The following is a 71454-nucleotide window of genomic DNA, read 5'->3' as shown; positions in this document are numbered from 1 at the left end:
AATAGGGAGAGTCTAGTAACCATAATGTTGTTTAAGTAATTGTACATCAACGATTAAAAAAAATCAGGAACAAGACAAGGATGCCCACTCTCCCTACTTCTATTCAACATAATAGTGGGGATCCTAGCCACAGCAATCAGACAACACAAAGAAATAAAAGGCATCCAGATTGGCAAGGAAGAAGTCAAACTGTCCCTGTGTGCAGTTAACATGACATAGTACATAACAAACCCTAAAGAATCCACTCCAAAACTACTCGATCTAATATCTGAAACCAGCAAATTTGCAGGATACAAAATTAATATGCAGAAATCTATGGCATTCTTATACACTAACAATGAACTAGCAGAGAGAGAAATCAGGAAAGCAATTCCATTCACAGCTGTGTCAAACCTAGGACTAAACCTAACCAAGGAAGTGAAAGACCTATACTCTTAAAACTACAAGACACTTATGAGATAAATTAAAGAAGATACCAATAAATAGAAACACATTCCCATGCTCATGGATAGGAAGAATTAATATTGTTAAAAGGCCATCCTGCCTAAAGCAATCTACAGATTCAATGCAATTCCTATCAAAATACAAACAGCATTCTTCAACGAACTAGAGAAAATCATTCTAAAATTCATATGGAAACACAAAAGACCTCAAATAGCCAAAGCAATCCTGAGAAGGAAGAATAAAGCTGGGGGGATTATGATCCCCAACTTCAAGCTCTACTACAAAGCCACAGTAATCAAGACAATTTGGTACTGGCACAAGAACAGGCCCATAGACCAATGGAACAGACTAGAGAGCCCTGATATAAACCCAACCATATACAGTCAATTAATATAGGATAAAGGAGCCATGGACATACAATGGGGAAATGACAGACTCTACAACAGCTGGTGTTGGCAAAACTGGACAGCTACATGCAGGAGAACGAAACTGGATTATTGTTTAACCCCACACACAAAAGTAAACTCATAATGGATCAAAGACCTGAATGTAAGTCATGAAACCATAAAACTCTTAGAAGACAACATAGGCAAAAATCTCCTGAATATAAGCATGAGCAACTTCTTCCTGAACATATCTCCTCGAGCAAGGGAAACAAAAGCAAAAATGAACTCATGGGATTACATCAAACTAAAAAGTTTCTGTATGGAAAAGGACATCATCAACAGAACAAAAAGGCATCCTACAGTATGGGAGAATATATTTGTAAATGAGATATCTGACAAGGGGTTAACATACAAAATATATAAAGAACTCACATGCCTCATCATTGAAAAAGCAAATAATCTGATTAAAAATGGGCAGAGGATATGAAGAGACAGTTCTCCAAAGAAGAAATTCATATGGCTAACAGACACATGAAAAGATGCTCCACATCACTAACCATCAGGGAAATGCAAATTAAAACCACAATGAGATATCACCTCACACCAGTAAGGATGGCCAGCATCGAAAAGACTAAGAGCAACAAATGCTGGTGAGGATGCGGAGAAAGGGGAACCCTCCTACACTGCTGATAGGAATGTAAGCTAGTTCAACCATTGTGGAAAGCAATATGGAGGTTCCTCAAGAAGCTAAAAATAGAAATACCATTTGACCCGGGAATCCCACCCCTTGGAATTTACCCAAAGAATACAACTTCTCAGATTCAAAAAGACATATGCACCCCTATGTTTATACAGCACTATTTATAATAGCCAAGATATGGAAGCAACCTAAGTGTCCATCAGTAGATGAATGGATAAAGAAGATGTGGTACATATATACAATGGAATATTACTCATTCAGCCATAAGAAGGAAACAAATCCTACCATTTTCGATAACATGGATGGAGCTGGAGGGTATTATGCTCAGTGAAATAAGCCAGGTGGAAAAAGACAAGTGCCAAATGATTTCCCTCATTTGTGGAGTATAACAACGAAGCAAAACTGAAGGGATAAAATAGCAGCAGACTCAGAAACTCCAAGAAGGGACTAGTGGTTACCAAAGGGGAGGGGTGTGGGAAGGTGGGTGGGGAGGGAGGGAGAAGGGGATTGAGGGGTATTAAGTTTAGTACACATGTTGTGGGGGATCACAGGGAAAACAGTGTAGCACAGAGAAGGCAAATAGTGAATCTGTGGCATCTTACTACACTGATGGACAGTGACTGTATTGGGGGTATGGGTGGGGAATTGATAATATGGGTAAATGCAGTAACCACATTGTTTTTTATGTGAAACCTTTATAAGAGTGTATTATCAATACCTTAATTAAAAAAAGCTCTACAGACACACATGTATTAACTACACAACCCAGCAAGGTGGGCACTGAGAGACCCTCTGTACAGATGAGGAAACTGAGGCTGAGAAATTACACATCTCACTCTGTCACCCAGCGGATGTCATCTTGCACTAAGACAGGGAGCTGAGCATGAGCCCCAGCTGTTTAGGGGAAGCCCCACCCACTGCTCTCACCACCAGCTTCTGCAAGCCTCTCTTCAGTTCTCTGTAAGACGCAAGTGAAAAATTGCTGCTCACCCCAGGCACAGCCCTCAGGAAAGAGAATGGGTTGGGCCCTCACTGGGCAACACCTTACCGAAGAGCCTTTTCCACATGGTCAGCTTGATGTCAGCCTGGTGGAGGCCTCGCTTGAAGGAGATGGGGCAGAACGGGCCTTCCAGGCGCCGGGCCTCCTGAGAGCTCTGCTCTGCTGGGAGCTCTGCTCTGGAGACAACAGTTCACAGTGGCTGTGCTGCTGGCACTGTGCACGCCATCCCTTCACTTGTGTGCAAGTCCACCCAGCCACTCCACAGCCTCAAAGACTCAAGACAGCCCATCATTCCCACCCCCGCATCCCTGCTGTTTGCAGAAGACCCGCCTCGTTCCTGGAAGAGGAAACACTGGACCTTCAGTGGTTCTCCTAGTGCAGCTCAGGGATCTGCAGCATCACCTGATGTTAGAAATGCACATTTTCTTGGGTCCCTTCCTGAGACCCGGTGAATCAAGCTGATGACTAGGCCCAGTAGCCTGTATTTTAATAAGCTCACCACGTGATTCTGATGCACACTACTGTTTGAGGGCACCATCTCTGTCAGGTGACCCTGGACCCAGCCACAGCTGAATTGAATCCCAGTTCAGCCAATCAGATTCACTGTCTTTTCATTTAAATCAAGGCTCCTTAACAAACTGTCCCTAAGACTAAAAGAAATTTGAGAGAATAAGTTGATTCTCATAAACGGGGTCTGAGAAAGGCTCGGGAATTGCATGGGGTGTTCATTTGCTGGGACTAGAACATGGTCCAACCCCTTCCCACAAGCTGTGGTGCAGGTGAAGGCCCTCGTGCTAGCCATTCCCTACCTCTCCCACCTGATCTCCCATTCTGCCCCATGCTATCCCTTACTCCCTAGCTATACTAAACTTCTCAAGATTCTCCCCCAAGTCTGAGTGTTACTCTGCCCTTCCATGTGACTCTCCCCATTCTGCTTGCCTGGCAGCCTCCTGTAAGCTGCCCTTCTCAGCTTGCCAACCAGTGCACACTGTCTGCCAGTCCCCTCCAGTCACATGCTCTGTGATAATTCCATAGCTTTTGCAAACTTCTGTTCTAGGTACCCACGGTGATGTAACCAGAGTTCACCTATCACCTCTCACCAGCCTTCAAGACCCCTGAAGGCAGGCCCATGACCCTCATCTGTTTTCCCTGGGCTCAGGACAGAGCCAGATGTGGGCAGCTGCTCCCAATGAACTGAAGGGAGGAACTAGTGGAGACGGAGAGCTCCCTCCAAAGTTATTACCTGGAGGCCATGGAGTGGTACTTCTGGAAGACAAGAGAGAGGCAGGTTAAGGCAAGGAGGAGGCTATGCAGAGGCCATTGGGAAGATGGAGGCTCTTGGGAATCTAGGGGCTTCAGCATGGGGGACTTCCCCTTGTCCATTCACCTGGATGAATTCATGGTGACTCTCGTTACCGAACTGCTCCAGCACACGCTCAGCCTGGCCCAGCTGCTCACGAGTTCCTGGAGCCTGCTCCAGCTGCAGGTCCAGGGAAGCCACGAGGCCTTAGGGGTGACCCTCCACCCCTTGCAGGTACCGGGCCTTCTCCTCGTCCACCAGGTGGTGCAATTCCTGGAACTCATGGCAGATCACCCAGCTGAAGCCATCGGACTCGTTCTGGGACAGGGAGTGCCTAGTCACAGCCAGCACCAGAGGAGCTGTGGTCTATGGCTGACAGTGTCCCCAGGGCCTAGCAGCCTAGGTCTTCTTGGGCCTTGTCTTGCCAATGGGTTTCAGCCCTGGGCGACTTTGCTATGAATTCAGTGTGACCAAAGAAAATTACAGCAAAATGTTCTTGAGGTGAAAGGGTTATACCCAACTTTATTTCCAGGTAGCAGGTCAGTCACTAAAATCCCATTCACTCAGAGCGAGTCTGTATGCAGGAAGCCAGTCTCTGCCTCTGGGCCCCTCTGTCCACACAGCCGTCCCACAGAGCCATCCTCCGGGCCTCTCTGCACAGTTGTCCCACACAGCCATCCTCTGGGCCTCTGTCCTTGGCACTGCCACCACTCCAGCCTCTGCTCTGCTCTCCTGCAGCCTTGCAGCCCTGCCACCATGTTGCACCCAGAGCACTGGGTGGAGCTCTTTTTATAGTGAACAGCCATGTATCGCCCACAGGTGTGCAGTGAGCTAGTCAACCACGGCCAGGTAAGAATCCTGGCCACAGGAACTCTCAGTTTATCCACAGGCCTTCCTGACTCAGGCTGGCCCTAATACCTGAGTCCCAGGGCTCACTCCTGCCCAGGGTGTTCACACTGTGCCTAGGGGATCCCAGATGTGGCCACAGTGGGAGAGGCTGGGTCCCCAGCTCCTATTTCAAATGTAGTGGCTCTGTTTTCGCTTGTCTGAACTATTAAGCCTGCATGTTAGATTGCACTTTAGCACAGGGTCCCACACCTGAGGAAAGATCAAAAGGCCCTTTGAGGGCTGTCTGGAGAGAGAGCCAGGATTTCTGTGAGACCCCAAGTTCTGCCTCCATCAGACGGGGTAATGCCACCTCCCCTCCAGGGTGAGGAGGGGTGAACAAGTTGACTCTCAGGGGAACTGGTCCCTTGCTCCTGTTCCGCAGCAGCCGGGGCTCCACACCTTCCCGCCTTGCCTATCAGTTAGGAAAAGCAGCCAGCCACTGAGGGCTTCAGACCTTTCAAGGCCTGTACTCCAATGCACTGGGTGGCTACCACAGACTGTCAAGGTCAAGCACAGGAGGCAGGGGTGGGTGAATCACACCCACACTTTGGGCTTTTTACCTCTGGGACTTAGGTTCTGTGTTGTCTCAGTCCCAAGGATGTGGGGGATACAAACCAACTTGGAGACAGCCCTGGCAACTTGGTTGAATTCCCCTGGGAAGATTTGCACTTTCCCCACCCTGCCCTGGAATGCTTTGAATTCTGGCTTTCCATGGAAGGCCTGAATTTCTGTGAAGGACAAATTAGAACTGGGCTCTTCAGCCAAGGAAGGAGGCTGGTTCTAGGGCAGAGGGCAAAGGGAAAGGGCACTGACGACAATCCGGGTCCTGTTGTTCACCTGTTTGGCAATATGCTCATCCACCTTCTTCTGTTCCTGCTTCAGGTCAGAGATGAGAGCCGCTAACTCCTCCGGAAGGCAACATTCCATGGCCTGTGAGCAGCTGGCACCCTCACCCTCTTCACTATCTGGGGCCAGCCCTGGGCCTCACCCTTGGGAGCAAGCAGCCCAATGACCATGAGCACCCCCACTGGAGTCAGGGTAAGGCCCAGAGTTACCCAGATACCCTTGACCCCAAAATAGGTAAGGTTATTCTAGAATATTCCTGACTGAGAGCGGAAATTTCCCTGGCAGAAGAAGGTCTCCATGTTACATGTCATTTCTCTCCATGACATGGACAGAGATTCTAAACCCAGACAACATCCACAGTTACAGTCACTGCACAACACCCAAAAGCATCAAGGGCCAGTCTGAAGCCAATGCTCCCTGTGTGGAACACTCCCTGGTAAACCCACCAGTCACCAGCAGGCCCAGAATGAGTGGACATTTGATCAAGAGTATCACAAAGAGGCTGGCCTCCAGGGAGGCCAATGATGCATATAGTGGCCCAGGTTACATCTGGTGATTCTCCAGTCCCTGTGAAGACCTGAATCCATCCCCGGCAGATGTGTGCCCAGCCTCTCACTTCTCCTGGGCCAGCCGCCCTGGCCCCAAACCTAACCTAGTCTTAGAGGTCCAGCCAGGACCCCCAGACCACAGTCTGGCTGCACTGCGTGACTACAGTCCTGCTGGCCTGCACCCACAAAGTACACAGACTCCTTGGTTTAGATAATTCCTGTGAGAAACACTTACTGGTCCAAATTCAATAAGTGGACACGGAGACAAAGAGAACAGCAGAGCGAGGCTTTAACGACGCTCTTGCAAGATCAGGTGTCCGCTGGGCAGGCACACCTGGGGAGTTTGGCGCCAGTAATTTATTTCCTACTGCGCGAGTCCCTCCCCTGGTTCCTCATTGGCTGAGTACTACAGGGTTCACATTCTTCCCTGGCCATCGCCTAAGCCAGTTATATCTTTCCTTTACATTTGTCTTAATCTTACTGGTAGGTTTAAAAAACTCAAACAGGTATCGCCAGGCCCTTATCAATTTCCCCACCCCCCACTCAGCCCGAGCAGCTTCCACTACGTGGCCCTTTATTAATACCTTACTGTTAAAATGTTTAAACATCCTAGTGGGAAGAAATCACATTTAGGTTTTATACTCTTTCCTAACATTCCCAAGAAGAAGTTGGGGCAAGAGTCTTTCAGGAAGGGAGCTGAGTAAAGAATAAAGCCAGTGTAGGGATAAATGGACACAGTCTTGCTCTGGATAGTGAGGCATCTGAAGATCTCACAGCAGTCCAAGAAGGGAATTTGAATGGTAGCCTTCCCAACGCAGAGGGAGACAGAACCAGTTCTTTCCCGTCAACTGGGCCACAGTGGGAGGAAACAGAACTTTGCAAATGAATAAATAATTTCAAGATCTCAGTCAATAGGAGAAAACAGGTATGTGTGAAGGGCATCTGATAAAAGAACATTATTTAGTTGGGTCACTGAGAAGATTCTTGAGATCACAAAAACCCACACCCCAAACCAGGAAGCTGTCCCCAGCTCCTCGCCAGAAACGAAGGGCAAGCCTATGCGTTTCCTTCTCTCCCAGACAGCCCTCCTCGAATCAAATGTGGGCTCAATTTCATTGCACTGCAATTGGGCTTCCTCCTTCCACACTCCCCTAAACCTACTCTTGCCAAGATAATCAGTTCTTACTGTTAATCTAGCAGACTCTTCAGTTCCCAGCAGACATTTCACCTGAGTGTGATGTTCTCATTAAAATGGTCTGTTCTGATTTCCAGGAGGCTGTATTCAGCCGGTGTTCTCACTTCCTCTGATGCTTCTTTCTGTCCCCTTTTTGGTGCTCTCTCTCTCTACACAAATCTTAAACCCTGGTGCTCCCTGGGGGCATCGTTTGTGTCTTCCCTTATCACTCTGCAGACTCCCCTGGTTAGTCTCCTCCCTCCTATGGCTTCTATCACCACCCACATACATACAGTACTCCCAATCTCTTACCCCAGCCTCACTCTCCATTCTCCCCTCCAGCAGGATTGGACCACATCTTGACCCTGCTTAAAGCCCTCCAGTGCCCCCCACCACCACCACCACCAGAGTCCTCTGCAAAATCGACAAAGCCCTTCATGTGTCACATAGGCCTTTCCATGGCCTGGCCCTGATTACCTCACCTGCCCCATCTCGCTCCCACCTTTCTCTCACTTGGGCTTAATGGACCAACTTACAATTCCTCAAAAGTGCCATGCTGTTTGCCTCCCAGTCTTTGGCAGTGGTCTTTATACTTGAAATGTTTTTCCTCCCCTTCCTTTCCTATCAAGTCCTCCTTGTAGCTCAGGTCTCAGACTAGCAGTCCCCTTCCTCTAGGAAGCCTTCCATGACTACCTGAGACCATGCAGGAGCCATGTTCCTGGTAGTCTCACCATTTCTGATGTTTTACCCTTGACAGCAGCACCTGACACACAGGTCTCTCTGACAGACCTACAGATAGGGAGCTCCTCTAGAGCAGGGTGACCCTCTTGCCCACTATTAGACCTGGGCACTGGACACCTAGCACATATCAGATGCCCAGTGACTGTCTGTGGGTAGCAGGGGCTGGTGGACAATGTGGCTGGCTCTGTGCAAGTTTACTACTTGTCTCCCAGGGTTAAAGGAGCAATGAAATGCTGCTCAGAAAACTCAGCCAGGAAACCCCTGGAACAGCTTACAAGGGGCCCCTCTGCCTGGAGACCTGAATGCTCTTTCCTTTCCTTGCCCCCATCACCTGTATTTTGTTTGCACTCTTCACCTTCCTGCCAAACACCCTGCCAGGTACCCATAATAATTTGCTTCCAAGAGCCCTCCCTGCCCTTTCTTAATTTGTTGGCAGTGGAAAGACAACTGGCCTTGGTTCAAGTTCTAGCTTTGCCACGGATGAGCTGCATGAACTTGGGAAAGACCCTTACCTTCCGGGCCTCGGCCTCCTCCTCTGTAAAATACAGTAATAAGTCTACCCTTTGTAAACCTTAGATCAATGTGTTAACCTAAGATGGTAGCACTGTTATTATTATTCATCTTAAATGATGATCTGCTAGATCTGAAGCAGAAGTCCACAAGGGCAGGAATGCACTGATTCCACATATACATTCTGAGCATTTACTACATGCGAGATGGGGCTCTTGGCATAGGAATATACCTGGGAACGAAACAAACTCCTTGCCCTGCTGCATCTGAGAGTGCAGTCTGGGAGCACTCAAGAAATGAGAGAGGGACAAAGGAAAACACAACAGGGGAAGAAGGGACTAGCCCCTGACACAGGGGCTCTCCATTCTGCATGTGGCGGGACTCCCCAGCACCTGGGGACTGGAGCAGATGCTCCAACACCATGGGTAGACAATGCTGTGCAAGGTCTGCTCCAGGTCAAGCCTGGAGGAAACTTGTATTCTCGCCCTGGACCCTTCTTTGCCGCGGTGCCCAGTCTTCCCGCCCACAGGCAACCTCCCTACCTTCATGTGGCTGTAGGCAGTGGAGATGGGCGTGACCTTGTGGTGCTGGTGGGAGCCCAGCAGGCCGCAGAGACTAGATGAGCTCTTGGTCCTTCTCACAGAAGAGGATGAGCGGGTTCTGGTGGTGCACACACTCCTTGGGCTCTGGGGCCCCGGGGTGGGGTGCAGGGCTTCGATCACTAGCGCCAGGGAGACACTGGGCTGGGAGCTGCTGCTGACACACAGGGAAATGCAGCTCCGAGTCCAGCTGGCGGGACGGGGACACCAGGCAGCCCTTGCAGTGGGAGTGGCCACACTGCAGCATCAGGGGCTCCTTGAAGACCTCCAGGCAGATGGGGCACTGAAGGCGGTCCTCCAGCTCAGGCATGCTCACCTGCCATGCCATCCTCGGTGGCCCTAGAACACAGGGCAGCCTTCCTGGAGCCTGCTCCCTCCACTCCCTGTCCCCAGCCACTGTAAAGAGCCACTGGAAATTAGAAGGCCTTACAGATTCCAGTCCTGACCCTGATACCTTGGACCTATTTCCCGTCTTTAAAAAAAGGGCTTAAATGAAAAAAAATAGGTTCTTGGAGATGCATGATTCTGCATTTTTTTACCCAAATGTGGAGGTAATCAAGAAAGGAGGCATATGTGTGGTTATTTGGAGTGACACTAATAATGCAAGCCTCAGCTGTCACAGGCTTAGAACAGAACAGCAAAAACAAAGGTCCTTCCTATCCGCTAAATCGGTGCTCAAACTGCTGGAAGCACAGCTGTAACAGAGATGCCTGAGTCACCGTCCACACATCCCACACTCCCCCTACTGTAAATAAAGACCAGGAAATCTGCATTTACAATAGACACCCTCAGGTCATTCTAAAGCAGAGAGTTCTGTCTGAGAACAACACTGTTCCAAAGTCGGACCAAGGAGAACTCTCTCCTACTCTCCTACCACCTGGCCCTGGGAAAACCGACTGGCACAGAGAGAGAAGCGCTGAGCTGCCAGTCGGCCGGGGGCCCAGGAAGAGACCCCCTCATTGGACTAGCTGGCTTCTCATGATCCACTGTGTCTCCCACTGGGGTGTCAAACCAGCATCACCCACCAATCCACTTGGCCTTTTCTTCTCCCCCGGGTAGGACAGCAGGCACAGAGAACCAGGGAATGCAGCTGGTCACCTGCTCCACCACCAAATCTCTGCCCCTCTCTTCCTCCCCTTTCCCGGCAACACCCCATGTCCTCAAGGTCACCCCGAATCAGATGGAAATTGGACCACATCACAGGACTGGGGAGGCAGTCTCTGCTTGCCTGCTCTGATAATGGCCACATTCAGGTGCTCTCCTTGACAAGGCATGGGGCGGGGCAGAGACAGAAGGACTGGGTCCCCCACACACTGTAAAGGCCCAAATGGGAGCAGACACACGCTTTGACACAATTCTTTCCATTTCTGTTCTGAAGATACTTTCATTTACTTAGATTTTTTAGTGGAAGTATGACTTATAATCAAGTGCACAAATCTTAACCATGTACTTGATGTACACATTATGTGTGTATATTCACTTTCAAGATCAAGGTACACCCAGAAGACACCCTCATGCGCCTTCCCCACAAAGCTGTTATGCTAATTTATACCATCGTGGTAATGTGGTCTGGTTTTGAATTTCAAATAAACAGAATTACATAGTATATACTCTTTTGAGCCTGATTTCTTTTATTCGATATTATTGAACTATGAACTTTTTTACATAAAGTCTTTCAAAGATTTAGAAGTTCAATGAGGTGGTGGGGGGGAGGGAGTTGTTAATCGGAAAAGACAGGTGGGAGAGGGTCTCTAGGAGAGTAAGAAACAAGGAGCTCTAGACAAGCAGGTCACCATCCCCCAAGGGCTGTGCACCCGTGTCACCCAGCAGAGGAGGGCTCTACCCCATGATAAGCAAGACAAAGGTCTGGCATAGACAGGTAAGAAGCTATTTATATTTGTTAGTTAAACAAATCTCTATTGATATGGCCAGTTCATCAATGACAAAAGGAGCAAAAACATACATTGGGGAAAGAGAGAGTCTTTTCAATAAATATTTTTTTGGAAAACTGGATAGCCCCATGCCAAAGAATGAAACTGGACTACTATCTTAGACCATTAAGAAGAAAAAAATTCAAAATGGATTAGAGTTGAAGTTAAAACCTGAAACCACAAAACTAGAAGCAAACAGGCAGTAAGCACTTTGACACTGTTCTCAGCAGTATTTTTTGCACAAGTCTCAGGGAAGGACAACTAAAGCTCAAGTAAGCACATGGGATTACAAACCAAAAAAGCTTTTGCACATCCAAGGAACCATCAACAAGACAAAAAGGCAACCTACTGAATGGGAGAAGATATTTGCAAGTCATATATTTCATAAGGAATTAATATTTAAAATATAAGTAATTTAATATCAAAACCAAAATAACCTGATTTAAAAATGGGCAAAGGCTTGAAAAGACATTTTCCAAAGATGTACAGATGGCCCACAGGCACACGAAAAGACGCTCACCATCACTAATCACCAGGGAAATGCAAAGCAAAACTGCCATGAGATACCGCCTCACACCTGTCAGATCGTCTATTATCAAAAAGTAAAAAATAACAAGTGTTGGCGGGGATGTGGAGAAATGGGAACCCGCTACGAGTTTCGATGTGTGCTTGCCCCTCCCCCGCCACGTGCGCCATGACGCTCCGCGCCCCCACCGCGTGCTCCTCGCAACGTGCACGGGCGGGCAGTTGGTTGCGGCTGACCCCGGAACGGAGTGCAGCCCTCGCGGGCAGAGGGCAGGATATAAAGGGACTGCTGGACTGCGGCGGGCTTCGGGAACTTCCCCGAGTGGCCGTGTTGAAGGCTCACGCGGAGATGGGGGGGAGCGCCCAGAACCCGGGAGTCCTGCAAGGTGGCAACGCCCCTGGCCAGGTGAGAGCCCGGGCGCTGGGGAGTCGGGGCTGGGGGCGCCGGGGTCCGGGTGCAAACCCAGGGCCCTGAGAGTGTGTTTCGTTCCCTGCAAGTCTCTGTATGAGCGGTTAAGTCAGAGGATGCTGGACATTTCTGGGGACCGGGGCGTGCTGAAGGCTGTCATCCGAGAGGGTGCTGGAGAGCTGGTGACACCGGATGCTTCAGTGCTAGGTACTGCCTGTGGCCGGGTGCCATCTGTCCCCTGACCCTGAGAAAGTGATGGTGGCTATGCGAGCTTCACTGCGCTTGACTTTGGGGAGGGGAGAAGCTCTTTTCTTTTTTTCTCAAATGAGCATTTTATAGGGTAGAACATGCTTTGTTAGAACTTGGTTTTTTAAGGGAAAGTGGGGGAACCTGTCTCCCCCTTGTGTGAGCCCTCTGTGGACAAGGGACACTGCGAAGCTCCTCAACCAAACGTTGAGTAAAGGGTTTTCCATAGTTTTTGTGTTAAGTTGAAAGAGACTCGATATAGAGGTGCTGTATCTGCTCTGTTTTCCTCACTGTCGCTTTTCTTCTGCCCTAGTAAAATATTCTGGATATCTGGAGCACATGGATAAGCCTTTTGATTCTAATTACTTTAGGAAGACTCCTCGGCTAATGAAACTTGGAGAGGGTAAGTTCACATTAGGAACTGGGAAAGAAGGAATCATTTGGGCAAACCGTCTAGAGCGCAGATTCTTTGTGCTGGTTTTTCTGAGGCCAGGTTTTGCTAAATCAGCCATGTTCTCTCCCACATTCCCCCTTCCAACCTAGGTTATTTGGGAGATGGCCTGCCTCGCAAGGTTATCTTTGCACTGACTTAACTATAAGGTGTGGGGTTTTTCTTTGTTCAATAATTAAACATCTGTTGAATGCTTACTAGCCAATTAAGTAATCATCTGTTGAATGCTTACTACCTATAATGCACAGTGTAAAGAGAGGATGTTCTCAAATGATTGGAACCCATCAGTCAGTGTGGAAGAGATTGACCTGTGTGCAGATAACTAACCTGGTAGAACTGGGTGAGTTCCTTGGGGATAAAAGCAGTGATGTGGGAGTGCTTAAGGCACAAGTGATTCCAGCTGGGAAGATCAGAGAAGGCTTCATGGGAGAGGGGGAGTCTGAAATGAGCCCTGCCTTTTGAAAAAGATTTCAATTGGGAGAAGTTGGGCATAGGGTGAGGCAGAATTTCTCACAGGAAGAAGCAATTTCACAACCAAAGATGTAGAGGCCAGAATGTAGCAGAGCCTGAAGCCGAAGACTCTAGAGTTTGGGGATGGTGGTGGAGTGGGAAAGTAGGCTGGGAAGTGAATTGGGACCACAGTGTCCTGTGGATTTGGACTTGAAGGCAGAAGAGGTGGGTAGTGTTGGAGCAAGAGGCTTCAACCAGTTGTCTTTTCTTCCAGATATTACCCTTTGGGGCATGGAGCTGGGCCTTCTGAGCATGCAGAGAGGCGAGCTGGCCAGGTTTCTGTTCAAACCGAGCTATGCCTATGGAACGCTAGGCTGCCCTCCCTTGATCCCTGCAAACACCACTGTCCTGTTTGAGATTGAGCTGCTTGACTTCCTGGACTCGGCTGAGTCAGACAAGTTTTATGCCCTTTCAGCCGTGAGTTCTGGAGCGCAGATGTCAGCACTTTAGAGATAAATGGGTTTGTGTTGTTGGTAATTATCCTGCCGATGAACCTCCGCACTAGTGTGGCTGGTGGTGGTGGTGGTGGTGGTGGTGGTGGTGGTGGTGGGTGGGGGGAGAAGTTCCCTCACTGCTAGTACATGTCTGTCTGAATAATGACTCATGGGCCAAAGTCAGGCTATGGGCTTGTTAAGGACAAGCGATTAGCACTCTTGAGTCACCCTCTGCAAGACAGGAAACATTTACTCCTCCACATTGTTTGGTTTCCAGCAGGTCAAGCATTGGTAGCTTATAACTAGGCTGACCGTATTTAGTGTCTGACCCAGGACACCCGAGAGTGAAAGAAATTATAGCTCACGTCCTGCTACCCCATCAGTTAATAAGTGTGGACAATCCCAGGTGGGCGGGCCATGCAGCCTCTGTCCCCATAACTTAAGCACTGCCTTTCCTCTGCAGCTGCTCACTTACCTGTCCCAGAGAGGCTTGGCTCAGTCTCCGCTGCAGCCATGTACACTCTGCTGTGCTGTCTCACCCTCACTGTACATGTGGCCTTAGATGTCCATCTAGGGTTACATCTGCAACTGTCCCCCCAGCTGAACCACCATCCCCTCCAGGGAGGAATCTTACCTTTTTCTCAGGTTTCCACAAAGTAGATAGAGGCCCGGGTCCCACCGCCAGTGTGCTGATTTAGCACCTCTGAGGGTAGGGCCAGGACATGTGTATGTGAAGAGAGGCTCTGTGGAAGATTCTGGTACTTACCCAGGCTGGAGCATCACGATTATGAGAACAAGCAGGGCTCTGGGCAGCCCGAGGCCTGTCCAATGCGTGTGGGACATACGGTGGCCGGGAGACCTGATTTCTGTGTTTAGCAGGTTCCGTCACTTTCTATGAGAAACCATTTCTTTAGGGAGTATCTCTGGGAGGCTTAAAGAAGTAGATCTTCTGGCTCGGGTCTGTAAACAGGAGCAGGAATAACACCAGCCTGCTGCAGCTTCCTTGGGGATTCACAGAGATGATCTCTGCAGAGGCACCCAGCCCACTGCCTGGCACATGCACGGCAGGAAACAAAAGTTCCCAGTTTGAAGGAAAGAAACCTGACAGCCATCATAGCACTTGCGTCGTGGCATTGTGCTTTCGGTTCCCTTGCCAGGTATCCTTGTCTTTGATTCTCAGGAGCAACAAAATGAGTTTCCGCTTCAGAAGGTCCTAAAAGTAGCAGCTACTGAACGGGAGTTTGGCAACTACCTTTTCCGCCAAAATCGTTTCTATGATGCCAAAGTGAGATATAAACGGGTGAGAATGCTTTAGAAATAAAAGTTTAGACCCTGAAAACTTGTGTGAAAGATCTATCTCATCCCTTGTTCTACTTTTGATATGCAGCCATTGAGAAAACTCTTACTAAAAAATCCTCATGCCAAAAAACTGACTGGGCGAGGGAATGGGATCTGGAGGAGCCTGGTCATGTGCTGTGTTTGGATCTGAACGTGGTTACGTGGGTGTGTTCAGGTTGTGACATCCTAAATCCTTTGCTCTCATTTCAACCACCTTCACAGCCTTTTCCCCAGGAGTAGATTCCATTTCAAGCAAACACTTTTTTTGCTCATCTGTGAGAAGCAACTGTGTTGAGATTTCTTGTGAGATTGCAGCAATTCAGCCACACCTTCAGGCCCCACTGCTAATTCTAGTTCTCTTGGTGTTTCCCATCTGCAATGACTTCCTTCACTGAAGTCCTGAACCATTCAAAGTTACTCACTGAGGGTTGAAATCCACTGCAGAAGTCCTGTTAACGTTGACATTTTGACTTTTTCCTGTGAGTCACAAATGTTCTTAATGGCATTTACAATGGTGAATCCTTTCCAGAAGGTTTTCAATTGACTACCCAGATCCATCAGAGGTATCATAATCTGGCAGCCTTACAAAATGTATTTCTTCAATAATAAGACTTGAAAGTTGAAGTGCCTCCTTGATCCGTGGGCTGCAGAGTAGATGTTGTGTTGGTAGGCATGAAAACATTAATCTCATTGCACATCTCCATCAGAGCTCTTGGGTGACCAGGTACATTGTTAGTGAGCAGTGATATTTTGAAGGAATCTTTTTTCTGAGCAGTAGGTCTCAACAGTGGAATTAAAATATTCAGTAAACCAAGTTGTAAATAGATATGCTATCATCCCAGGCTGCTTTGTTCCATATGTAGAGCATAGGCAGAATAGATTAAGCATAATCCTTAAGAGTCCTATGATTCTTGAAATGGTCAGTGAACACTGGCTTCAGCTTATAGTCACCAGCTGCATTAGGCCCTTACAAGACACTCAGCCTGTCCTTTGAGGCTTTGAAGTCAAGCATTGACTTTTCTCTAGGTATGAAAGTTCTAGATGGTGTCGTCTTCTGATAGATGGCTGTTTCATCTCCTTTGAAAATCTGTTGTTGAGTGTGGCCATCTTCATTAACGATCTCAGCTAGCTGGTCTGGATAACTCGCTCTAGCTTATGCATTGGCACTTTTTGATATGGAGACAGCTTCTTTCCTTAAACCTCATGCACTCACCTCTGCTAGCTTCAAACTATTTTCCTGCAGCTTCTTCCCCTCTCTAAGCCTTCACAGAATTGCAGAGAGGTAGGACCTTGCTCTGGATTAGGCTTTGACTTAAGGCAATATTATGGCTGGTTTGGTATTCTATCCAGAGCACTGAAACTTTCTCCATATCAGCAATCAGGCTGTTTTACTTTCTTATCATTCATGTGGCCACTGGAGGAGCACTTTTAATTTCTTCAGCAATTTTTCCTTTGTGCTCTGAACTTGGCCAACCGTTGGTACAAGAGGCCTGGCTTTTGGCTTATCTTGGTTTTCAATATATCTTCCTCACTAAGGAAGACAATAATTATTTCTAGCTTTTGATATTAAGTGAGTGATGTATAAGTCCTCTTTCCACCTGGGTGTTTAGTGGCCCTTGTAGGGTTATTAATTGGCCTAATTTTGATATCATTGCATTTCAGGGAATAGGCCCAACAAAAAGGAGAGAAACTAGGAATGGCCAGTCAATGGAGTGGTCCGAACACATTGAGTTCACCATCTTAGGTAGGCACAGTTTGTGGTGCCAAAACACAATTATGATATAATATCAAAGATCACAAACCACCATAACATACAGTAGTGATGATGATAAAGTTTGAAATGTTGCAAGAATTACCAAAATCTGACACAGAGACACAAAGTGAGCAAATGCTATTGGGAAAATGGTCCCAACAGACTTGCCCAATGCAGGATGGCCAGAAACCTTCACTCAGAATCTACAAAGTGCAAGAAAATGGGCTGTGCCTGTCCCATGGAAGAAGGCAAGAGCAAGGACTGGGAGACAGGAGGCCACCTCTCCCACGGAGGCTTTCCCTGATGTCTGCTCCTTGGCCATCCATTAGGATTTGAAAGAGGCAGCTGAAGCTGCTGGAAAACTCCAAGTTTGGCGGGCAGATTGTAGCACAGTTGCCTCCCACCTGGCAGCACCTAGGCATCTCTTCAGGGGCCATTTGGTTCTCCGTGGTCTGCCCAGCATAAGTGCTGAGCTGCCGACATCTGGGTTGTTGAGCAGGAGACCAGGACAGAGGGTCTCACTGGCTAGTGTTGAGACTGTCATTTACTACCCTTGTTATCAATTTCCTGATAACAGTAACTTCCTGCCTTCTACTGTCTTCTGTCCCTGAATCAGGAGTCTCTTGGTTCCATTTTTGCAGAAAATAGACTTCCTGATTCCTGAGGTGGTGGGAAGGAGCAGCCATCTGGACACTTAGGGACAGGGAGTTTTCAAGCCATTCTCCTTTACCACTTCTACCCACTGATAGTGTCAGATCCTAGTGCCATCAGTTGTCAGGCCTCTGAGCTGCAGCCTGGCCTCTTGTATGTTGGCATTCTGCTCTGCTGCATCGGTCACACCATCACCGTTCACTCAACCACATCGGGTCTGCTATTGATCATCCCTCTTCTTCATTCATGATGGACTGTGCTTTTCTATTCCTTAGGATCGGCGAGAGCAGAGGCTGTGTGCACAGTCTGCCTCGCTCACCCAGGAGCTTAGCAATGTCCAGTCTCTACAGCAGCAGATCGATATTGATTAAGCGCTGCTGTTCCCAGCCTTTTTCTTAGCCTTGAGTGGGACACAGAAGTATCAGTTCTCTAAGAATTTAAATCTATCTAGGAAGACAAGATGTAGGGAAACAACTAAATTAGATCTAAGGCACCTAGTACTGTAGCTTTTCTCAAGAGAGGAAGATTTTTGTGGGCTAAAACATCTGGTAGCAGCTTCTTAAAGGAAACAGCACTTTAACTGAGTCTAGAGGGATGAAGTAACAGAGAAATAGAGGGGAAGAAATTAAGTCTGGGCTGGAGAAAAGAATGAGCAAAGGTATAGAAGTGAACAGTGCCTATTCAGGGGGCAGGTGGTGGATGCCTAGTCTGAAAGACAGGTTACATCTGAAGAATAGCAGGGAAATATTGATGAGGCCATGAGATTCAGGAAGACATTAAAATGTATTTAGATTGATTTGGATTTGATGGAGAGGATGGAAGGGGATGACTGGGGGAGAGTTGAGTTGATAAAAGTCGTATTGGAAAGAGACAAAGCTTACAAGTAGTGGTACGCTGGGGCTCATGAGAGCCAATCGTAAGACTTTTGGGAATTTTTGAAAGCCAGTTAATGTTACTTTAGTAGCTTGAAATTAGCTATGGTGGGACTGCTTACACCACAGGAATAGACAAATACTACAGGGCTCCCCCTCCCCCGAGAGCTGGTTGTTGAATGTTTACCAGTACACTGTGTATGCAGGACGTGTTGAGGGGACAAACTTTCATTAATGAATATCTTAGAACAGTTCCTAAGCATGGTGCAGCTAAACTTGTTACAGGGGTCCAGGAAGGTATTTAAGAAGGTGTGAGTTATGCTGATAGAAGAAAAGATTCTGGAAATATTTTCAAAACATGAATGGCTAGAGTTGGTAAAGTTTTATATGTAAGTGATGAAGGAAGCAGAAGAATAGCATTACTTCGATGCTTCTGGTCTGTGAAAAACTTAAAAACAGAGATAACTGGGAAAGAGATTTAGTTAGTTTCAGTTTTTGGTTACTAATGAGAATAGCCAGGTAAAAATGGTCAGTAGAAGACTGTTGCCAGGTGGCAGATTGTTCCATGATTCCGTTTAGATGTGAGAACCAGAATTCAGGTGAGAGATCCGGGGTGGGTGGGGACAGAGACCAGAGTCGGTTCAGAAGGTGTGAGGACAGAAACTGGCATAACAAAAGCCTGGGCTCAGAGGTGAAGGGAAGACAAGGAAGGCTGGTAGCTTCTGCCTACAGTACTGTCTTCTCTCGCATGTCTTCCATTCTGCCAACATTTTCTTTTATTTTCTTTTTTCTTTTTTCTTTTCTTTTTTTATTTTTGCTATCATTAATCTACAATTACATGAAGAACACTATGTTTACCAGGCTTCCCCCCTCACTAAGTCCCCCCAACACACCCACTACAGTCACTGTCCATCAGTGTAATAAGATGCTGTATAATCACCACCTGTTTCTCTGTGTTGCACAGCCCTCCCCATGTCCCACCCCCACATTATACATGCTAATCATAATGCTCCCTTTTTCCCCGTGCTTATCCCTCCCTTCCCACCCATCCTCCCCAGTCCCTTTCCCTTTGGTAACTGTTTGTCCATTCTTGGGTTCTGTGATTCTGCTGCTATTTTGTTCCTTCAGTTTTTCTTTGCTCTTATACTCTACATATGAGTGAAATCATTTGGTACTTGTCTTTCTCCATCTGGCTTATTTCACTGAGCATAATACCCTCTAGCTCCATCCATGTTGTTGGAAATGGTAGGATTTGTGTTCTTCTTATGGCTGAATAATATCCCATTGTGTATATGTACCACATCTTCTTTATCCGTTCATCTACTGATGGACACTTAGGTCAACATTTTCCAAATGGAGTCTTCTCTAGGCATGTTGACACTGTTCAGGCGTTGCTTTCATTACTTTCTTTTTCTTTTGCTGTTGTTGAGATATAATTGACATGCCATAAAATTTACACTTTTAAGACATACAGTTCAGTGGTTTTTATTATATTCACAAAGTTGTGCAACTATCACTACTAATTCCAGGACCTTTCTTCACATCAAAAAGAAATTGTACCTGTTAGCAATGACCATCCCCCCTACACCCCTGATAACTCCTGTTTTACTTTCTGTTGCTATACATTTCCTGATTCCAGGACATTTCATGTAAACAGAATCATATATGTAGTCCTTTTTGTCTGGCTTCTCTCATAGCATGTTTTCAAGGTTCATCCATGTTGTAGCATGTACCAAATTTCACTCCTTTTTAAGCTTTGTAAATTTTGAAATGAGAAAGTGTGAGTCTTCCAATTTTGTTCTCTTTTTTAAATATTATTTTGGCTGTTTCCCTTCAATTTCCTTAATGAATTTTTGGATCAGCTTAACCATCTCTGCAAAAAAGACTGCTGAAATTTTGGTAGTGGTTGCATTGAATCTGTAGATCAGTTTGGGAATACTGTCACTTAACATTAAATCTTTTCAACAATGTTTTGTAGTTTTCCCTTTACATGTCTTGCACTTCACATGTATTGCAATTTCTTTTTGATGCTACTGCAAATGGAGTTGTAAATACAACTCTTATATATTGATCTTATGTCCCACAATTTTGTTGAGCTCATTTTTCAGCTCTAGTCGTGTATGAGGATTCTTGGGGCTCCCTATGACAAGATCATATCACTCCTACTGGCCACCTGCCTTCTCTATCCACAGGCCTTGTTGCTTCTCCACCGGCGATCAGCACCCCATGAAGAGCAGCACTTGGTGGAGGCCGCCAAGCTTCTTGTCCTCCTTAACCTGTCCTTAACCTATCTGAAGCTGGAGCGACCCACCGTGGCTCTGCGCTATGGAGAGCAGGCTCTGACCATTGACTGCAAGAATGCCAAGGCCCTCTTCCGGTGTGGACAGGTGTGTTGGTGGGCAGGGACCCAGGAACAAATGGCTTAAAAAAGTGGTGGTTATAACTTGGGCTGCAAAAATACTGTCTTTTCAAGATAAGCTTTGAAATTCTGTCCTTTGACAGGCATGTGTCCTCATGACTGAGTATCAGAAGGCCAGAGATTTTCTAGTCCGGGCCCAGAAGGAAAAGCCCTTCAATCATGACATCAATAATGAGCTGAAGAAGCTGGCCAGGTGAGACCGCTGTTTGTAGGAGTGCAGACAGAGAAGGAGCTCTAAACCAGAGGCTCCCAGCGGGAAGGTGGGATGAACCTCCAGATTGCAGGTCTGGATATTTCCCATCTCCTGTGCCCCTGCCCCAAATAAGCACCCTGAAAGAAGGGGGCTGGTGTAATTTTTAAAAGGGCTTTGCTCTCCAGATACTCTTTCCCACTTGCCACTGTTCTCAGCTGACTGCAGAAAGGTGTCATAAATCCTGGTGTGATCTGAAATGGATCATTGAGGTCTGATTCATAGCATAGCGTGACTTTCTGGTTTCCAAGTGGTATCTATACCAGTCTTTCGGTAATGTAACTTTTTGATTGCAGAAGTTACGTTCATTGTAGAAAACTTCGAAAATACCAGCATAGAGGTAGGAGTTACTCACAGTCCCATCACCTCTTAAGAGATCCTGTGTTTTTTTGTTCTTCTGTATTGGTGAGATTCTCTCCTCCTGTTGAACATTAACCATCTAGTCTAGATTGCTCCTTAAAGCTTCCTGACATTAAAGTCTGAGTGTGCACACCTCTCACATGTCAGGCGTTTTAGGACCACCCAGCAGTTCCCTTTCTTGTATTTAAAGTATCCCATCAAATTAGATACAGAAGTTTGGGCATCTGATCATTCTTCAGCATGAAAATCTAGAGATAAGTTAGAAGCTACTGAGTGTGAGACTTCACTTGGAGCGACTCAGCCTGGCAGGTAGCTCCTGGCTTCCAAGGCTGCCATCCTTTCAGAGTATGGGTTTGTCTAGGGGCTTCTGAACAGCCCTTTGGAGCCTCCCCTGCCTCCCCTACTTGTCCAGCATGGCTTCCACCCACTCCTGATTCACTTCGGGAGCTGCTGAATGTTCAGCACTTCTGGACCTAAGTGGAGAATTCCAGCCACCAGATGTCACCTCCTACAAAGACAGACCTTCTCTAACTAGTGTGTCTCTCTGCAGCTATTACCAGGACTACAGGGATAAAGAGAAAGAAATGTGTCATCGAATGTTTGCTGCTTGTGATAGTGGCTCTGTCGTAGGAGACAATTAAAGGTAATCAAAGAGCTGAAGCATAAAAAGCTTCAGGATTTTGTCCAGTATATGAAAGTTGTGGTTCTCCTTGGACCACCAGTGAATAGCAGCTGACTAAATTTAGGGTAGATGGGAGGAATGGAAAAGTTCCTTTTGGAAACTAATGACAGAGTGCAGGGTGCACACACTGTGGGCCTTCTCACTGAGGGAATCACAGAGACTGGGAAGTCCACCCAGAGCCAGAGGTTAAATTTATAGGTTTGGGAAGCCATAAGCTTTAAAATTAAAAAAAAAAAATCCCCCCCCATGTTTTGTGTTACCCTCTCCCTCATAGTAGCTAAGAACCTGAAACCATGAGTATAGTTATTAACGGGATGGTTTATCTGAGCTTTGGAATGAAGAATAATGATTCTTTTAGTCGGGTTTTCTCTGAAAACCTGAAACCCTCCAACGTCACTTTATAACTGACACATTATTGACTAAGCCGAGTCCAGATGTCAAGGGTCAGGCAGGGGCTGTGCGCAGCTCCAGTCCTGCTCATTGCCAGTGTGGGAACCGACGGGGTGCAGAGCAGAACGTTCCCGGGCAGCACACACACTGGGGTTCAGTGGGCATGGGGTTCAGGTTTCCCTGTGAGTACCTGTGGTAACCCTCTAGTCTTGTTTACTATTACTTAAGAAAGTCAATGGAAACAAAATCACCTGCCTTAAACACCTGCTTAGCTCGGTCGATAGCTCTGTTCTCTTGAGAGAAGTTAAACAAGGCATGACAAGAAAACAGCTGCCGCACGGGCTCATGGTGATAAATCTCTCCTTTGTTGCTGCCTCCATCGCTGCAAAAGGGGCTCGAGAGGAGGCAGCTGTGAGAAGGCCTGTTCATCCCAGATGTTGTCGCAAGCGACCTGCCCACTGCTGCCCTCTGCCCTATCAGAAACTGCCAGTCGATATGAGGAGTACATGTGGCCTTCTTCACTGCCCCTACCCCTGTAACCCTGGCCGTCAGGTCCTCCGGGGACACTGGAGTACTTGCAGGTCCTCTGAACCGAGACAGGCAGAGGACTCCTCTTGTTTGGCTACTGTGACTATCCAGTAGCAGTGGGGGCCGTGCGGCCTGCCTGTCAGGGAGGCTGCAGTCGCCAGGGCGTCCTAGACACACAGCCTAAGACCCAGCGGCAGGCAGCGCGGGGCCTTCCCGCTGGCTTTGCCTCCCGGCTTTCTTGGGCAGTACGGCGTCTGGGAGGCTGTAGTTTCCCACATATTCCCATGTATTTCCCATATATTTTACCACAGCAGTGACTGTACTGGGGTCTAAAGTGACTGTAACTGTCACAGCCCTGCTGCTGCTGGGGTCGAAGCACGTGTTGGTCTTCATGTTGCTGGTGTTCGCTCTCCTTTTCCTCTGTTGTACTTGTGCCTAGTCAGTCACTTGAGATGTTCAGGGTTTTTAGATAGTTTTGAACCTGGTTTTGACTGACTAGGACCATTTAAAATTTGCCTTTGCCTCCCAAGATGTCAGGTAGCACTGACTTGTCTGTGTCTCATCTTCCAGATGCTGGATGCTTCTGAATTTTCTGAGATCAGAGACCATGTCTTTTCCATCTTTGTATTTTCTAGCATCTGGAACCGTGCCTAGCACATGATTGGTACTCAGTAAATGTTTGTTGGCTCAGGTATAAAACAGTGCTAGACCAGCCTCTTTGGAACCATACCTTCCAGGCGGGCTCTTGTACTGGCCGTCAGGGCTCTTGGTATTGCAGTGACACAAACCCATCTAGTGTCAGCTAAAAAAGAGATTTACCAAAGGGCCCTGGGGCAGCCAAAAGTCAAAGGAGCAGGTGAACCTGTGGTTCCCAGGGCACAGGGGCTCGTCCCGTCTCTGCTCTGAGCTTGTAAGGAGTGCTCAGGTGCCCGTTCCCGCAGCCTTTCTGTTTGAGGGAGACTCTTCCTACTTTATGCCTCGCTCTTCTTCCTGGACCAGCCGTAGCTCCAGTTTGGAAGCTCCTGAGGCAGGACTATTGAGGGGTGTGCCCAGAAAGAGCACCCTTTCCTAGCACCACATAGTAGGAACTGGGCAGCCATGAGTGTCTGAAGTAAGAAGTCTGCTGTTCCCAAAACATAAGGGGCAGGAGATGATGGGCAGGTAAGAGGAAGATGCTCATGGAGGGCATTTAGCTATTGCAGCATTCACTGTGCTGCTGCATGACTTTGGGCCCCCCTGCAATGGAGCCAGCAGGTGCTGGGCCAGCCTGCGGGTAAATTCACCAGGGGAATGGAAAGAGGCAGGCACGGGAGGCCTCCCCTCCAGAACGGATGAGAGGTACTCCCTGTCAAAAAGAATCCTAGTGACAAACAGGAATTCAGCTGAAGGAGAATGTCCGTAAGGCCCAAGGGTCTGCAAGATGCCCAGTGGCAATGGTGGGAGGAACAGAAGCTAAGTATTCTGGAGTAGAGAAGTTTTAAGTGGTGGTTGGTGGGGGCAGAATTAGAAGCTCAGGAGTGATCACTCGTCCCTGGGGTAAGGGGGAACGCCACCCCCTGGAGTGTTCACAAGGTAAGCTGCTTGGTCTAGACAGACAGACAGACGGGGAGGTGGGGTGGCTACTGCCCACAGTCGTCTTACCTAGGCATCGTTTTTAACTTCTTTGCTTTTGGTTTGTCATTTATCTTTCTTTTACGTTGTCTTGATAGCATCACTCACCATTTATTTGGGGTTTTTTTCCCTTAGTTTGTTTCTATTTTGATCAAAATATTTATGAAACATTTTATATGCCAGGCTTTCTTTTACATGTGTAGATTGTTTTAATACACCATCACTAAAATGTACATATTATCTCCGTTTTATAGACGATGAATGAGACATGAAGAAGCTAAGTAACTTGCCAGGGTTACATGGTAAGTGGAAGAGCTGGGGATTTGAAATCTGGCAGTCAGGCCCTGGGCCACCAAGTTGAAAACCAATCTATACAAAAGGGTTCACCAGAAGAAACCAGTTTTAACTTCTCTTCTAGGGATTCTTCCATATAGCTAAATACTATGTTTATATTGACATTTCCTGATTTTTATGAGTTTTAGACATATATCTATTGACTGCCTGCTCGGATAGGATAAGTACCATTTTCTTCCTCCCTTTTAGTTATATAGCATTATTTAGGTCCCCTATTAGATTGTTGTAGTGAAAATAACACTCATATTGACGTTTCTGGTTTCATAAGCTAATGGCAGTATTTCCTATGCTCCCCCGCAGCCGATGCTATCACTAACGGAAAAGCCAATGAATGCTACCCTGCTTTTTCCCCCCTTTTTTGTTGTTCCTGCAATTTCTAATTGAATTTCTTTCTTCCTTGAACTGTTGATCTCTTTAAAAGCTCTGTGGTACCATACCATCTAAGAATTTCCTTTCTTCTAGGTGACCTCTGTCTTGGAAATCTCCCTATTTGTGTAACAATCTGTACGGATTGTCCTGTGGGTCTGGTGCACAGCTGCCATTCTGAGACTTTTATCTCCTGCACTGAGTCCACTATTTCCCAGATCCCTTTTCTTGGCTTACTTCCTCGTGCTGATGTTCTCCAGTAATGTAGATGTGTAAAAGATAAATTTTCCAACTCTTTGTCTGATTCACACTTGATCACAAACACACAGCTGGGTGTACATTTTGGAATGAAGAACCTCCTCCCCAACCAAGCTTCTCCCCTAGTTAAAAGCTCCCTCCCCCGTTAGAATCTGTCCCCTTAGCCCTACTTAGAACACCTCACCCACTCAGACCTGGGCCCTGGGCCCCTCCTGCTGAGACCTTTCCTGTCCCTGCTCACACCCTGCTGCCCCCAGGACTCATCTCCCTCAGGATGCCCCAACTCCAGATGCTGGGTGCAAGTCAGACAGCAGGCTGAGCCTTGGGTGGTCACTGCCGAGGAATGTTTTTTTCTTTCTGTCTGCAATTTTTAAATATCTCTTTGTTCTCGATTCATCTAAAACTTCACAGTAAAGTGTTCAGATACACCCGATACTCAAGTCCTATAGACAGGCACCTTAAATCTAGCAGTTCAAGTTCTTAAGAGCTAAGAATTCTTCTATAATATTTCTATAGTGACATTTTCTCCTGTTGTTTGCCTAATCCTCCTGTTCTGGGATCCCTGCTGCCTGGATGTCGGACCTCCTGAAGTGACCCTCCACAGCCTTTATGACTCTTTAAAATGGTCTCTTCCCCCAAATCCCAACCCTGCCCTAGAGATGTACTTCGTTTTCCAACTCTTCCATTGTTTATTTGTATTTTAATTTCAGTGGTCAAATATTTGAATCCACAAGTTCTTTTCAGATTTCCCTTTTTCATTGTGTCCCACTCTTTTTCACCCTGTTTATATTGTGAAAAAATCCCAAATTTACACAAGTAGAGAGAATAGTACAGTGATCCCCCTGCCATGTACTCAACATTTAGCTTTAGGAATCATCAATGTAAAGGTGATGTTTTCATCTATGGCTGCACCCGTTTCTCCCCAAGGCAGCACGGCTGGATTAATTTTAAGAAAATCCCAGTAATCAAATCATTTCACCCACAGGCATTTCCCTGTGTCTCCCTAAAAGGTAAAGACTGTTCTTCCACATTTTTTCATGTTCCCTGAAATGTTTATTTTTCTGCTTGTTAGCTTTGACCTTTCTTTCTCTCTTCCATGCTGCCAGCTTTGCACAAATGGCTGGTGGTTCTTAGTTTGCCTTCACACTTAAGAAGGAAACAGTAGAAAAACTGAGCAGGAGCTCTGTGTACCTGGCTAGGGCTTCTCAATTCCTTCTTAAGGCTGAGCAGGTGGGAGGCAACCAGAATGCTTTGGGACCCTTAGATACCAAAGGGAAGGGCTCTGCTCTGGGTACCAACTCTTACACCAGCTTCCCAGGTGGTCCTCAGGTAGAGTTTTTCTCCCTAAAGTAGTGGCTGTAAGTGCTATGTCACTGTACTCTGTATAACCCAATTTCTAGTGAAGTTGAACATCTTTTTGTGTGCATATGGTCATCTGTGTTCTTTATGCAAATGGCCTCTTGATATCCTTTTCCCACTCTTCTCATGGGTCTTTTTTTTTTTTGTCATTAATCTACAATTACATGAAAAACATTATGTTTACTAGGGTCCCCCCTTCACCAAGTCCCCCCCACAAACCCCATTACAGTCACTGTCCATCAGCATAGTAAGATGTTGTAGAATCACTACTTGTCTTCTCTGTGTTGCACAGCCCTCCCCATGCCTCCCCGCAACATTATACATGCTAATCGTAAGGCCCCCTTTCTTTTTTCCCTCCCTTATCCCTCCCTTCCCTCCCATTCACCCCCGTCCCTTTCCCTTTGGTAACTGTTAGTCCATTCTTAGGTTCTGTGATTCTGCTGCTGTTTTGTTCCTTCAGTCTTTCTTTGTTCCTATACTCCACAGATGAGTGAAATCATTTGGTGTTTGTCTTTCTCTGCCTGCTTATTTATACCCTCTAGCTCCATCCATGTTGTTGCAAATGGTAAGATTTGTTTTCTTCTTATGACTGAATAATATTCCATTGTGTATATGTACCACATCTTCTTTATCCATTCATCTGCTGATAGACACTTAGGTTGCTTCCATTTCTTGGCTATTGTAAATAGTGGCTTTTGTATATAGAGTTCTATAGATGTCTATTATGTCCATCTGTTCTAGTGTGTTGTTCAGTGCCTCTGTGTCCTTATTTTCTGTCCGGTGGATCTATCCTTTCGAGTAAGTGGCATTTGAAGTCTGCTAAAATGAATGCATTGCATTCTCTTTCCTCCTTTAGTTCTGTTAGTATTTGTTTCACATATGTTGGGCTCCTGTGTTGGGTGCATATATATTTATAATGGTTATATCCTCTTGTTGGACTGAGCCCTTTATCATTATGTAATGTCCTTCTTTATCTTTTGTTACTTTCTTTGTTTTGAGGTCTATTTTGTCTGATACTACTGCAACACCTGCTTTTTTCTCCCAGTTGTTTGCATGAAATATCTTTTTCCATTCCTTGGGTTTTAGTCTGTGCATGTCTTTGGGTTTGAGATGAGTCTCTTGTAAGCAGCATAGAGATGGGTCTTGCTTTTTTATCCATTCTATTACTCTGTGTCTTTTGATTGGTGCACTCAGTCCATTTACATTTAGGGTGATTATTGAAAGATATGTATTTATTGCCATTGCAGGCTTTAGATTCTTTGTTACCAAAAGTTCAAGGTTATCTTCTTTAGTATCTTACTGTCTAACTTAACTCATTGAGCTGTTTTAAACACTGTCTGGTGATTCTTTATTTCTCTCCCTTCTTATTCCTCCTCCTCCTTTCTTTATATGTTGGTTGTTTTATTCTGTGCTCTTTTGTGTTTCCTTTAACTGCTTTTGTGGATAGTTGATTTTATTTTTTGCCTTTAGTTAATATTTGGTTGGTCTGCTTTCTTTGCTGTGATTTTATTTTCTCTGGTGGCATCTATTTAGTCTTAGGAGTGCTCTGATCTAGAGCAGTCCCTCTAGAATACCCTGTAGAGGTGGTTTGTGGGAGGCAAATTCCCTCAACTTTTGCTTGTCTGGGAATTGTTTAATCCCTCCTTCATATTTAAATGATAATCGCGCTGGATACAGTATTCTTGGTTTAAGGCCCTTCTGTTTCATTGCATTAAATATATCATGCCATTCTCTTCTGGCTTGTAATGTTTCTGTTGAGAATTCTGATGATAGCCTGATGGGTTTTCCTTTGTAGGTGACCTTTTTCCTCTCTCTAGCTGCCTTTAAAACTCTGTCCTTGTCCTTGATCTTTGCCATTTTAATTATTATGTGTCTTGATGTTGTCCTCTTTGGGTCCCTTCTGTTGGCAGTTCTGGGTGCTTCCGTGGTCTGAGCAACTATTTCCTCCCCCAGTTTGGGGAAGTTTTCAGCAATTATTTCTTCAAAGACACTTTCTATCCCTTTTTTCCTCTCTCTTCTTCTTCTGGTACCCCTATAATGCGAATATTGTTCCATTTGGATTGGTCACGCAGTTCTCTTAATATTCTTTCATTCCTGGAGATCCTTTTATCTCTCTCTGCGTCAGCTTCTATGCGTTCCTGTTCTCTGATTTCTATTCCATTAACGGCCTCTTGCACCTCATTGAGTCTGCTCTTAAGTCCTTCCAGAGATTGTTTCATTTCTGTAATCTCCCTCCAAACTTCATCCCTTAGCTCTTGCATATTTCTCTGCAGCTCCATCAGCATAGTTATGAGCTTTATTTTTAATTATTTTTCAGGGAGATTGGTTAGGTCTATCTCCTCAGGGTTTGCCTCTGTGATCTTGGTCTGTATCAAATTCTTCTGCCTTGTTGTGGCGATAGAGGTATTTGTGGGGAGCTGGTGCGTGTGTTGACTAAAAGAACATCCCTTCTTGCTAGTTGTGGTCTTCCTCTCCTGGGAGAATGGGGACCCCTAGCAGCTTGTGCTGGGCAGCTGCACGCAGACGAGGTTTCTAATTCTAGCCCAGCCGCTGTGGAGTAAGCTCCGCGGTTGCTGTGGGCATGGCCAGCCTCAGGCTGCTTTTCCAGTATGGCAGAGTCCCTTCACAAGGCGCTGGGTTCTCGCAGGTGTGGATGTAGTCTGGCTGTTGTCCTGTGTCTTCTGGTCTCTCTTTTAGGAATAGTTGTATTTGTTGTATTTTCAAAAATATATATGGTTTTGGGAGGAGATTTCTGCTGTTCTACTCATGCTGCCATCTTGGTTCTCCATCTTGTGGGTCTTTTTTATGTTGTCCAGTAAGAACTCTTTTATGTGAAGGATGTTAATTAAATGTCAGTAAGTTCAAATATTTCCTAGGAGTCATTTTGAGTATTTACAGACTTACACATGTCACTCTTTCCTGTATGGTCTCTGGAATTCTTATCATGCCTGTGTCTGTCTGTGGGTGGGAGCAGTTCTGTACTGAGCGGGCAGAGGGTTTCCCACCAGCTCTTCCCAGAGCCTGAGCACCATCCCATGTCTGTAGTGCTTCATGATGTCTGTAAACCCTTCCGTTTAACTTTCCCAACATGCCTTTGAAGGAGACATCATTTCCATCCTACAGATTGGGGACAGAATATCAGACCCTTTTCCTGTGGAGAATTTTGTGCTGCGTGTAAACAACTGACTATTTTCATTTAATTTGATTGGAAATGTAAACCCCAGATGATATCTGAAGCTTTAAATATATTCAGCTTCTTCCTTCATTCGGAGGGTTACTGCTGGTTGCCCATGGATTTTTATTCCTCTCAGATATTTACGAATTTCCTACCTCTTCTCTGCTTTCTGTACTTACAAAAGGTTAAGCCTTTGGGCTGTAGAATTAAGAATATTGTGCCACTTTGCTTGGTCAGCCTCAGGGAAGGAATATCTTAACAGACTTTTAAATGTTTTCTGGGAAGTCAGAGCAGCTCCCAGGAGGCTCCAGTGGAAATAAGGCCAGGATGTGATGAGCGCTCCCCCGTGAGTTGGATTCTGGGGTTTAGTCCTGGTTCAGAGTGGGCCGCACTGAGTTTGGTGCCAACACAGGCTGGAGGCTTCCTCCGGGGCCAGGGATTCCCTTGTTCCAAAATAGCCTTCCTGTGTCCAGGCCGGACTGTCCAGTTCCCAGGAAACCCTAGGAGCCGACGCTTCTCACTGTACACCTGGACCTTGCCAGGGAATGTTTGATTCCCTTCTTCACAAAGAGATTAAAAAGAAATCTGACATCTGCTATCAAGTCTGTAAAGATATTTCATGCACCCAGTTAAACATGTCTGAGTCCTGAACAAATAATTTCTTTAAAGGTGTTTTTGTAACTTTATGTACTATTAATTCTGACTTTTATTCCCTGCATCTCTACTTTTTTTTTGTCTGCTCAAAATAGAGTTGTATTTCTCAAGGGTAGCTGGGCCAGGCAAGCATTCCTTGTTGTCAGATGAGGGTCACATAGTTTTCCAGGCAGGCTGTTAGACACCGTCTCTTGATCTTTCGGATATCTGTGAAATGCCTTTTCTCCCAGCTCATGGGGTGGCACTGAAGTCATCCTTTTGTTGTGTGACTATAAATAACGGCACGTAGGCTGGCCCCTTTCCAGCCTGCCCCTTCCTGGGAAAGCATTTCCCCTGGTAATATCTCTGATCCTTCACTGCACTCTGCATCCTCTCTTGGCAGCCATAATGGGTTGCAGACCTGCTTCCTACTGAGGTTTACTTTAAGGGATCCTGTGTTCTTTGTGGGTGAGGCTACTTAAATTTCAGGAGATAACTAGGTTCCCTTTTCTAATTTTCAAAACCAGTGGCTACAGAAGTGCCCTTTTGCCATTTGTTACAGGGTTGGAAGGTGGGCAGTTCTGCTTCTCAGCCTTTGCTGTCTTGCTGTGACCTTTGCCAAGTGTCCTGCATCATCTGTGGGATGAAGGGATCAGACTTCAAGGTCACTGTGCACCTCCCTAGGTTCCATCAGATGTTGGTCTAGTCAGTTTTTTATTTCTTGGGTTCATAATGAGGTGTGTGAACCCTGTCTCCAGGTATATGTAATACCTGGCATGGATTCCAATAAAAAAGGGTAGAGGCAGATAGCTCAATAAGTGAGCCTGAGCACTAGGAGGTTAACGTCCATTGAGTGTCTCAGCTCCTTGAGACACCGGAGCTTCCGGACTGCCCTGTCTGGGTTCTGCCAGAGCCGCTGCAGACCTGGAAGCAGCTGTGGAACTGGGATGAGCCCAGGAGCTTCAAGAACCTGTGGAAGGGTTTTCAATCTGTTAGACAAAGGGAGTGTAGAGCCGTGGGCACCGACGCTCTCCAGCACAGAGGACGACTGGATGCTCACATGGACGCCTGGGACAGCACCACATTGGTCCTTGGCACAGCCTGACAGAGAGGGACATGAGACAGGCGCAAGCCTTTGTGCTGCAATTCTCTCCGGCATCCTGTGATGTTGCAGGGCTCGATATTAGGGGTTAAGGGCTAGCTGGCTGTGATCGCCATGAATGTAAGCAAATGCCTGTGTACTCGGTTTCTGTCACTGTGGTAACAAATGGCCTGTAGAGGCCACCCCCACACCCTGGCTAGTAGCCCCTTCCTCCACCTTCAAAGCCAGCAGCACAGCGCCCTCAAATCTCCCCCCTGGCCTCGTTGTAGCTCGCCGTTGGTCCCTTCTTCCCCTCTGCCTCTGTCATCATTGTTCCTTCTCTTCCTCTGACCCTCCCACCTCACCCTTATAAGGATCCTTCTATATGCAATCCCACCCAAATGATCCAGGATAATCTCCTAGCTCATCCTTGATTTAATCACAAAGTCCTTTTTGCCATATATGGTAACATGGTCACAGGCTCTGAAAATTAAGGATCATTATTCTGTCTGGCATACCCTCTTATCTATCAACATCTACTAGGGAACTTAAAATCGCTTTAAAGGTAACTCAGAACCTATATCCTCCCAAATGTTCCACGCTTAATTCTTCCTATGCCAAAGATAATCACAGCAGCCTTCTTTGGAGCATTTCCTCGCTTAAAGTGACCCCTTCTGGTGGCTGGGGGAGTAAGGGCTGTAAGGAGAAGACTGGGCCCAAGACGTTCACAGCCAACAGATAGAGCCTGGATGCAGACGTGGGGTGAGTGGAAAGGAGCAGAATTTGGGGGCTATTTGAGCAGGCAGAAACAGACAGTTGGTGTTGGGATGGGGAAACAATCAAGACTGATGCCTGGACCTCCAGCTTTGATAGTCGGGGCCCTGGAGGTACTAGCAACTGAAGTAGGTTCAGGACAGGCATTTTTAGTTTGGGGCCTGAGGAACATGAGGGCTAGCAGAGAGCTGGACATGAGTCGAGGTCTCTGCAGTGAGGCTGGCTGGCTGGAGAGCGCGTGGCGGCCACAAGTCTCTGTAGGGCAGTAAAATCCAGGAATGTGAGTGAGTCACGTGGAGGAGGTATAGACGAGGAAGGCACCGGGCTGAGAATGGACCACAGAAGCACCAACATGGAATTGGAGAAAGACGTCAGGAACAGGAGAACGAGCCCCCGCGAAAACCAGGGAAGCAAAGGGGAGATTTAGTTGAGAGTCTGCCGGGGGCATCAGGGGCTCCATGAACCCCCAAACAGTAGTGTGTATGCACAGGGTCTGGGGCCGAGGTGGGGAGAGGCAGCTCTGACCGCTGCCTGGTAGGGCGGCAGAGCGGGCCGGCTGGAGGACACAGCCAACAGGCAGGGTGGCTAGACCCAACATCACAAAATCAAGTGTGCTGGGGCTCCTCCCAAAACTCTCCCTCATTTGGAATTTATCTGAGCTTCCTGCACGGGGCTCTTCCAGGTGACTAAGTGCCTTTGAGAAACAGAACCAGGTAACTGGCTTCAGGGAGGGTCTTTGAATCTTTGCCTTCATGTACAATGTTGGCGCACTTTCTGGGATTTTGAGGAGGGATCCAAGCCTTGACTGACTTTTTTCAAAGGGTTGTATGATCCCTAAAGGGCTAAGACCCACTGTTCCAGAGATTTCTCACGGATTCTGCTAGGGGCTGTCGGTTTCCTCTGGTCCGCTCGTGAGTGCAGGACGCAAGGGAAGTGCCACAAGCAAGGCTGAGACGTGGGGCTGGCACAGGATGCCGTGGGAACTCTGCTCACCCTGCCCCAATCCTCAGCTCTGTCCTCGGGTTTCCAGCAAAAACGTCCTGGGCTCCAGAGCCTCCGGCTCATGGTTCCAGGATTACATCACCTCTCCGTCTTCTCGGTTACATTTTCACACTCTTCTTTGATTACTGCTCATTATTTTGTGCAGTTATTGTGGACACTGATCAGATCATTGCTCGAGTTTCTGTTTCACACTGTGCCTTGTCCCCAGGCCTGGGGTTTGCTGTCTTCACAAGCAGCTTGTTGAGTATTAATATATTCAGCTGGCATCCGCTCCACGGGACCTTTGTGGTCCCTGCCTACGTTGGACTTCTTTTGTCTTTGTGGCTCTCCAGGCTTATCTTTCCTTGAGCCAGGGATAGGTGACAGCTTTTTCCTCTGACCGCACTTCAGGGTGCAAAGAGTATTGGATTTTCAAAATGAAATGTGAACTTCTCCATTTTGATACTTTTTCATTTATGCTGGAGTGTTACTTTTTATTGGTTTCAGTTTAAAAGTTCAACTAACTTTTAAGCTCATAAAATCCCAGTGTCTAGTCTTAGAGGTTATCTCTACCCACCAGCATTCCCAGGAACCGTGTTCATGCTGAACGAATATCCATTACAGGGTTTATTTCTAAAATCATTTCATGGGACACAGACTAGATTGAAACAGTTTTTCCTTTTCCATTTTATTAAACTAAATCATGGACACTTTTAAACCTATTCAAAGGGAGAAAGAATAGCATGACCTTTGTGTACTCATTGCCCACCTTCAACAGTTACCAGCATTCTGCTCTTCCGTTTCCTCTACCCACCCCACCCACCAACTTTTTGTCACCATTTACATTATAAAGATACTACATGTTTACAGTTTAAACAGAAAAGGGGAAAAGTAAAAGTTTCCAGGCCCCAAGCCCACTTTCCAGAGATAACCACTGTTGTTTGATGTGTATCCTTCCTGAAGGGTTTTATGGCTATTTGAGAATGTGAGTGTATGCATAATGTTCCCCACAGACAGAATTATACATCGGTACTATGGTTTTCTTAATGCATTTTGGGTGTTTTCTAAGCCAGCACACAAGAAACTACCTTATTTTTAAATGATTGAGTAGCGTTCCATTCTGGGAGGGTATCATAATATTACAGGGATTAATAGATAGGAGGTAAGGTAATTATCTCCATTCTGAGTTTTCTGTGATACTTATTTAAATTTCACATCACTGGGTTGTGATATGTATATCTTCATCTGAACTAGGTACTGTAAACTGACCTCTCAAGCAGCTGTACCAACTTAAGTCCCCTTCCACTTTGGCTGTCACGGGGAAACTCCATTCCCATAGCTATGCTGTCATTTCTATCAGACATTCTAATCTTTGCCATCTTGGTGCATCTGAAGTGGGATCAGAATTAGAATTAGCCTGCCACTGATCAAGCATCTTTTCCCAAGTTTACAGAGTCAGGTGTCCTTTCTGTAAATTGCCTGTTTGTTTCTCTGTAACCAAACACCTTTCTGAATTTTTTAGCTTTTGAATAGTTCTGTCACTTGCTTCCCTGGATATCTAGGCTTGTGATCGTCATACACAAGTAATGGTAAATTTGTCTTCTCCTGTCCACCATTTACGTCTCCTGTTTTATCCAGAGCCTACCCAGTTCTGGAGCTAATGCTTCCAGAACGCTGTTACGTTGTGGGGATGACTGAGCATCCCACCTTTCAGCTGTGATGGAATTGCGGCTGCAGCACTGTCAAGTGATGCTGACTTCTGATTGAAATACTTTCTTTTTAGCACGTTAAGGAAATGTTTTTTTTACTAAAGGCTTTTATCAGGATTGATTGTCATCAAATGCCCTCCTGTCACAAAGATAAACTCCTTTTTGCCCTGTGACCTATTACTGTGGTCTGCAGAGATGAATCTTTGATGTGGCAGCAGCAGAAATATTTCACACTTGGAACTGCTGTGGGAGAACAGCAGAGTTCCTCTTACACAAAAAAGCAGTTCCTTCCCTAAGAAAAATGCACTGATGGGACATTTGTAATGAAAGACCTTTACACTGAGCAGGCGAATTTGAGGAAAAGGGAACTAAAGTTACTCTTCATCACAGGTTAATAGGAATATTTTGCTTTCCTCAAGCTGCTTGATGCTGCAGAGGGAAGAGCTTCGGGGGAGGGGGGCTTTCGGATGTGCAAAGACAGTGGAGGAGGGACCAGGGCCCCTGTGAATCAGGCAGAGCCCTGCATGGGCCCAGAGGCAGCCTGAGCACATCGTGCTGATAGGAAGGGGCTCCCCGCCCCTACAGGTAGCAGCTTGTCAGGAGGCTGTCCTGTTTCTGCGGACTGGAGTCCCAGAAGCAAGATCCTGTGCCTGGAGCCCCCTTGTACCTTTCCACTGTTTCAGTCTGTGCGTCCTTGCGTCCTACTGAAGTTTCATATCTTCTAATTTGTTTAGTGTCTATTTTCAGCTCCCATTTTTAACCGACAAGGAATGTCTTGCTTCCTTCTAATACTTTCATGGTTTTTGTTTAAATTTTTAAGCTATTGACAGTTTATGTATACCCTTAATTTGAAGTAATGATCTAACATCCTCTTCATTCAAATGTCTAAATAGTTGTATCAAAACCTCTGTCTACTGACTTAAACTACCATATATAATACCCTGACAAAGGATTAAGGTCTATGTAGGGTAAACTAACTCATTCTCCACTTTAGTAGTGGGGTGACTCCTGCACATTTGATGTCCGTAGAACAGAGTTGGCAGTAGTCGGGGGCTAACTAACTGCGCTGCATCCGCACTCCAGCGCGCTGCCTTCTGCTGTTACTGACTGGGAGGCGGGCCTCTGTCTTGGTTCACAGGTAGCTCTGGGCCTGAAAATCACGACTGCCATTGGCACTCAAGCTGGGTAATTACCAGTGGTCAGAGGAGGTGTCAAAGTAGTTTTTGCCCCGAGGCTGGACATTTCTTGGTGTGACTGCATCAGAATCATTAGCTATGACTACTCACATCTTGTTCCTCCATGACTCTGCTTGGGGCTGGGCAGCAAAGTGCTTCTGACATTCTGCCCTCATGCATCCTCGTGGTCGTGCCCCCATCCAGCTGCTCTGTGACTCTGCCCTACCCCTATTCGGGGTGCCTAGCAGAGCACAGCACAGGCTCCCCACTCTAGTGGCTCAGGCGGCCCTCACCTTGGTCGGGCCTGCGAGCGGACTGTCTTCTGGATCCACACCTGCCTCTCCAGTACAATGGTCTGAGATGGCTGGACTTACCTGGCAGGGTGGGTTCACCGAGGAATAAATGGGAAGTGAGCTGTGCCCGATGCCTTCATGGCCCTGCAGGACAGGGCCCCTTGCTCAGCTCCATGGTCATTTCCCACCTTCCCTTCCCGTGTTCATGCCCTGCCCGCCGCACTGGCCTCCCCAGTGCTTCTCTCACATTCCCATCACATTCCTGACTCTCAGGCCTTTACTCTGGTATTCGTACAGTCTGGAAAGCTCTTCTCCTAACTATTCAGAGCTCAGTTTACTCAAATGTCCTCTCTTCAGAGGGGTCTTTCTGTTTATTTTATGTTAAATAGCAACCTTTGTTATTCTGCACTCTCATGGCCATAATACTTTTACCTTATTTTATTCATCTCTATATCCCACTAAAAAGAGTTCCGAAGGAGTGGTGACTTCACTGGCACCATATTTTTCTATAATTTGTTACAAAGGGCAGCCATCAAAGGCTTAACCAGCAGAGAGCCACAGTATTTATGGGCACAAAAAGTGCTGTTTGTTCTAGATTTAAATGAGAAGCCTGATGAACAATCAAGGAGGAAGCATCAGCTGCCCCCCCTGCCCCCCTGCTCTGTGCCCACCTGCTGCTGCCCCAGGGGGGGAATCATGGGGCAAGTTTCACCTCAGAAACTGCTGTTGTTCTGGAAGGGAACAGAGGAGGACTCCTCAGACCCTGAGCCCCCAACGTGGCCTGGTGGGCTGCTCACCACCACCTTTGTGTTCCAGGGCTCTGCGGCTCAAGGCCCAGGGCAGAGAGCTTTCACTGTGTACCTCCTTCAGGTAACTGTCACAGCTCAGTGAAGTACGTAGTATCACGCATACTCTGTAGATAGGAAACAGGACATGTGACCTTCCCAGGGTTACTGTGCCAAATAGTGGAACTCAGGAGTCCCTGTCTCCCTGCTGGCCGCGTGTGTGTGCTGTGCTGTGCATGAGAGCCTGTCTGGCCTCACTTGGCCCCATCCTGAGTGGCTTGGGCCATCCTGGCATGCATTCAGGGGTTTGTGCTGTCCCACTGAAAAGTGGCTGCTCATACATTTGGCTCTTTGGGGGTGTTTTTTACATCTTCAAATGGTTAAGGAAGTGGCTCTCCCATGAAACAGTTGAGACTAATCAATAATGCTCTCCCTGTATTCATAAGTGAGTCACTTATTTGAGAGCCTCATCCTTGAACTGGGTGATCTTAGGGTCCTCTCTTGCTTTTCTGGGACCTTCCTGTATTCTTGATTTGACATTTCAAAGCCTCTGTATTAATGGGTAACCGTTTCCCAGGACCCACCCCATAGGAGCTGTACAGCGCCTGGCATCAGGGTGTGCCAGGGCTGGGTGTGGCTCCCGCTGATGCACGGCTGTGACCTCACGTGGCACCTTCAGGGTGCCGCTGCTGGGCACTGGGACAGCCGAGTCCCGCTGTGTTTCTAACTGCTGTGTCTGACTCCTAGGTTCTCCAGCTAACTACAAGCAAGAGAAGCGAGGCTTCTGGAGTTCTCGGAGGCCTTTGGAAAGACTGCCCCAATGTAGACTCTGCGGCGGGGCCCTGCTCCGAAGCCAGGCCGAAATTCTGCGGCCCTGGGCCATTGCCTCATCTCTGACCTGCTAAAATGTGTTTTCACAGGTGCTGTTTGCTGTTTCACATTTTCATAGAGTAGGGAAGCTGTAGCTACTGACAAGTAGGAAAATGCTTTTTTTTTTTTAAGGCAGTTGCTGTTTTTTTAAAAAATGGAATTAGTCCTTGGTTTTTCTCCCAGTTGGAGCCCCTTTCCGACTGCTCGAGTCCCTGGGTGAGCACAAATAGAGGTTGCTTTGTGTGTTGTATAGGGCTCTCTGCTTTGGAAAGAGAGAATTATGTTACAAATGTTGTTGAAAATAAATAAAACATTTCCTTGTCCTTGCAAGATCCAGTATAAATTGTGTGAATTCAACCAAACTTGTAAAGTCAGTAGGTGGGGTAGAGGAACAGCCATTTGCTAAGACCAGTCGGATCAGTAAGAATGGGAATGGGGTTTGTTTTCTAGAGCCAGAGCAATTGTTTTCAATTTACTTAATAATCACGTGCTCATGCATTTGGGTTGGGGTTTCCTTGACGCTCCCGTCTGTGCAGAGCCATTGTGGGGTCAGGGAATTGGAGACCTTGGGGGCACCCGGCAGGCAGGTGGGGGCCCCTAACCTGTGCTCTCGCCCCCACCCAGAGCGGAGGTGGGAGACGCCCTCTTCGCGGTCCCACCCCCATCCCACAGTCATGTGTCCTCACAGCGCCCGCCCGGGCTGCCCTTGGATCCTTAAGCCACCCCACATCCTCCCTCTCCACCTTCCCTGGCCCTTGTCTTCCTGGCCAGCCATCTTCAAGGGTGTTGTCTGCACTGGTTTCCTCCACCGCCCAGCTCACTGCCTTCCCGCCCTCTCACCTCTGACCTGCTCAGTAGTCTGGCAAACTGGGCATTTCCCTAGTTATCAGACTTTTATCAGACTTTGAAACCTCCTCCTTCCTGAGACTCAATCCTCCCTGAATTTCCAAGCTTTCACACTCTGGATCTCTCCCGACCCCTCTAGCTGCCCTTTGGTCTCACATTCTCATTGCTACCCCCACCTCCCACCCCCCACTGCCCTTCAAAAACACTTTCGAGGATTTCAAATGTAATTCAGACAATCAGTGGCCAAGCTGTTAATCTAGCCAGGCTATGGGCCTAGCTGGAGGGCTGGGCACCTGGCCTGAGCCCCCAGCCTCCAGCACTGTGCTTTCTGACAGAATCTGCTTGGTTCCTGTGAAGTCCCTAGGGAACAGCTGGGTCCTGCCACTTTGCCTGGGGAAGGAGGGCAGGGTGGTGCTGCTGGGGACCAGCAGGCCAAGAAGCTTCCCCTGGAGACTCCTGTCCCCTTCCTGGGTGTATCCTTCGACACAGGGTGTTGGAGTGGTGGCCTCAGAAGAGTGGTTTCTCTAGAGACTGAAAACTTTACTGACAGTTCCCAGATCTGTACCTCCAGACCTATGACCATGGCCTGGGTTCACCTGGGGTCAGATGCCCCTTGAGCGCTCCAGATTCAGGAGTGCCCAGAGCAAAGCCATTGCTTGCCCAACACCCGTACTCTGCCCAGCCTTCTCTGCCAAGCTCCGTTTCCGCAGCTAGCAGGACCACCTGCCCACTGCTCTCTCTTTGCTCTTTGGCCTGAGTGAAGGTGTCTTCACTCTTTACCCTTCACCCACCTGCTCTGCCTCAGTTCTTGCTGTGTGACTCCTGTCCCCAGCCTTGCCTCCACCCAAAGACACGTGTGCACAGATGTACAGTGCACGTGTACACACATGCATGGGTGCCCAGGACCCTCAGGTGGTGGGAGCTGCCCCATTGCTGCCCCCTTTCCGTTCAGCCTCCTGTCCAGGCTTTTTCTTGGAGGAGAGTTGCTGAGGGAACGTTAGCAGGAGGGTGGTGTGAGAGGTGTGCAGGGAGCTTGCCCTGAGGTGAAGCCTGGGAAGGCCTAGGAAAAGTTGTAGAACACACACTTCAACCCAGCAGCCATGCTGGTAGGACTCTGTCCTTCAAAACCATCAACCTTTTGGACTAAAGGGGTGTTGGTTTCACTACTGTTGATGACATGGCAAAACTGGAAGCAACTGTAAGCCCTTCAGAGGGGAGTGGTCAGAGAATCCCAGGACAGCTATGCTGGTGACACTGGCTTTGAGGACCAAGATAGAATTGGAGAACCACACGTGGAGTCTGAATACATTCATGTGTGTAGGGAGGGGTCTGGAAGAGCATGCTTCCAACCAGTGGCCACATCTATCAGCTTGCAAACGGAGGGCCCCATGTTTTGTTCTGCAGACCCCTCTGTGGTCTGTGTACCCGTGCATTCCCAGCGCAACTAGAAATGGGAGGTAGCTGGCTGCAGTGCGCACGTAGAGGATGGACTGCGGGACGGGCTGGGGCTGGGGCTGCAGGAATGTGGTGGGCATCCTTCAGCATTGGCTGCCACTCCTGAGGAGCATTTTGAGGGAAGACCACCTAACCCTCCGCGCACGTGTGTCTGAGTGCAGACAGTGGTGGTGTCTTGTGTCGGGTATGTGTGACCCCTGAAGAACAAGGAAACCAGCTTGTACATCGATGATCTCAAAAAAACTTCTGAAAAGGCTCCCCACTGGGGTGGGAAGCACATACTAAACAAGGTAGCATTCAGGTGGCACCCGCCTTGTCTAGCCACGTCATCCAGTTCTCTAAGCCACTAAGTAGACCTGAGGTGGGTTTGGAGGTTTCCAAACCAAGTCCCCCTGTTCAACCTCAGGTGCAGAGAATAGAGTTAATTATGCTCATTAGTCATGGCACAACATCACCTCCAATCTGTAAGGCCCTCCATTTTGTCATTTAGCAATTTAATTCTCTTTTTTCCCCATGTCTTCCCCCACAGGCAGCTGTGTTAATGTGCTGATGTGTATCTTTGAATGTGTTCTTGCAAAGCACGTATGTAATGAGGTGCTATGCAGCTAGCCTGCCCCACACCGTCACGGGCAGTGTGGCATCAGGGTGATGACGGCGTCCTTCTTGGGCCAGCTGGAGCTGTCCCAGAATCTCTTCAGTTCATTCTGGGACTTCCCTGTTCTCACCACACGGCTGGGATGCTCAGCCCCTCCTCTGGAGCCTTGCTCTCCTTACCCCAGCCCTCCCCACTTCCCCCTCCTCCCTGCCCCCTCCCCAAGAATCTGCCAGCACCCTCAGCACTTACTATGTCATGTGAGAGCAGGTGGGTGAGGCCCCGGGGAGGAAGGACTTGTGCCCCTCCAGGCAGTTTGAGCTAAGCTAGAACCCAGTTCTAATTTGGAACATGGCCCTTTCCACTAGGCCATCATGTCGCCTCTCTTCACCCGGGGCCAATTGCTCTCTTCTGAAAGGATTTGAATTCTCCCTCGTGAGGAAGGCCAGAAGGCCCCAGCTGACTTGTGGAACAAACAGGCTGCAGGCAATAGGTGGCGACATAACCCACTTCATGCTTCCCGAGCGAGCCGGGTGCCCTGTGGAAACAATGGCCCACCTCGGCCATGCCAAGTGACATGGGCTGGTGGGCCAGGGCGGCTGCCTTTTAGGGGAGGCGGTGGGTGACCTGCCAGAATGGCACTTAGCCTTTCTCTCTACCCAACTGCTCAACACAGTCACTCAGTCAAGACTGAGCCCAGCCCTGGCCTTCAAAGAGGAAAACGCTGCAAATATAGTCAGTCCAAAGCCCCAAAGCCAGGAAGGGCTGGAAAGGCTCTGCAGTGGGGGGACTTGGGCAGCTTTGTGACAGCACCTGAAGGACCTGCTGCAGGAGCAGAGGAAATAGTTAAGTCTTTTCACATGGCGGGTACATGGGCAGACCAGATACCAGAGGGCTGGGTGTGTCAGGGTAAGAAATCCAGACCCTCCTGTTCACACTGGGGCCCCTCCCCACCGAGGGCTCTTCCCCAGGGAGCCCCAGTCCTGGAGGTTCCTCATTCTCTCCCGGGTGCAGGAGCAGGGCTGGCTGCAGGCAAAGCCATGCTCTTTCCTTGGCTCCTTACCTCTCCTGACCTGATTAAGAAGCTTACCTGGACCTCTCAAATCACTTTGGTCAACTCAGTCACAACAGTGAGCAGTCGGACTTAACCCAAGGCATTGGTTAAGCATGCTGGTTGGTGTGTGTACATGCACTAGTATTTTACCTAGCAACATTCTAGAAAAAGAAATGTTAACAGATGCATAACAACACAATATAATATAAATGTAATAAACCAACAAATGTTTTTCTTATAAGTGCATGTTCTTAATTCATATCCTTCAAACTAAAGGTGCGCCCGAAGATGGGGAAGGACTTGAATCAAACTGCCTTCTTCCCCCATCTGCCCCTTTTCACCAGCTCCCTCCTGCTGAGCCTGCCCTCAGAGCTCAGATCAAGGTAGAAACACCCTTCTAGGGAGAAGAAATGTTCAGACTCAGAAAATTCACCATCCAAAAAGGGAAAGTGGGGAGGTGAATGGCTTTTGTGGTGGCTGCCCTTGGAGAAATCCCAGAAAATAAGAACAGTGCCAGGAGACAGACTGTAGACAGATGGTCACTTTGGAAAAGATGGATTCTGGAAAAGGGGCTACATGTCCCCAGAATGAACTCCAAACTTATTCCTGCCAAGTGACTCAGCACCTCTGCAGTGATCCCATGGGGGCCTGTGTCAGCAGGGGATGGCTCACTCAGTGATACATGTTCTCTGGATGCTAGCAGAATCTGAAACCAAATGCCTGATGCAAAAACTCAGGTTGGTCTCTAAGAATTTTAAAGGCAGATTGTGAGATGCACAGCAAGTTTGCTGATGTCATTAGACGTTCTTGCATAACATACTTGCCAAACCCTTTTTTGGATGTTTGGTTTGTACTGGAAGGACTCCTACGTAGTTCATGAGACCCCCGCACTTAGAGAGTGTACCCCAACATGCTGGGCATCAGGAAAATGATTTTCAGGGACCTGCTGTTCTGCCTCATCATGCTCAGCCTCCTCCTATCAGTCACCAAGACTGAGGGTTCCTTGTATGGTCCCTAATTCTCCATGCCTGGATCAGATGCTAACAGCTTCTCACCTTGGTCACTGTGATACCCTCCTAGCCTGCATCCCCAGCTCCAGTCTGAGCTCCGCCATCCCTCATCCACTTCCAACCCCGGCTTCAGTAGCTCCCAGTAGCCTTTGAGATAAAGTTCAAACTCCCTAATTTAGCACAGGAGGCCTGGCCACCCTCCAGCCACTCTGCCGCACTCCCTGCCTTCCAGCCACACTGAGGTGCTTGCGGTTCCTACATGTTCACTTCATTCCACATCCCTGTGCTGCTCTCTGACCAGACTGCATTCCCCCTTCCTTTCCCAAAGCCTAGCGTGAGACAGGAGCCTGAGCAGAAGCCCCTAAGGCTCCCAAGCCTACAGCAGCAGGACTGGGAGTCAAGACACACATGTCCCCAGCTACCATCAGCTATGCCAAACATATCAAAAAAGGGCCCCTCAGCACAAGAGGGAATTTCTCTGTCCCCAATACCACAAATAAAATCATAGAAACTTTCCTCTTTGCTTGCTATTAAAATATATATTTTTCAAGTCTTTGAAAACCATTTTAATTTCTTTATACAAAAACCACACAGAACAACAAATGTTGGCAAGAATGCAGAGAAAGGGGAACCCTCCCATACTGCTGGTGGGAATGTAAGCTAGTTCAACCATTGTGGAAAGCAGTATGGAAATTCCTCAAAAAAACTAAAAATAGAAATACCACTTGACCCAGGAATGCCACTCCTAGGAATTTACCCTAAGAATGCAGCAGCCCTGTTTGAAAAGACATATGCACCCCTATGTTTATCGCAGCACTATTTACAATAGCCAAGATATGGAAGCAACCTAAGTGTCCATCAGTAGATGAATGGATAAAGAAGAGGTGGTACATATACACAATGGAATATTACTCAGCCATAAGAAAAAAACAGATCCCACCATTCCCAACAACATGGACGGAGCTAGAGGGGATTATGCTCACTGAAATAAGCCAGGCGGAAAGAAACAAGTACCAAATGATTTCACTCCTCTGTGGAGTATAAGAACAAAGAAAAAACTGAAGGAACAAAACAGCAGCAGACTCACAGAACCCAAGAATGGATTAACAGTTACCAAAGGGAAAGGGACTGGGGAGGGTGGGTGGGAAGGGAGGGAGAAGGGGAATAAGGGACATTACGATTAGCACACATACCATAGGTGAGGGGCACGGGGAAGGCAGTATAGCTCAGAGAAGACAAGTAGTGACTCTGTAGCATGCTACTACACTGATGGACAGTAACTGTAATGGGTATGTGGTGGGGACTTGATAATGGGGGAAATCTAGTAACCATAATATTGCTCATGTGATTTATATATTAATGATACAAAAAAAAAACCACGTGTATAAGATAGTTAAAAATTCGTGCATAAGCCTGGAAAGGAAAAAAAAACTTAGCTTAAGCTCCACCTCCTCCAGGTAGCCTTCCCAGACCACCCTGACAAAGCTGCCTCTGGGATGCCAGGCCCCTGGTTCCCATCGCACTGTGGTGATCAGATGGTCTGGCCCCACTTTCCCAAGGCTGTGAGTTCCTCACAGGCAGGGACAGGGCTAACCTGACTTTGGTTCTCCCTTCCTGGCACAGTCTGACATACAGGAGCCCTGATTTGTTCAAGGAACAAATGGATCTCATTATGAATTCCTTACAGACAAGCCTGAAAGATGAGGCACAATAGGTGGCTTGGAATGAGGGCTGCACTGGCCTGCTGTGTCAAGGAAATGTGGTTCAAGGACCCTCAATAATAAAGAAAAAAGACAAACCTGGGGTGACTGGCTGTGAGCTCAGCATGAGCCAAAGGGCGTGGTGAGCCCTCAAAAGGGCAGGGCAAGTGGCGGTGGTGGCAGGCTGGGGACAAGTCCATCAGAGCAGGAGGGGGCCCGTGGTTTGTGCCAGCTCAGAGGACCCCAGCAGGTCTGCAGGCTGCAGAGCTGAGGATGGTCACCTATCCCAAGAAGGACCAAGGGCACATGGACAAAGGCTCTCTGCCTTGATTTTCAGCCTTGAGACTGGGACTCCCTCCCTCCATGCTGGTTATGGAAGCCACATCCATGGCATCCTCGGTGCAGGGAGAGCCCTGGGGGCTGCAGCAGACAGCCATTAGCCGGCTGCAAACACAGTGAGGGTTTCAGACTTAGTTGGCGTTGCCTCCAGGGAACTACCAACACAGCAAAGTCAGCCACCTCTTTTCATGTCCTCACCTGAGGTGGCGTGACTCCCCGGCCCAGGGGTCACTCCCCTGGGCCCCACTGACATTGCTCCCCTGCTCAGGCTCTGCCCCTCCACCCCCACTTCTCCCAGGCAGTCCCTGCAGGGGGCACTGGAAGGCCCACTTCCCCACCCACCCCGCTGAGTTTGGAGTGTCAGGCAGATGCCTAGGTGGGCTGGCCCCTGTATGGCACAGCGGATAGCCACCACCATCAATAGCACAGTGTCCCCAGCACACAAAGAGCCTTACTCAGGTTCTGCGGAATGGATTTGAAAACCACTGAGGTGCATTTCCCACCTCGGGATGACTCAGCAGCCCTTTCCTGCCTCACAGATTCCCCTTCTGATTCCATGGGGACGCCCTCCCCAACCTCGCCCTTGACTCTCAGGCCCCTTCCCTCCAAGCACCTGACCCTCCCTCCAGGCCCAGTGACCTGGCCACCTCCTCCACAGAGAAGATAGAGGCCACGCATGAAACAAGGCCCCCCCTTTTCCCCAACACTTACTGCTTCAGCATCTTTGCCCGCCGCACCCGCTCCCCTGCGTCCTGAGGGGTAGAAGTGTCTGGTGCCATTTCCTCCAGCCCCCTCCATGCTCAGCCATCCTCTGGGCCTGCCCTAGGCTTCTCCCCTTCTGCCTCCAATTATGGCCAGGCCTCTCCTTCTTAACAGAGCGCTCCTTCAATCCCACCTTCTCCTTTCACCCACAGCCAGACCCCTCTTATTTTATTCTATTTATTTACTTCCTAAAAATGTAATCATTCAATCAATGCTTGCCACCCCTCATGCCCTTCTTATGGTTGGCAGTTTCCTAGTCATCCTTCCAGGAAGAGTTAACAATTTTTACAAGAGGTTATCTTCATATATTCTTCCTCCTTTCTAGAAAATTGAGACATAATTCCTATACCATGAATTCACTCTTTTAAGGTATAGGATTCAGTGTTTTGTTTTTTACATCTTCACAAAGTTGCACAACCAAAACATGCTCTGATTCGAGAACAGTCAGTCACCCCAAACAGAAGTGCCGGGCTCCTCTCCCCCTGGGCTCTGGCAGCCACCCATCTTCTTTCTGTCTCTGTGATCTGTGTATTCTGGATATTTCATATAAATGGAATAGTACAGTATTTGCTCTTTGGCATGTGGCTTCTTTCACTTAGTGAAATGTTCATCCACGCAGTAGCAGTATCAGCACTTTATTCCTGTTTAGGGCTGGGTGATACCCCATTGTGTGGCTGTGCCACATTTGCTTATCCATGATAGGTATTTGGGTTGTTTCTGCTTTTTGGCTATTATGGATAATGCTGCCATGAACACCCATGTTATATTTTTGTTTGAACACCTGTTTTCAGTTCTTTTGGGTATATACCTAGGAATGGAATCACTGGGTCATATGGTAATTCCATATGTAAATTTTTGAGAAAGTTCTACTGCATTCCACAGTGGCTTCACCCTCCTACATTCCCACCAGCCATGTGTATTTTGATTTCTCTACTTCCTAAGGCCTGTCGTGTTTTCTTTCTTTCTTTTCTATTACAGCCATCCTTGTAAGTGTGAAATGGTATCCCACTGTGGTTTTGATTTGCGTTTCCCTAATGACAGTTGAAGTCAAACATCTTTTCATGTGCTTATTGACCATTTGTATAACTCTTTTGATGAAATGTCTGTTTAGATCCTTTGACCATTTCTTAATTGGGTTTATTTTCCTTTTTATTGTTCAGTCATAAGTGTTCTTTATATTCTGGAAAAATTTCCTCCCATTGTGTAGATTGCCTTTTCACTTTCTTGGTGGTGTCCTTGAATCATGAAAGTCTTGGTATAGTATAAAGTTTGCTGTTGCTCATGCGTTTGGTATCTTATATAAGAAACCATACATAAGAGACCATTGCCAAATCTAACATCATGAAGATTTACCCTATGTTTTCTTTAAAATTTTTTATAGCTTTAGCTCTTATATTTAGGCTATTGATCCATTCTGAATTAATTTTTGTATGCAGTATGAAGGAGAGTCCACCTTCATTCCTTTGCATGTGGATACACAGTTTCCCAGCACCATTTCTACAACAGACTATTCAAGACCCATTAAATGGTCTTTGCACCCTTGTCAACAATCAGCTAACTCTAGATGTGTGGGGTTTTTTTCTGACTCTCCATTCTGTTTCACTGATCTGTACCCTTAGGCCACTGCCACACTGTCTTGAGCACTGTAGGCTTTTAGTAGGTTTTGCAATCAAGAATTGTGAGTTCTTTCTTTTTTTATTTTATTTTAGCTATTCTAGGTTCCTTGCATTTTTCCATATGAACTTGAGGTTCAGCTTGTCCATTTCTGCAAAAGAGCAGCTTTTGGGGGGGACTCTGGTAGGGACTGACTTGAGTCTGCAGGTCAGTGTGGGGAGTGTTGCCATGTTAGCAATATTAAATCTTCTAATCCAGGCCCAGGAATGTCTTTCCATTTATTTTGGTCTCTTTAATTTCTGTGTTTTGTAGTTTTCAGTGCATCCTGAGCCCATGTTTGCCAGGCTTTTTGACTGAGCTGCCTGCACCTGCTGCCCCGAGGCCCTCTGCTGTCAGATGCCAGTGCCGCCACCATGTGGACACTAGTCTGATGGGTCCTCGGTGACCCTAAGCTGACTGTCCAGCAGACACGTTCCTTCTGGAAAGAAGCCTTCTTCCGAGGACCTCTGAGGTCATGTGCTGCGTTGGAACACTCCTTTCTTCAAATCCCTTCTCGTGTCGCTTTCACAGACCACTCTCCATGTTCTCTCCGGCTGCCTCACTGACCCTCCTTCTTCCGTCCACCCCTTCCTCCTCCCCCTCTCCTTTGCCAGTCCCTTAAATGTTGGGGTTCTGTCCTTGATCGTCTTCTCTTGCACGTGAATGAGTTCATCTTGGATAAACTCAGTGACTCCCCAGACCTCAGCCTCCTGAACCTTCTCCTCCAGCCCCGGCCTTGCTGGACCTCAGCACTGGACCCCCAGGGGCCTTGAGGCCACCCCCTCCCTGGTGTTTCCCGGGTAACCTGGGCCTCTTCTCCCATTCCTGAGGTTGGATAGTAAGAACACCACAGCCAGAAGCAAACCTAGGGTCACCATGTTTGACTTTCCTCTCTGGCCCTTACTTCCCACATCTCATCCATTGTCTGCTCCAGTGGCTTTTGCTCCCTAAATATTCAAAAGGCAGTTCTCAAGTAGCTCCTGCCTTCAGCCCCTGATTCTGTGCCTGGGGAGCAGGGCAGGAGGGCAGCAACCCAGCCCACAGCATCCTAAACACAAGTGCCAAGTGACCACAAGGGCTGCAGGCTTGGAGGAGAGGGAGGCAGTGGTGGGGAGGCGGCTCCTGGGAGCTGTGAAGACCTTCGTCAGCAGGGAGGAGCAGGGAGGTCAGAGGGAGAAGGCCAGGAGGCTGGCAGGCTGGCGGTGGTCTGAGATGACTTGGCTGCAGTTTACCCTCATCCCTTGGGCCTTTGTGACCTTGCATACAGACCTTAATCCTGAACCCCCAGTTTCCTCACTTGACACCTGAGTGTGGTGGGGTCACTCCCAGCATGTTTGTGAAAGTCCTCTGTGAATGGAGAAGTGCTGGACCAGCGTAAGGTGGCCCAAGGCCGCAGAGGGAAGCAGGTTCCACACCATGAAGGCCACAGATACCAAGTGTGAGGGCTCAGGTTTTCCTTGGCAGGTATAGTGAGGATATTAGGTAGGACTGTCATCTCCAGCTGACAGCAGCCCCACTTAAACTGGCCCAAACCAGAAGAGCATGCGCCATGTTGCCACGGGTGGGCCAGAGTGGCCCTGTCTGCACAGGGTTGGGGCCTGGAGACCCGGGATGACTTCTCTGCGCCTGCCTCAGGTTTTCCTTTCTCACTTGCCTCCTCACCCAGGGTGCCTGTCACCTCTACTTCCCTCTTGTGGTTGGGGACCCCAGGCAGCCTGAAGCTCATGCCTGTGGGTGCTCACAAGGAAAGCTTTGATTGGCTTTGGTGGGTCCCTGCTCACCCATGAGCCAATCAGGAAGGGGGTGGTGGCCTCTGCTAGACCAGCAGGAGCAGTGCCATCCTCTGCCCTGGGGTGGGAGCCCCTCAGAGGCCAGCCTGCGGGCTGGAAAGACCATGTACACTACAGGGTGGGAGTCTGGGTGCTTCTGAACAGAGCGATTAATCCTGTGACCGTCTAGGAGGCAACCTGCTGGAGAGAGGTGATGAGGGCAGGTCTGACAGTGGCCAGGAGTGCATGTCTCATAAAGGCCGGGCCACCCTGCAACCCCCAAGCTGTCCTTACCGCTCCACAGCCCCTTTGCTCAGCCTCACACAGGTCCTGAGGAGGGAAGGATGACCTGACTGTACCATTCTACACGTGGAGATGAATGGCTTTCTCAACATTAATGGGAGTTAAAGAGTCCCGAGTCAGCAGACCAACAGGCTGCCCATCCTCGGTGGTGGTGGTGGTGCCGGGGACCAGCAGGGAGCTGCCCCGGGTGTGCAGGGCGGGTGGTGGGCGCACCCACACTTTCGGGTGTGAGGCAGGCTTGCACTGGGTGAGGGGCTGCAGGAGGAACACAGATCCTGCCGGGGCCTCTGGTCTAACAGGGGCCGCAAGGAATGCCCGGGTCTGGCCTGTGGCAGTCCAGCGCAGGGATGACCCAGGCGGGCTTCACGGAGGAGGCTGCCTTGAGCCCACTGAGCACCCACGATGCGCCGGGCCTGGAACGAGTACAAGCAACCCAGGAGCAAGCTGACGGGGGCAGGGAACAGCCCCGCGAGTGGAGGCGGGAGGCCCCAGCTGGGGGCCGCGGGCGAGCGGGTGAGGCCTCGGCGATTTCGGCGCATCAGCAGAGCGGAAGCGGGCGCGGCGCCAGCCCCGGAACGGCGGGGACGCGGCCTGGCAGCGCGGCCGGCGGCTCCGCAGGTTCTGTTCCGCCCGCGTTTGTGTTGGCAGCTGCCGGCGGCGCGCGGCCTGCCGCGATGAAAGGGCCTTCTGTCTGCGCCCGAGCGGCCCCGCTCGGCTTTCATTCTTAATATAATCTGCACTTCATTTTTAACCGAGCAGAGGTTCTCTTGGAATTCTTCCCCTTCTTCCAAAAATACATGTGCGCGCGTGTGTGTTTGCAAAAGTTCCTTCACGGTGAAGGTCGGGATTGTCCCAGGGCGGGGAAGTGCGAAACCCGAGGCGGCTTCGGAGCGAGACAGAAATGCCTTTCTTCCTGCGCAGGGGCCTCCCCACGGGCGCCGCCTCCGCTGGGGTGTCCCTCGTCCCGGCCGGGGTCCGGGGCAGAGGATTCAGATCCTTCCCCAGCCACCGCCACCCAACCCCGAATCAGTGGGCTGTTTGGAAATGGAGGCCAGTGGGGAAGGGGGAGGATGCATCCTCAAGGAGCCCCTGCCCGGAGCGGGTTAGAGAGCCCCAGCCCGGGCTGTCTCCAAAGTGGATAGGAGACGGGACTGCGGCTCCAGTTTTGTTTGGGAAGACAATACTCTGTACCCGGTGTAGGCTTCACCTGCAACAGTGCCTGGAAACCTACCTGTCAGCAGCCAGCCCTCCCATTCACCTGGCTGGGCAGAGGGATGTTACAACCAGAGGAATTTACCAGACTCTTTATACCAAAGGCTTGCCATTTGGAGATTCCCACCGAACGCATCGTAGGCTCGGCTTTCCATGTATGTTCCCAGGCCCTGGGAATTAGGTGTAATTATCCATACAGAAGAGAAAGGGGAGGCTTGGAGAAACTAAGTGACTTAGTTTACCCCAAGTCCTAGAGCACGAGGGTGCCAGGGCTGGAATTGTGGAAGCAGGTGGCAGGAAGCCTGAGTTCGCTCTTCTGCATCAGTGGTTCTTAAACTGTGTTCTGCAGAGTTTCATCCTGCTTTGAGGTTCCTGAAAACTTAGGATTCTGATTTTTTTAAAATTAATTTGTGTTTATATTTGGATGTCTTTGAAATATACTAGGTTATATAACCTGAAAACCACCCTGTTCTGAAGGCCAAGGAAGCTAGGCTAAAACAAAAACAAACCACCAACAGCATCCTTTTAAATCCAAGAAACTAAGAAACAAAAGGAAATCTCCAAGAGCCAGAATTGAAGAGAGTGATGAGGATAAATTGGCCACAGCTGCCCTAATTGAGGCAAAGGGGAGTGGTGAGGACCTGGCAGAAAATGTGGGCAGGTTGGCATCAGAGTAGGTGACACCTTGGACCTACCCAAAGTGGGGATTGACACAGAGACCCCAAAAAAGGTTGGAGCTGTCTAGAATTCAGGAAAACAGTGTGCTAGGAGAAAAAGAAAGAAAATACCTTTAGACACAGAAAGACAAGAAGGATATTTGTCTATCTCAACTCAGCTGGTACAATTTTTCTAATCTCTTTTGAAAGCTCATTACCATGACCCAGAGCTCACACAGAAACAGATTCAAAACTTGCTCTGAAGGAACAGGTCCTCAACTCAGGCCACGCAGGACTCTCACAGATAAATCCCTGCTGGAAATGAGCTAATGGTACCCAGAAGAAAATTCAACCACGGTCAAAAATCTGGAGATACACAATCAGCAAAATTAAACACCCAAAGACAATCTGATACAGACAAAATAAGTGTTTAAAATGATAAAGGAAGGGTAAAAAAACATGAGAGAAAAATGACCCCATGAAAAAAGAATAGGCAGATGTGAGAAAAATAAAATAGAACTTACAGAAATGAATAGCATAGTCATTTAAATAAAAAATTCAGTGGATGGTTAAACAGAAAATTAGCCATAGTTGAAGAGAGATTTAGTGAATCAGATAATTTCTCCACAGAGCATACAGAGTTAAAAAAAAATGTAACTATGACAGGGATATTGTAGATTTCTTACCAAAATGGTCAAAATTATTCTACTCTGATCCTAGTTTATTCCCTGGATTAGAAAATAAACCACTGTCAGGTATAGGCCACAAACACAGAGAGATGATAAATACCACTTTCTTAATTTTATAAAATTCAATTTTCCTACATGTGATTCTGCAGCTGCAGCTCTACCAACACAAAGTGGAGTCTTTCCCCCACCCTTTAAGGTAGAATGCCTTTGCAAATTCCTCTAACCAGTGCAGTGTGGTAGAAGTGATGCTCGTTCTGAACTTTGGTCTCAAGAGGCCTGGCACTCTTTCATCCACTCTCTGAAAACCTTCAGTGAATAAACCCCAGGCTAGTCTGGGGGATGAGGGACTATGTGAAACAAAGTAGTGCCATCCCAGCTGGGGCCATCCTAGACCAGCCAGCCCCGAGGTGACCAGAAAGGCATGAGGGAGCTCAGCCAAGACCAGAAAACCACCCAGCTGATACAGAAAGAGCAAGAGATGCAAATAGAATGAGAAGGTCCAACAAACATCTAAAAGGAGTTCCCTGGGGAAAAGAAAAGGCAGGTGGTAGAGAGGACACATTCAAAGAGATGATGTCTACAAAATGCCAGTGTCTGTGAAAAATATAAATCCTATTTCAAAAAGCACTGGTTCCAGGTAAGATAAATAAATCCACACCCATCTACATCACTGTGAAACTACCAAAGACTATGAAGACCTAAAGGCAATCAGAGAGAAAAGACAGATGGTCTTCAAAGCCATAACAATCACACTGCCAGCAGATTTGTCAATGGTAGCATTAGAAATCAGAAGACTACCCTGAAGAGTATCTTCAGGTGAAAATGAGTGTATCTAGAAGTTCTTTAGCTCAATTATTATTGAAGAGCAAGGGTAAAAAGAAGGTCATTTTTAATAAAGACTGAGAGAGTTTATTATTAACAGACTGTTATGTACTGACTATATTTGTTGAGAATTGTTTTCATCTGCACTCATAAAGGATATTAGTTTGCAGGTTTTTTTTCTTGTATATCTTTGTCTGGTTTTGATATCAGTAATTCAGGACTCATATAATGAATTAGGATATTCAAACCCATGGGTTATATAGAAGTATGCTGTTTCATTTCTGAGTGTTTGAATATTTTCCTGTTATTTTGTTATTGACATCTAGTTTAAGTCCACTATGGCCAAACTTTGTATGGTTTTACTTCTTTTATATTTGTAAAGGTAGTTTTATGACCCTGGATGTAGTCTATCCTGGTGAATGTTCCATGGCACTTGAAAAGAATGAGCAGAAAGAGCAAATGATAAAATAACTTCTATTTGTGTTTATAAAAAACCCAGAATAACTGTAAACACAAGGGCACTTCCTTCATCTGAGACTGCAACATTTCTCCCTAAATCTGTTCATCCCTTCTTCTTTGGTAATAGGATTTTTAGCTGGATACCTGCATCATGAATATAAGGACTTCCTTTCCCAGCTTCCCTTGCAAGCCCTATGTGGTCCTTTGTTGCAATAGGATATGTGGGCAAATTTCCAAGAGCCTTCCTTAAAAGACAATTCATGTATACCCTTTGCCTCTGTTTCATCCCTTCCTTCATCCTGTGTAGAACTTAGAGGCCATCAGGACAAGGGCCACACCATAAAGACAGTGGAGCACTGACCTGGAAGAAGCTTGAGTCTTTGAGGACTTCTTGTAGAAAAAATGTCATACCAGCCTCTGGTTGCCTAACATCTGAACTGTTTTGTCAAAGAGAAATCATGTTGTTATTTGGGGTTTTCTGTTACTCCTGAAATTAATCCTAAATGGACAAACCTAATAAAGGATGTCTACCGAAAGCTGAAAGCAGTTGTTATCCTTAATAGTGGAATATTAGAAATACTACCTTAAAATCAGGAATTTCATTCCAGTCAAGAATGACGCAAAGACCACTCCCATAGCCTTGTTCAGGATTGTACTGGAATTCCTGGCCAGAGCAATAAGAAAAGAAAAATAAATATGATACTGTTACAGGATGAAAAGGAATCATATGGTTTCCAATTCCAAGTAAGTACCCAAATTCTTGCTCATATGCATACAGGAAGGAGACATGCATACAGGAATGTTCATTACATCATTGTTTCTGGTAAAAATGTAGAATCAGATTAAGCATCCATTAGTAAGCCAATGGCTAAATAAATCTAATTACTTTCCCCATGTAATCAAATTTTATGTAAAGTTAAAATAATAGAACTAGAGCTATGTGTGCTACATGGATAGATCTGAAACACACTGCTGAGTTTTTAAGAAGCATCTTTATTTTTTAAAGATACATACTGCAACTTTTACAGATGATATTCATGATGTCTTTTTTCTTTAAAGTAAGTCAGATGAGTGAAAGGAAGTGGGTGGGGGTTTAATGAAGCATCTGTAGCCATAACTGATCATTGTTGAAGCTGGGATGTGTAAATATGGGGGTTCATTATGTTATTCTCTTCTTTTGTGTACTTTTGGAAATAAGTATAGTGTGAAAAGAAATGATTGAAGAATGTATATTCAAAATGAAAGTACATAGTTTAAAAACATGCAAAACACTATATTGTATAATGATACATGTACAGTGGTAAAGAAAAATCCATGGGAATGATAAACACCAAATTCAGGAAAAAAGAGAGGGAAATGGGATGGGAAGAGATATGCAAAGAACTTCAACTGGCTTTGTTATAATTTTTTCCTTAAAAAATCTGAAGCAAATAATGCAAAATGTGCAGATTTGACAAAGCTGGATTGTATTAGCTGTCAGTTACATAATTTCTTCTCTGAATTCTTTTCTGAATGTTTGACACATGTATTTTTAAAAAGCATTTTTAGCTATTTACAAAACAGCAACATGCTCTCAAATATATTTTATACCAAATGTTTACATGTTTGTGATCTCCAAAGCAAAAACATGACTAAAGTTAATTCAATAAATGACTGCTATTAGTAAAAGTAAATAAATTTGACACTATAAAAAGTATACTAATAAAATACCACTTTCATCTGTTCTATGTACTGGGAATCTCATACAAAAACTTAAAATCTTACTGGGAATTACATCAGAAGACAGCTCTACTGAGATATATAATTCACAAAATATACAATTCATAGATAGAATGCTCACAGATATGTACAATTATCACCACAGTCAACTTCAGAACATTTTCAACACCTTTAAAAAAAATAATTATAGGGGAGCCAAGATGGCGGCGTGAGTAGAGCAGTGGAAATCTCCTCCCAAAAACACATAGAGCTATGAAAATATAACAAAGAAAAATCTTCCTAAAATAGAGACCACAGGACACAGGACAACATCCAGACCACATCCACACCTGCAAGAACCCAGCGCCTTGTGAAGGGGGTAAGATACAAGCCCCAGCCCGGCGGGACCCAAGCGCCCCTCCCCCCGGCTCCCGGCGGGTGGAGAGAAACCGGAGCAGTTTTTTTTTTTGGCGAGCGCTTTTTGGAAGCCTTAGAGGGACGGGCCCCCGTTGCTGGGGAGGCAGGGTGGCGGGACCGGTGAGGAGGTGCCTGGGAACAGCGCCGGAGGACAAAGAATATCCCGCGTTTCTCCCTGCGAGACCTGGGGGCGGGTGCCTGAGACCGGTGCCTGAGGACGGAGGAGGTCGCGCGTTTTTCCCCTTTTTTTTTTTTCTCTTTATGGCAAGCGCTTTTTGGAAGCCTTGAAGGGACGGGGACCCCAGTGCTAGGGAGGCACGGTGGCGGGACTGGTGAGCAGGTGGCTGGGACCGGCGCCTGAGGACAAAGAATATCCCCCGTTTTTCCCTGCGGGACCGGTGGGCGGGTGCCTGAGACCGGCACTTGAGGACAGAGGAAATCGCGCGTTTTTCCCCTTTTTTTTTTCTCTTTTCTGCGAGTGCTTTTTGGAAGCCTAAAAGGGACAGGGACCCCGGTGCTAGGGAGGCAGGGCGGCGGGACTGGTGAGCGGGTGCCTGGGACCGGCACCTGAGGACAAAGAATATCCCGCATTTTTCCCTGTGGGACCGGTGGGTGGGTGCCTGAGACCAGCACCTGAGGACGGAAGAAATCGCGCGTTTTTCCCCTTTTTTTTCTCTCTTTTTGCCAAGTGCTTTTTGGAAGCCTTGAAGGGACAGGGACCCCGGTGCTAGGGAGGCAGGGCGGCAGGACTGGGGAGCGGGTGCGTGGGACCAGTGCCTGAGGACAAAGAATATTGAGCGTTCCTTCCCTGCGGGACCGGTGGGTGGGTGCTTTTTGGAAGCCTTGAAAGGACAGGGACCCTGGTGCTAGGGAGACAGGGCAGCAGGACCAGTGCGCGGGTGCCTGGGACCGGCACCTGAGGAAAAAAAAAAAAAAAAATCGCGTGTTTTTTCTTTTTTTTTTCCTTTCTGTTCCCTCTCTCATTGTTGCTGTTGTTGTTTTGGTTTGGAGAGTGCTTTTTGGAAATCTTAAAGGGGCAGGACAGGTCACTTAGACCAGAAGCAGGGAATCTGGGGATCTCTGGGCACTCTAACCCCCTGGGCAGCAGGGAGCACAGAGGCCCCTTACGGAGATAAATAGTCTCCTGGCTGCTCCCCCTCTAACGGGGCTCCACCATTTTGGAGGAACAGCCCCAGCCAGGCCAAGCCCACAGCAACAGTGGAGATAAACCCCAAAGCAACTGGGCAGGAAGCAGAAGCCCTGTCTGCGCACAGCTGCCCAGCACAAGCCACTAGAGGTCGCTATTCTCCCAGGAAAAGGCTACAAACCAACAAGAAGGGAAGCTCTTCCAGCGGTCACTTGTACCAGCTCTGCAGACTATCTCTATCACCATGAAAAGGCAAAACTACAGGCAGACAAAGATCACAGAGACAACACCTGAGAAGGAGACAGACCTAACTAGTCCTCCTGAAAAAGAATTCAAAATAAAAATCATGAACATGCTGACAGAGATGCAGAAAAAAATGCAAGAGCAATGGGATGAGATGCAGAGAAAAATGCAAGAGCAGTGGGATGAGATGCAGAGAAAAATGCAAGAGCAGTGGGATGAAGTCCGGAAGGAGATCACAGATGTCAGGAAAGAGATCACAGAAGTGAAACAATCCCTGGAAGGATTTATAAGCAGAATGGATAAGATGCAAGAGGCCATTGAAGGAATAGAAGCCAGAGAACAGGAACGTATAGAAGCTGACATAGAGAGAGATAAAAGGATCTCCAGGAATGAAACAACACTAAGAGAAATATGTGACCAATACAAAAGGAAAAACATTCGTATTATAGGGATACCAGAAGAGGAAGAAAGAGGAAAAGGGATAGAAAGGGTCTTTGAAGAAATAATTGCTGAAAACTTCCCCAAACTGGGGGAGGAAATAATCGAACAGACCATGGAATTATACAGAACCCCCAACAGAAAGGATCCAAGGAGGACAACACCAAGACACATAATAATTAAAATGGCAAGGATCAAGGACAAGGAAAGAGTTTTAAAGGCAGCTAGAGAGAAAAAGGTCACCTATAAAGGAAAACCAATCAGGCTAACATCAGACTTCTCAACAGAAACCCTACAGGCCAGAAGAGAATGGCATGATATACTTAATGCAATGAAACAGAAGGGCCTTGAACCAAGGATACTGTATCCAGCACGACTATCATTTAAATATGATGGTGGGATCAAACAATTCCCAGACAAGCAAAAGCTGAGGGAATTTGCTTCCCACAAACCACCTCTACAGGGCATCCTACAGGGACTGCTCTAGATGGGAGCACCCCTAAAAAGAGCACAGAACAAAACACACAACATATGAAGAAGGGAGGAGGAGGAATAAGAAGGGAGAGAAGAAAAGACTCTCCAGACAGTGTATATAACAGCTCAATAAGCGAGCTAAGTTAGGCAGTAAGATACTAAAGAAGCTAACCTTGAACCTTTGGTAACCACGAATCTAAAGCCTGCAATGGCAATAAGTACATATCTTTCAATAGTCACCCTAAATGTAAACGGACTTAATGCACCAATCAAAAGACATAGAGTAATAGAATGGATAAAAAAGCAAGACCCATCTATATGCTGCTTACAAGAAACTCACCTTAAACCCAAAGATAAGCATAGACTAAAAGTCAAGGGATGGAAAAACATATTTCAGGCAAACAACAGTGAGAAGAAAGCAGGGGTTGCAGTACTAATATCAGACAAAATAGACTTCAAAACAAAGAAAGTAACAAGAGATAAAGAAGGCCACTACATAATGATAAAGGGCTTAGTCCAACAAGAGGATATAACCATTCTAAATATATATGCACCCAATACAGGAGCACCAGCATATGTGAAGCAAATACTAACAGAACTAAAGAGGGAAATAGACTGCAATGCATTCATTGTAGGAGACTTCAACACACCACTCACCCCAAAGGATAGATCCACCGGGCAGAAAATAAGTAAAGACACACAGGCACTGAACAACACACTAGAACAGATGGACCTAATAGACATCTATAGAACTTTACATCCAAAAGCAACAGGATATACATTCTTCTCAAGTGCACATGGAACATTCTCTAGAATAGACCACATACTAGCTCACAAAAAGAGCCTCAGTAAATTCCACAATATTGAAATTCTACCAACCAATTTTTCAGACCACAAAGGTATGAAAGTAGAAATAAATTCTACAAAGAAAACAAAAAGGCTCACAAACACATGGAGGCTTAACAACATGCTACTAAATAATCAATGGATCAATGAACAAATCAAAATAGAGATCAAGGAATATATAGAAACAAATGACAACAACAACACTAAGCCCCAACTTCTGTGGGATGCAGCGAAAGCAGTCTTAAGAGGAAAGTATATAGCAATCCAGGCACACTTGAAGAAGGAAGAACAATCCCAAATGAATAGTCTAACATCACAATTATTAAAACTGGAAAAAGAAGAACAAATGAGGCCTAAAGTCAGCAGAAGGAGGGACATAATAAAGATCAGAGAAGAAATAAACAAAATTGAGAAGAATAAAACAATAGCAAAAATCAACGAAACCAAGAGCTGGTTCTTTGAGAAAATAAACAAAATAGATAAGCCTCTAGCCCAACTTATTAAGAGAAAAAGAGAGTCAACACAAATCAACATAATCAGAAATGAGAATGGAAAAATCACGACAGACTCCACAGAAATACAAAGAATTATTAAAGACTACTATGAAAACCTATATGCCAACAAGCTGGAAAACCTAGAAGAAATGGACAACTTCCTAGAAAAATACAACCTCCCAAGACTGACCAAGGAAGAAACACAAAAGTTAAACAAACCAATTACAAGCAAAGAAATTGAAACAGTAATCAAAAAACTACCCAAGAACAAAACCCCGGGGCCGGACGGATTTACCTCGGAATTTTATCAGACACACAGAGAAGACATAATACCCATTCTCCTTAAAGTGTTCCACAAAATAGAAGAAGAGGGAATACTCCCAAACTCATTCTATGAAGCCAACATCACCCTAATACCAAAACCAGGCAAAGACCCCACCAAAAAAGAAAATTACAGACCAATATCCCTGATGAACGTAGATGCAAAAATACTCAATAAAATATTAGCAAACAGAATTCAACAGTATATCAAAAGGATCATACACCATGACCAAGTGGGGTTCATCCCAGGGATGCAAGGATGGTACAACATTCGAAAATCCATCAACATCATCCACCACATCAACAAAAAGAAAGACAAAAACCACATGATCATCTCCATAGATGCTGAAAAAGCATTTGACAAAATTCAACATCCATTCATGATAAAAACTCTCAGCAAAATGGGAATAGAGGGCAAGTACCTCAACATAATAAAGGCCATATATGATAAACCCACAGCCAGCATTATACTGAACAGCGAGAAGCTGAAAGCATTTCCACTGAGATCGGGAACCAGACAGGGATGCCCACTCTCCCCACTGTTATTTAACATAGTACTGGAGGTCCTAGCCACGGCAATCAGACAAAACAAAGAAATACAAGGAATCCAGATTGGTAAAGAAGAAGTTAAACTGTCACTATTTGCAGATGATATGATACTGTACATAAAAAACCCTAAAGACTCCACTCCAAAACTACTAGAACTGATATCGGAATACAGCAAAGTTGCAGGATACAAAATCAACACACAGAAATCTGTAGCTTTCCTATACACTAACAACGAATCAATAGAAAGAGAAATCAGGAAAACAATTCCATTCACCATTGCATCAAAAAGAATAAAATACCTAGGAATAAACCTAACCAAGGAAGTGAAAGACTTATACTCTGAAAACTACAAGTCACTCTTAAGAGAAATTAAAGGGGACACTAATAAATGGAAACTCATCCCATGCTCATGGCTAGGAAGAATTAATATCGTCAAAATGGCCATCCTGCCGAAAGCAATATACAAATTTGATGCAATCCCTCTCAAATTACCAGCAACATTCTTCAATGAATTGGAACAAATAATTCAAAAATTCATATGGAAACACCAAAGACCCCGAATAGCCAAAGCAATCCTGAAAAAGAAGAATAAAGTAGGGGGGATCTCACTCCCCAACTTCAAGCTCTACTACAAAGCCATAGTAATCAAGACAATTTGGTACTGGCACAAGAACAGAGCCACAGACCAGTGGAACAGATTAGAGACCCCAGAAATTAACCCAAACATATATGGTCAATTAATATTTGATAAAGGAGCCATGGACATACAATGGCAAAATGACAGTCTCTTCAACAGATGGTGCTGGCAAAACTGGACAGCTACATGTAGGAGAATGAAACTGGACCATTGTCTAACCCCATATACAAAGGTAAACTCAAAATGGATCAAAGACCTGAATGTAAGTCACGAAACCATTAAACTCTTGGAAAAAAACATAGGCAAAAACCTCTTAGACATAAACATGAGTGATCTCTTCTTGAACATATCTCCCCGGGCAAGGAAAACAACAGCAAAAATGAGCAAGTGGGACTACATTAAGCTGAAAAGCTTCTGTACAGCGAAAGACACCATCAATAGAACAAAAAGGAACCCTACAGTATGGGAGAATATATTTGAAAATGACAGATCTGATAAAGGCTTGACGTCCAGAATATATAAAGAGCTCACACGCCTCAACAAACAAAAAACAAATAACCCAATTAAAAAATGGGCAGAGGAACTGAACAGACAGTTCTCCAAAAAAGAAATACAGATGGCCAAGAGACACATGAAAAGATGCTCCACATCGCTAATTATCAGAGAAATGCAAATTAAAACTACAATGAGGTATCACCTCACACCAGTAAGGATAGCTGCCATCCAAAAGACAAACAACAACAAATGTTGGCGAGGCTGTGGAGAAAGGGGAACCCTCCTACACTGCTGGTGGGAATGTAAATTAGTTCAACCATTGTGGAAAGCAGTATGGAGGTGCATCAAAATGCTCAAAACAGACCTACCATTTGACCCAGGAATTCCACTCCTAGGAATTTACCCTAAGAACGCAGCAATCAAGTTTGAGAAAGACAGATGCACTCCTATGTTTATCGCAGCACTATTTACAATAGCCAAGAATTGGAAGCAACCTAAATGTCCATCTGTAGATGAATGGATAAAGAAGATGTGGTACATATACACAATGGAATACTACTCAGCCATAAGAAGTGGAAAAATCCAACCATTTGCAGCAACATGGATGGAGCTGGAGAGTATTATGCTCAGTGAAATAAGCCAAGCGGAGAAAGAGAAATACCAAATGATTTCACTCATCTGAGGAGTATAGGAACAAAGGAAAAACTGAAGGAACAAAACAGCAGCAGAATTACAGAACCCAAAAATGGACTAACAGGTACCAAAGGGAAAGGAACTGGGGAGGATGGGTGGGCAGGGAGGGATAAGGGGGGGGAAGAAGAAGGGGGGTATTAAGATTAGCATGCATGGGGGGGAGGGAGAAAGGGGAGGGTGGGCTGCACAACACAGAGAGGACAAGTAGTGACTCTACAACATTTTGCTAAGCTGATGGACAGTAACCGTAATGTGGTTGTTAGGGGGGACCTGATATAGGGGAGAGCATAGTAAACATAGTATTCTTCAGGTAAGTGTAGATTAAAAATTTAAAAAAAAAAAAAAAGAAAGAAAGAAAGAAAAGGGGGATTACTCCTTAACAGGATAAAACTATTGGTAAATCAAAGATCAACGCATGCTTTAAATATCCTTAATGTTGATCACTTAAAGGGTGTCAGATGATCAGCTATGGAGGTACTCTTTTCTGATAATATTCCTTTCTCTTAATTAAAAAAAAAAAAAAAAAAGCAGTTACTGTGTGCTGACCTCCAATGAGTTCTGCACAGTGGTATAGAGGGCATGTCAAAGTGTGGGCAAAGGGTCTGTTTGTTTCTACGCAGAAGATCAAGGCCTAGCTTGGATACCCAGAAAATGAACTAAGATACGATATGAGGAGGAGCTTCCGGCATCAGCACTCTCTGGAGGACTCGTGCCGGGGGATGATCATCAAAAAGCCTCCACAGGGATCCGGACGATGCTGCGGTTGTGGCTGCATCCAGCCCACCATCTCCTGGACTTGCCATGAGAAGGAGGAGGGAGATGTCTAGGCTGGCATGTGCATACAGTGAGACAACGAATTTGACCGGATCTGTCTGTTGGAACTCAACCAGGAGTTGGGAGGGGTGAAAGTTGTAGCACCCCAAAATCTCATGACTATAGACTATCTATGGTTAAAAGAACATATGGGATGTGAACAGATCCCAGAAATGGGCTGCTTTAATTTGTCTGATGGTTCAAGTACAGTTGGAAAATATCCATCATATCATAGATAAATTTTCACAAATGCCTAGGGTGCCTAAATGGTTTTCTTGGCTTCACTGGAGATGGCTGGTAATTATAGATTTGCTTTGTTTATGTCACCGTATTCCTATTATGTCAATATGTGTGTGCAAATTAGTTAGTAGTTTAAAACCTATACATACTTAAGGTACTATACAAGAAGATATGTCAAAGAAATAATCAATCCTCCCAAGTTTCCTTCATATGCTACATCTATAGCTTTTCTTCTTCCTTCCTAATTACAAACTTTAAATAGAATTCGTGCCTCATATCGAATTTACCGAGTATCATAATTCCTCCAGGTGGTAAAGATACCTCGAGACAAGTGCTGGGCATAGAAGCCACAGGGCATAAATCTGCAAAGAAGTAAAAAGCTAACCTTTGCAAACAATATGGCTTCTCTCTCACTTACCAACTTTACATTTCCCTGTATGGCCCCGGAAGATGACTGGTTAGCCAGAGACGGGTAAGATTCCTCAAGGGAGGAACAACCTAAGACAGGCACAGTCGCAGGGGGGCCATCAGGTGAGAATTTGGGGATCAACAGAGGTGAGGCTCAGAACCTCACCCCCCCTGTTTTGAGAGAAATCTTCTGCATCCGTGGATGTTTTGCTGCCCTTGTCTAGCCTGGATTAATACTTAGTCCATAGGCACACACCTGATCATCTGATCATCTACATTTGCCTTCTTACAGCACTAAACTATGTTTTCTACCTTTATCTTGCATCTACCTACCACTTCAGCATTTTATTAAAAATAAAAATAATAATAATAATAGGAGAAATGTGGGATCAACATATAAATCAAGTACAAAAATCAAATGAATATTCATATTTGACCTGATGGTTTATAGGTCATATTGCATGATCAAAACCGAAAGTTTCTGTGATGACTGCCCTTGTACTGTTCACCATGTAAGAATTTATTCACTCTGTAAGAATTCGTTCACCATGTAAGAACTTGTTCGTTATGCTTCAGAAGATTGGAGACTGACGAGAATTAGGCTTGAGATGGATTAATGATTGTACATTGAGCATTGACCCCCCTATACTGAATTTTATTGTTGTTAACAACCATTTGATCAATAAATATGAGAGATGCCCTCTCAAAAAAAAAAAAAAAAAAAAAAATAATTATAACCTTGTAACCTTTAGCTATTACTTCCTTATCCCCCTATCTCTTCCAGACTAAAAAAAACCTAAATCTACTTTGTATTTTCTATAGGCTTGTCTGTCATGTAGTGGACAGCTCATATAAATGGTATCATTTTATGCCAGTACATCTTCCCTTTTTATGGCTGAATAATATTCCATTGAATGGATCTACCATATTTTGTTTATCTATTATTCATCTGTTGATGGGCATTTGCTTTGTTTCCATCTTGTGGCTACTATAAATAATTCTGCAAAAACATTCATACACAAGTATTTCTGTGATATATGTTTTCATTTGTCTGGGTATATACCTAGGTGTGGAATTGCTGGATCATATGACACGAGAATGTTCAACTGTGTAAATAATTGCCAAGTTGTTTTCTGGAGCAACTATACCATTTTATATTCCCACCAACCATATGAAAAGGTTTCTCCACATCCTTACCAACACTTGTTACTATTTGACTGTTTGACTAGCCATCCTAATGGTGTGAGGTATTATCTCATTGTGCTTTTGATCTGCATTTCTCTAATGACTAATGATATTTACCATTTTTTCATGTGCTTATTGGCCATTTGTATATCTCCTTTGGAGAAATGTCTATTCAGATCCTTTGCTCATTTTAAAATTAGGTTATTTGTCCTTGTATTGTTGAGTTGTAAGGGTTCTTTATATATTCTAGATACAAAACACCTTTTCAGAAACATCATTTGCAAAAATTTTCCCCATCCTGTTGGTTATCTTTTTACTTTCTTGTTAGTGACCTCTGAAGCCCAAAATTTTTTAATTTTGATAAAGTCCAGTTTTCTATATTTTCCTTTTGTTGCTCATGCTTTTGTTGTCATAGCTAAGAATCCTTTTGCCTAAGCAAAGTCATGAGATGTATCCCTATGTTTTCTTCCAAAAGGTTTATGATTTTAGGTCTCATATCTTTGATTCATTTTTAGTTCATTTCTTTATATGGTGTGTGATAAGGATCCAAGGTCACTTTTTTGCATGTGGCTCTCCAGTTATCCCAGTATAATTTATTGAAAAGATTATTCTTCCCCTAGTGGATGGCCTTGACACCCTTGTGAAAAATCAGTTGACCAAAGATGCATGGCTTTTTTGCTGGACCTCAATTCTATTTAAGTAATATACATGTCTATCCTTATGCTAATACCATGTATCTTGATTACTTTATTTTGTAGTAAATTTACAATCAGAAATTGTCAGTTCTCCAACTTTGTTCTTTTTGAAAATTGTTTGGGCTATTCTGGGTCCCTTCTACCACCATATAGTTTTGGGGTCAGCTTAATCATTTCTGGAAAAAAAATGCAGTTGAAATTTTTATAGGGATTGTATGAATCTTGAGATCAATTTAATAAGGTCTTCCAGTCTATCACTTAACAATATTATTATGGATCTCTTCATTTGTTCCTGTGGATTCAAGTTACCATCTTAAGTCATTCCTTAGCTTTGCTCCCACTCATCTCATTTGTACTGTTATTGGCAAAAATATATTTCATTTCTATTTGTTATAGACCCAACACATTATATATATGTGTGTGTATATATATATATATATATGTATAATAATTTTATACTATTGTTTTTTAGATCAGTTTAGAGAAGAAATGAGAAGAAATATGCATTTATATTCTTTTATAATTACATTATTGCCTACTGGTATTCTTCATTTTTCTCATGTGAATTACTTATTTTGAGGTCACTTGCCTTGAGCCTGCAGAACTTCCCTTAGTATTTCATATAAGGCAGATCTGCTAGCAACACATTACCTAAGTTTTTGTTTATTTGGGAATGTCTTCATTTTGGCTTGACTTGAAAGATAGCTTTGTTGAATATAGGTTTCTTGGTTGATGGCTTTTTCTTTGACCATTTGTGATATGTTATTCCAGTGCTTTCTGGCCCCCATAATTTCTGATGAGAAGTCAGCTGTTTATCTTATTGAGGTTCCCTTTGAAGTGATGAGCTATTTTCCTCCTGCTGTTTTCAACATTTTCTCTTGTCTTTGGCTTTCATCATGTATCCTGTGATGTTTCTATTTGTGGATCTACTAGTATTTGTCCTATCTGGATCTTGTTGAGTTTCCTAGATGTGCAGATTTACATTTTCAATCAATCTGGGAAGTTTTCAGGCATTTTTTGTTAGAATATTTTTTTCTGCTTCTGTCTCTCTCCTCTCCTTTTGGTACCCCCATTATATATATATTGATATGTTTAATAATGTCCCATGTATCTCTGAGGCTCTGTTCATTTTTCTTTATTATTTTTAATCTGTTTTTCAGACAGCATGGTATCAATATCTTCAATTTCACTGATTCTTTCTTCTACCACCTCAAATGTAGTATTGTACCTCTCTAGTGAATTTTTCATTTTAGCTACTGTGTTTTTGGACTCCAGAATTTCCATTTGATTCTTTTTGTAATTTCCATATCTTTATTGACATTCTCTATTTGAAGCAACTTTGTCATCATATTTTTGCTTTACTTCTTTTATCATGGTTTCCTTTAGTTTTTAAAAATATATTTGTAATGGCTACTTTAAGGATTTTGTCTATTAAATCCAATATGTGGTCACTTTCATAGGCAGTTTCTGTTACCTAAGTTTTTCCTGGCATTAACCATGCTTTCCTTTTCCTTTGCATGGCTCATATTTTTTGTTGGAAACTGGACATTTATATAATATATTATAGCAACTCAGTATGGTCCTCCTCCTCTGGGGTTTGTTATTTTTATTTGTTCATTTGTTTGATGATTGAATGTATTATTTAGTGAAATCTTTTCTTTTCTCTCCCCTTCTCAGTGTGCAGCCTCTGATGTTGCTACTCAGGAGGTGCAGGCTTGGGTTTGCCACAGTCATCCTGGAATGACAGTGGTTGAGCCAGGGTTCTATTTGACTGCTTCTTTTGCTGACCACACCCATCTGTTAAGCTCCACTAATTGCTAGCTAATTGCTCTCTTGTTTCAACATGTCCTGTGTCCTAAATTATTCCCAGACTGATCCAATCGAATTTGGCTCATTAGGAGGGATAGTTCCCAGGGTCAGTGTCTGAAATTTGTTCTCAATCCTAGAAGGGCTCCTTCCCTGGTTCTCTATGACAAACTAGTTAGCCTATAGTTTAGCCCATATCCCCAGTGAATCTACCAATCTCCTCCCCAATGACTTTCACCACAACCTCCACAACTTTTGAGAGCACCTCTAGTCTTGAACTTCTCCATACTCTGTTGGCAATGAAGTCAGTTCCTTTTGAAAGAGATTGGGAGCTCTCTGTTCTATAGCCTCCCTCTTCCTCTGGGAAGAATCTCTGTACCACAGCTCTGGAGCTGGGGATAAAAACAATGGTGTCCTTCTCTCTGAATGACAGCTCTGCTTTAGTAGCCTAGTGTTCAGTAGAGAGGAAGGGCAGTAGTCTCAGGTCTTACTGACTTGTCTCTTCCAGGATGGAACTTCTGCCTCGCAAGCCAGGGCAAGGAGTCTGGGGTCCAGTATTCTCAGTGGTGCCATGCTCACAGTAGAGCAGGGGCTTGGTAGAGAAGGGAACTGCTATCTCCTGGTCATACTTGCCCAGAGCAATACCTCGGTAACAAGTAGCTGAGGTGGGCTGATAAATGCTGGGAAGATAACTTCTAACTGGGAGCTAGAGGGAAATGGACCTCTGTGTTCTGGGCTGCACCAGTCTGGAGTGGAATTTCCATCTTAATGAACTGGGGTAGGAATTGGGGAGGGTCTTGATTCAAATATGAGACTCTCATTATTCTTACCAAGTTTTAGTAGAGTTTTTTAAATAAATGTTTCTTTATTTGTTATGTGCCTTTAGGAACATTTCCAAAGGATGCCTAAGTGCTGTGATGAACAAAGACCTCTCCCACCCCCAGGGGACAAGCAGAATGAGGGAGAAATATTCTTTTGCTGCTTTAAGCCACTGAGAGTAGGGGTTTTTGTTACCACAGCAAATCTAGCTTAGTGGTTCTCAATTGAGCATGCATTACAATCACCCAGAAGGCTTGTTAAAATGCAGAGTGCCCCACCCCCTGAGTTTCTGATTCAGCAGATCTGGATTGGTGCCAGAGAATTTCCATTTCTAACAAGTTCCCAGATAAAGTTGATGTTGATGGTCTTGGGACCACACTTCGAAAACCACTGCTCCAGCCATCCTTTCTCATATGTGGGGATAAATAATAACACAACAGTATTTACTTGACTGGAGTGTTGTAAGGATTATTGCATTAATGTCTGTAAAGCATTTAGAATAATGTCTGGCACACAGACAGCCTTAGCACTATGATTATGTCCCAAGGTTTTCTTAATATTAGATAGTCTCAGGTGTTTAAATTTTAATACTATTTGGCCTTTTACTGAAATGACCCAGATCACTAGACATTCTAACATCTTCAGCTGTCTCTTTTTATTACTTCTTGATCCAGTTATAGCTCAGACCAGTTGCTGGGAAAGATAGTCATCCAGGCAGGATTGTTAACTGGATGCCATAATCTTACTTACTTTTCCCAGCAGGATTCATGCCTCTGCAGAGCTCTGTTCCTCTCTGTGTACTGAGGTGTGTAGGCTTTGTGACTGCAGGCCCCTTCTGCTTCCATCAGGGCTGGATTAGGAGGGGCCTCCTCTTTGGTGATCTGGCAGCACCCATTACAAGACCCCAAGTGGTGCTACTGGGAAGAGAGAAAAAGATAAACAAATGGGAGATTTCTTTTTGTTCATAAAGAGGAAAGACAAGAACTAACCCACATCAGGGAGAAACAGGTATCCATGCTTTCTTGATTCTTCCCTGTCCTTCTTCCAGTTGCATAAGGAATCAGGTGGTTTTCAGTTATTTAGGTGACTGTGGTCCCAGAGGACAAGGCGAAGGCATGTCCCTTTGAACTCATAAAAGAGAAAGAATGCGGGGCTACCATAGTATAAATTATGACACTTCATAGTTTGATGCCTAATGTTTTGTCACAATTTTCCCTATACTCTCTGGGAGGCCCTCTGGTCAGGTAAGAACAGTGACAGGTGCCAGCATTCTATGTCATGTGCCATTAGCTCATTTAATCTTTCCAACACAAAGCAAGTACCATTATTATCCTCACTTTCAGATGGGGGACCTGAAACACAGAGAGGTTAGGCATTAGGTTAGGTCTAAGGTCACACAGCTAATTAAGAGCCAGAGCCAGGATTTGAACCCAGATGGTTCTAAAGTTTCTGCTCTTAACCCTGTCACCGTGGCACTATGATATTCCCTGCAATGTAAGTGCCATATAGTCAGGCATCTGGCCTGTCTTGCCCCTTCTCACCCCCAGCCCTGGAAGAGTGTGCTCCCCATCAGAGGCACTCCACAAACCTTTGTGTAATGAATAAAAGAATCCCCAGTCTGGAACTGGTAAGCAGAGACTGTTGGTTATATGCTCAAGTATTGGCTGCATAAAGGAGGCTCAGAGAAGAATAACTCCTCTGAGGTCTCCTAGGAGTTGTGTGACCCGAACCACTGTCCTAGTCTCCTTAGATGAATTAACTGCCTGCTGTCTCTGCCAGGGCAAGACCCTCTCCCCTCAGCAGCCAGGCCATGGTGCACGATTCTGCCCAGCAGACCTGATACCGCAGTAGAAGGGCCTGGCTCAGGGAGGCAGTGCCCAGGGAGGGTGTTGGGGGGACACCTTGCCACCGCCTGCTCTGACTGAGGCCAGGTGCCCACATCCTGGACGTCAGGAGAGACAGACACTGCAGAGGACAGAACGCAGCCCCCTGCAACAATCCTGTGCTTGGACACAAGGATCTGGGGGTCTTCATTATGGCCTAGACCGTGGGTTGTGGTCAGAGAGATCCGGGTTCACATCCCAGCTCCTGCTTCCTTCAGTGTGCAAATGGGACACCACCAGTTGGGAAAGTTCACTATCAGATTGGTGTACATGATCACAACTGAGTGACTAGCACCAGCAGGTCCTTCCCCATGTAGCTCCTCTCAGGCCTGACCCCAGGGCCTCATCCCAGGAAGGCAGCCTCCTCCCCAACTGCCGCCAGGAAAGGCTTTCCAAGAAAGAGGCTGGGACACCAGTAGGGTGTGATCATGCCTCCAGTAGGTCACTTTCCCAACTGGTCACATTTTCCTGCTCTTGCTGACCCAGAGACAGCTGGAAAACTGGCTTTCCTAAGGGGGAGAGGTAGGAAGGAGGCCAGCAAGAAGAGGGACTTATCCCTGCCTGTCAGCCACCTCCTCAGCTCCAGTCTTGTGGAATGGCCTGCACCTCAGAGACAGCTGAGGGACTTGCTTAAAATGCACTTCTGGTCCTGCTCCCCGAGGTCCCAGGAGCTCCCCAAACCACTCCAATGCAGGCCTCACACTACCCTTTGGGATGCACAGGGAGAGGAGCTTGCCCTGCACCAGCCCAAGATTCAGCAGTCTTGGCCTGGTGGACAAAGCTGCGGGGGGCCCACCCTGCACCTCCGTTTGGGGGACACCTCCTCCATGGAAATGAGGGGCAGCAAGCCTGTTGCCCTTTGGGAAGAAGGAGGTGGAAACTACATCCTGATGGTCAAACGAGGCGTGACCAGAGGCGGGGCCACGGGTGGAGGAGTTGGCTGGCCCCTCTGTTCCAAGCGCGACCATGTGCAGGATGTCATGTAGCTATTTTTACTCCTGCCAAGGAAACAGCATGATTTATGTGAGCCCTGGTCCCCTCCAAGGCTGTGTTATAAATACACCTGGCTCCGTGCTCTCGTCCACTTGGAGAGGAAGCTCGGGCCCTGTCCTGTGTGGCCTCTCTCCTGCCTTCTTGGGGCACTCTTCCTCTGTGTGGCTGTCCCCCCACAGTGGCCTGGCCCTCCTCAGTCGTCAGGGTCTCGGTAATCATGGCTTCAGGAGTGACAGCTGTCTGACAGCTGGCTTCGATGAGGGGGAGAGAAAGAGAGAGGCTTTACATTTGGGGTAACACACTGCCTTCAGGGGCCAGGTCTAGGTCACAGGAAGGTGAGAGGAGCAGACCTAAGAAAAAGTCTACCTCTCACCCAAAATGTACCCATCTGACCAGAGTCCTCTCCTAGCAAGTAGCAGGCAGGATGGAGAGGGCACCCAATGACATGTATGGAGACACCTCTCTGGGCCTGGGACTGGTCCTACCCCCTCCCATCTTCCTTCAGCCACAGAAGGGCAGGCAGTGTCCTG

General features: G+C 46.2%; 2 protein-coding genes across 4 annotated transcripts; one reads left to right on the top strand and one right to left on the bottom strand.

Moving 5' to 3' along the window:
• Positions 1–3769: 3769 nt before the first annotated feature.
• Positions 3770–9464, bottom strand: TRIM50 (tripartite motif containing 50). Its single transcript, XM_037002507.1, is given in 8 exon segments — positions 3770–3796; positions 3918–4148; positions 5532–5624; positions 7412–7414; positions 9080–9155; positions 9157–9239; positions 9242–9296; positions 9298–9464. Coding segments are annotated over 8 exon segments (735 nt in total).
• A 2342-nt stretch (positions 9465–11806) lies between these two features.
• Positions 11807–38621, top strand: FKBP6 (FKBP prolyl isomerase family member 6 (inactive)). 3 transcript variants are annotated; one of them, XR_012121729.1, is made up of 10 exons: positions 11807–11998; positions 12091–12208; positions 12561–12650; positions 13423–13625; positions 14823–14942; positions 20449–20643; positions 20759–20868; positions 21836–21928; positions 24751–24798; positions 38187–38620. XR_012121729.1 is itself a non-coding variant. In XM_037003057.2 (9 exons), the coding sequence occupies exons 1-8, from the start codon at positions 11942–11944 to the stop codon at positions 21924–21926; spliced, it is 984 nt and encodes a 327-aa protein (XP_036858952.1). In that variant the 5' UTR covers positions 11807–11941; the 3' UTR covers positions 21927–21928; positions 38187–38620. The 3 variants fall into 3 exon arrangements, 1 of the variants encoding a protein (XP_036858952.1); XR_012121730.1 differs by lacking the exon at positions 11807–11998 and adding an exon at positions 12947–13038 and having other exon boundaries at positions 12172–12208; positions 38187–38621; XM_037003057.2 differs by lacking the exon at positions 24751–24798.
• Positions 38622–71454: the final 32833 nt, after the last annotated feature.

This window comes from Manis javanica, chromosome 10, assembly GCF_040802235.1.
Source record: "Manis javanica isolate MJ-LG chromosome 10, MJ_LKY, whole genome shotgun sequence".
NCBI lineage: Eukaryota > Metazoa > Chordata > Mammalia > Pholidota > Manidae > Manis > Manis javanica.
This window is presented reverse-complemented; position numbering and strand designations above follow the sequence as displayed.

Excerpts from the sequence above, each read along its gene's own strand:
- FKBP6 (XM_037003057.2), top strand. The coding sequence starts at position 11,942 with ATGGGGGGGAGCGCCCAGAACCCGGGAGTCCTGCAAGGTGGCAACGCC. Across the intron at positions 12,651-13,422 it reads GCTAATGAAACTTGGAGAGG|ATATTACCCTTTGGGGCATG; the intron begins GTAAGTTCACAT and ends CTTTTCTTCCAG. Across the intron at positions 13,626-14,822 it reads AGTTTTATGCCCTTTCAGCC|GAGCAACAAAATGAGTTTCC; the intron begins GTGAGTTCTGGA and ends TTTGATTCTCAG.